This window comes from Petromyzon marinus, chromosome 43, assembly GCF_048934315.1.
Source record: "Petromyzon marinus isolate PM22_M1 ecotype Great Lakes invasive population chromosome 43, UKy_Petmar_22M1.pri1.0, whole genome shotgun sequence".
Lineage (NCBI taxonomy): Eukaryota > Metazoa > Chordata > Hyperoartia > Petromyzontiformes > Petromyzontidae > Petromyzon > Petromyzon marinus.
This window is the reverse complement of record NC_133709.1, coordinates 7,169,848-7,230,795: the sequence shown is the minus strand read 5'-3', so window position 1 is coordinate 7,230,795 and position 60,948 is coordinate 7,169,848. Positions and strand designations below refer to the sequence as shown.

General features: G+C 45.3%; 4 long non-coding RNA genes across 6 annotated transcripts in view; 3 read left to right on the top strand and 1 right to left on the bottom strand.

Moving 5' to 3' along the window:
- Positions 1–5,651: 5,651 nt before the first annotated feature.
- Positions 5,652–21,590, bottom strand: LOC142930798 (uncharacterized). Its single transcript, XR_012946751.1, has 3 exons — positions 21,484–21,590; positions 11,885–12,025; positions 5,652–6,702 (listed from the first exon to the last, which is right to left on the bottom strand). It is a non-coding gene; the product is annotated as an uncharacterized LOC142930798 (long non-coding RNA).
- A 462-nt stretch (positions 21,591–22,052) lies between these two features.
- LOC116951648 (uncharacterized) lies at positions 22,053–29,873 on the top strand. The gene is made up of 4 exons (XR_004404264.2): positions 22,053–22,664; positions 23,092–23,234; positions 23,428–23,580; positions 29,229–29,873. It is a non-coding gene; the product is annotated as an uncharacterized LOC116951648 (long non-coding RNA).
- Positions 29,874–34,184: 4,311 nt separating this feature from the next.
- LOC116951685 (uncharacterized) lies at positions 34,185–35,436 on the top strand. Its single transcript, XR_004404275.2, has 2 exons — positions 34,185–34,909; positions 35,333–35,436. It is a non-coding gene; the product is annotated as an uncharacterized LOC116951685 (long non-coding RNA).
- Positions 35,437–50,260: 14,824 nt separating this feature from the next.
- LOC116951377 (uncharacterized) overlaps positions 50,261–60,948 on the top strand; it is a 12,559-nt gene continuing 1,871 nt past the window's right edge. Inside the window, exons 1-7 of one of the 3 annotated variants that reach the window (XR_012946750.1) lie at positions 50,261–50,510; positions 53,307–53,410; positions 53,624–53,746; positions 57,223–57,359; positions 57,830–57,956; positions 58,649–58,791; positions 59,032–59,184. This is a non-coding gene — a long non-coding RNA (uncharacterized LOC116951377). Of the gene's footprint in view, positions 50,511–51,675; positions 51,697–53,306; positions 53,411–53,623; positions 53,747–57,222; positions 57,360–57,829; positions 57,957–58,648; positions 58,792–59,031; positions 59,185–60,948 lie in introns of those variants that run through there. The other 2 variants (XR_012946748.1, XR_012946749.1) reach the window with 2 other exon arrangements.

Genomic DNA, 60,948 nt, shown 5'->3' with positions numbered 1-60,948 from the left:
CAAAGGCATCCACGACGGCCGCTGCCGACTGGTTGGGGAGGGCCCAGGCCATAGGCCACCACGTAAAATACTCTACCCCAACCAGAAGGTACTTATTACCCCGTGGCGTAGTAGGAAAAGGGCCCAAGATATCGAGAGCCACCAACTCGTTTATACGAGACACGGAAATGGGTTGCAGGGGTGGACATGCCGGTTTAGCCGGTGGTTTACGTTGCGCACAGTGGGTGCACCCCAGCAGAATGTCAGTTACGTCGCGCAGCATGCCTGGCCAGAAAAATTGCTAACCGTAACAACCCAATGGTTTTATGAACACCCAGGTGTAATAAATGCTCGTGCGCTGCCCATACGGCTTTACATCGCAAGGCGGAGGGCACGACGATATTATGACGCGGAGCCGCCGTATTCGCGTGATGACGCAACCGCAACAACGACATGTCAATCGCTCTGGTGCCGACCCAATTCATCCAAAGTCAGCCCCAGCAAGTCGTCACTGGCCGTTGGATCCGCGTGATCTGACATCGGCGCTGAGGCGACGGGAAGCGCGGCGGACACCGTTTCGAGAGGCGCGACCTGCGCAGGCAGTGGTGGCTTACAACGGCCCGAGCCCAAAAAGCACGCGCATTTTTGAGCTGGCGGAAGGCGAAACAACGCATCGGCATTTGTGTGTTGTGCACCCTTATGCTAAGAAACATTTAAATCGTAGTCCTGAAGGACTTCGAGCCACTGAGAAAGCTGGCCGGACGGTTGGTCAACCCGTAGAGCGGACTGCAATGCCGAATGATCAGAACGCACAGTGAAATGCTGACTATACAGGTATGGCCTGGATTGCTCAATTAAAAAGACAATGGCCAGCAGCTCGTGTCAGGGAACACAGTACCTCTGTTCAGCAGGGGACAAGACTCTGCTACCATAGGCAACGACCCTTTCAATGCCATTGATCTTTTGAGACAGAACACCCCCAATCCCCGTGATGCTAGCATCAGTGTCCAACACGAATGGTACAGAAAAATCGGGGTATGCTAGGGACGGTGCTGTCACGAGTGCTTTCTGCAAGGAGTCGAATGCGGCCTGTTCCGCGTCCCCCCAATGAAACGCCACCCCTTTGGACGTAAGGGCATGAAGCGGTTTGGCAATCGTCGCGAAGCCAGCAACAAAACGGCGGTAGTACGACGCAAAACCAATAAACTGCGAACATCGCCCGCAGATGTAGGGGTCGGCCATTGGCGATCGCATTTGGTTTTTTCAGGGTTGGTAGAGATTTTATACCTGGTGGCAATGCAGGTTATCGAACAGTACGTAGTTAACACCTCTACACATGGTTACAATTGCACTATGGCTTGTCTTTAATATTCCATTCATGAAGGAGATGTGTGCTTCCGCCTGTCGATATTGTGATAGAGTTCATGGTTGCACCAGTGTCTTCGAGGAGTTTCAAAGCCAGAAGGTGCCATGTTTAGGTCTCAAATAAGGTGTTTATTCTGAATGTCTGCGTCGTTCCACTCTCTTTGCCAGCGTTCTTCCGAATCTGGATGAGGCTCTAGAATGGTGACAGCACGAACCCAGAAGAGGGATCGGGACTAGAGTCGGTAGCTAGGTGCATTGTTGAGGTCTTGGTTAATAGGTAGGTTGTTGTTTGAAAGAAAACATAGAAATACCCTTTTACTGTAGTGTGCATATCTCCGTGGATATTTAGTGGCAGAATGTTCACCAGAAGGACGAGCCAAGAGATTGGTGTTGGTTTCAGAATTACAGTGATGATACCCATTGCGGTAGATAATTGTACATCTAGCAGTTTCGTGTACGAGCTCCCGGACGAGGCTAGAGTGCAATACTCTGCACCTGAGTAGATCAGTGACAGGGCGGCACTTCACAGCTATTTTTGGGTGCCAGGGGTCATTCCTGAAAGTTTCTGTAGCAAGACGATGTTTGAATTCGTCTTTTCACAGATCTGTTTTCTACTGTATGGGGCTCAAAGGTCAGGTGTCTATCCATGATAACCCCAAGATATCTTGGAGTGGGATCATAGTACACTGGGTTACCACAAAAGGACGCATCAAGGGTCGCATCTGCTGAACAATTATTCAGGTGGAGTCCGCTTTTGGTGGCTTTGTAAGGATTCGTTCAGTCTCTAACAATGGAAATATGCCTCCAGTAAAATAATATCGGCTGTTAGAGTATTGACAATGGTCTCGAAAGTTGTGCCCTGTGCGGCAAGGTTACCTACGTAACTTTACCGAAAGAACCAAAGAGTTTAGTTTAAAGTTGATGTCATGTGTACATATAAACTTGTGAGAAGATGTACATTTATCAGGTTACATGTGTTACATAGTGGCAGTGCTAGCACCAAGCCTTGAGGAAGGCCACTGTTCATAACTTTCGTGGCTGTAATTTTGATTTAAAGCTTTCGTGACTGCAGTGATTCATATTCTTGGTTCTTTCGGTAAAGTCACGTTAAAGAGAAACAATAAAATAACAAAATATATATTGTTTTTTATATTTATTATATTTTATTGTTTCCCTTCAACGTGACTTTACCGAAAGAACCAAGAATATATATTTCGTGGCTGTGTTCACCAGTGAGGCGTATCCTCAAAGTACATTTGCCGACCATCGCGTCAATTAGGTGTACAGTTGAACGGCTTCGATTTTGGCTGCCAACGGTATCATAGGCTGCAGAGGTCAATCATTGCTGTATTGATTTTCTGTTGACGATGAATGCCAGCTTCTGTTCACAACAGCTACGGCCACTTCGAAATTCGGCTTGTTCAAGAGGCAGTTAAGGGTCAATATTGGGGGAAAATCAGGCAAGCATGTACGTTCCATCAGCTTGGAAGTGGAGGACACGAGAGATATTGGACTGGAGCTGGGGAGCGAGTCTTGCAGGTTTATGGGTCTCAGAATGGCGACAACTGGAATGATTCCATTACATCCGGATATTACCTGTCTTCTTCTTGGTGCTTTCGGTAAAGTCACGTAGAATGGGAATAAAATATGAAAATAAAACAATACAATTATCACGACGTTTCGGCCACAACACAAGTGGCCTTCTTCAGGTGAAGAGACAGGTCTGTTCGGAAGACAGAGCTTGAATGAACGCTGTCAAGTATGGACCGCGTCTATTAAGCTGTGTGGGCGGAGTTAAAATATGAATTTGCATGTTACCTGCATCACCTCCGGAGAGGAGGAGGGAGGGGGCTGGGAACACAGGCAGAGAGGAAAAGGAAAAGGGCAAGTGCAACAGCCAAGGTGCGCTGTTGTGTCCTGAGTTGCCTTATGACTATGCTGTAAACTGGACTACTATATAATACAATATTATACCTTCCAATCTAAACTACATGGTATAACATCATATCATAGACAAATTCCACCTTTGAATTATACAATTCGTTACTTTACACTACCCTATACTTTAGACTATAAACTATTAGATTTGAGACATTACACTGTCTTTTTCTATGAACCCAACTATATGCCACACTGCTGTGTATTCACTATGTAATTACGATGCTATATATTCCCTTATGAGTTACAGTGAGGGAAAAAAGTATTCGATCCCCTTCTGATTATGTACGTTTGCCCACTGACAAAGAAATGATCAGTCTTTAATTTTAATAGTAGGTTTATTTGAACAGTGAGAGACAGAATAACAATAACAAATTCCAGAAAAACGCATGTCAAAAATGTTATAAATTGATTTGCATATGTGGATGGCCTCATGAACGAATCTCTCATGGTAGCTGGTTGGCTTGCAAAGAACCTCCTTCTTGGAGAACTCAATGTCATGTGAACCCACTGAAATATAACAGTGATCTGCCACGGTAGAGGAGTTCGTCCTACCGTGTTTCAAGTCTGCTTTATGTTCGCGGATGCGGTCCGAGATCTGTCGTTTGGTTTCTCCAATGTAGCTGCTACCACAGAGGCACTTTAGTTTGTAAACGCCTGGGAACTGTATGTCTGGAACCGCATCTTTTACAGATGGAACCAGATTACGGATTTTATGTACTGTTGAATCGGACCTGGATCTTGTGTTTATTCAGGATTTTGGAGATCTTTTTTGTGACCCCCGCAATGTAGGGTAAGGTGATGGTTTTGAATGGCGCCTCAAGAGGATCCTTCTTCATGACTGGATTGTGTAGTCGGAGTAACCATTAGCCTTGAGAGCTTGGTGTACGTGTTTGAGTTCACTAGCAATGTGATCCTGGTCAGAAATGCATTAGGCTCTATGGTATAGAGTCTTGATGAGGGAGTTCTTCTGGGATGGATGGTGGTGGGAATCCAGTTTTAAGTGAGCATCCGTATGGGTAGCTTTCCTGTAGACAGAGTGGCTCATTGAACCATCAGGTCTCCTTTTAATTAAGACATCCAAAAAGGGTAGCTTGCCTTCTTTTTCGACCTCCATGGTAAATCTGATGGCTGGGTGTATGGAATTGATGTGGTCGAGAAATTGGTCTAGAACAGGTCGGCCATGTGGCCAGATGACAAAGGTGTCATCCACGTACCTCTTCCATAAGGTCGGGCGAAGAGTGGCAGTCTGGATGGCATCAGTTTAAAATTTTTCCATGAACACCTTGGCTACAACTGTAGATAGGGGGGAGCCCATTGGGGTGCCATCAGTCTGTTTGTAGAAAGTTCCATTCCAGGTGAAGTATGTGTCGGTTAAGCAATGTCTCACAAGGGGGGGTACCTCAGTATGCAGTTCTTGATGAACCAAGTATTCAATCATTGCGATGGTGTCAGGTACCGGAACTTTGGTGAATAAGGACACCACATCAAAACTGACAAGCAGGTCGTCTGGGGACAGGGAAATGCCCTTGATTGTCGATACCAGGTGAGCAGAGTTTTTGTACCGCAGAGGTGGTTTTTCTAGTGAAAGGTCGCAGGATATCAGACAGAAAACGCGCCAGTTTGTAGGTGGGGGAGTTGATATTGGAGACGATGGTACGAAGGGGTGTATCTTCTTTGTGTATCTTTGGAAGGCCATATAATCTTGGTGGTCTGGCCGCAGAAGGTTGATACAGCTAATTTTGCTGTGTCAGTTCCACCTGAAGACGGTGTTGGACCAGATGATGCCAAAAGGCGCACTATGTGAGACTAGGCTCTAAGGAAAGCTGTCTCGGGTGTGGACCAATCAATTTTAAGGACAGTACATACATTATCAGAGTTATGTTTTTTGTTTGCATTCCGATCGTAGGTATTGTGGTCAATGCAAACATGACTCCTTGTAGAAAAGGTGTCAGTTTGTTGCCAGATGACAGGGTAAAAAAAACAATTATTATATTTTGCTACTGGCAAAGGAGGTTCCAATGAAGTAAGGTGTGTTTAAGGTAACGCGAAAACACGTAACAGGTGGGCCACATGAAACAGAGGAATCAAGTTAAGTAAAACCGTTGAAAAACATTCAGTTTGGAAGTAACGGTAATGAGGATTGTGGTGGCGTTTGTGGAGTTGTGCCTGCACACCGCTAATAATCATCAGCCATGTCCAATCCACTGCTGGATGAAGACCTCCCCACTGCTAACAAAAATTAATCCTTTCTTTTTTTTTTATTCCACGATGAATGTTTGTCAATATTTAATTCAAAAAAAGATTCCTCTTTTTGCGTACATTTTATGTAGATGACTGTACTTTAGTGCATGATTCGATGCCTGTGTAATGTAGCTCTCAAAGACGCCGTCTTCTCTTCCATATATTTATTATGAATAAAGTTCAATGACAACTTCAACAAAACATCGCGAGTGACTGCATACTCTTGGGTGACGAGACAACTCTATCTGAGACACACAGCTTCCTAGCTCAAGACAACTCGCAGGCGGTGAAGAGACGACCCGATCCCGGGCGACGTCGATGGCGGTTCCCCACACCAAAACAGCCCCTTGCCTTCACTCACGCTGCTCTTTATCCTTGCCCAGTCCGGCCACACCCAAAGCCTCAATCCTCCTCACCGCACCTGTCCCTGCCGCTGATGTCCTTCTTCCCCATTGGCTCCCGTCTCATGAATCCTCTTTAACTCGTCCCTTATTAACTCTCTCTCGCCATTGGCTCCCGGCTCATGAATCCTCTTTAACTTGTCCCTTATTTACTCTCTCTCGCCATTGGCTCCCGGCTCATGAATTCTCATTAATATCCCGTCCCTTAGTAACCATTAACCATGGTCCCGGGGAGCCACACTGTATCTCTCTGCACTGTCATTACATCACCACCCCCCCCTCTTAAAAAATTTTAGCCGTCCTCGGCTATCACAATTTCAGGATTTCCCTTTTAGGCCGAATCAACCATGCAACACAACCACCTAACAACTGGTTAGGGTTTGAAAGAGCAACCAACACATCAGAACTGCAATGCAGACCACCTCAAATGAACACATAATAAAACTATAATGCCCAATCCGACAACTCATGTCCGCAAACCCTTTGATCATCTCGTCGATCCGCGGACAATGTGAACATACGGATGCCCATAACAACACCGCAACAAGTTAGGACGACCCGTTAACGGAATGTCACCCCCTTGACCGAGTCCTTGATGTTGGTTCGTCACCCCGGGTGGAATTATGGTTGCCTTCGGGCAACGATGGCACAGCCAACAGGACGGAGGGGTGAGGGTCCTCGGTGGCTGGCCCAGGAGAGGTAGGCAGGTCCTCCGCCGGTGGTTTCTTGTGTGTGGAGGGCTCTCGAGATTCACCCGACGTCACAGGCTTGGACACTGTGGGCGGAACAACACCGTTCCTCCAGCATCCGATTACTTTGGCCAACCGCCCCGGCCCGTCTGACACACCAGACCTCGACCGCATATACTCTGGGGATGAATTTTCAAATCGGGGACGCACGTATGGCTTTAAGCGTGACGGGTGAACAAACCAGCGGCGGTGCCCTATTTGCACATGCACACATTGCGGCCGCCAAACCTCGACGATTTCCACCGGTCCTTGCCACGGTCGGTGCAATTTGGGGGACTTGTGCAATGGCACCTGCGAGCAGTGCAGCCATGCTTTATCCCCCACCACCCATGGCAACACATTCTCACAACTGCACAGGTTCTTTTTGTAAGCGGTCTGCGCCCTGGCAGTGTTTTCCTTAGCTGCCTCGCGTGCGCTAGAAATACGGTCCAGCATGACCTGCAAGAACGCCCGCAGAGACTGCTTCTTTCTCCTGGGGGACAGACTCAATTGGACGTCAATGGCGGGCTCACTCACGTGGCCGTGGAGGCATGCGGCGCCATCCTATAAGCTGCCAGGACCCCAGGGGCGTGCAGATCCCAATCCGTCTGCGCCCCGTCGACAGTTTGGCAGAGCATTGACGTCAGGGTTTTGTGCAGGCGTTCTACCATGCCATCCATCTGAGGGTGGTAAGGCGATGTCCGGATTTTTTTTTCTGCCCAGCACACTCCTCGCGTAACAATTTCGATGCAAAATTCTTACCCTGGTCCATAAGGAGCTGTTCTGGGGCCCACTTATCCAACACGTACCCGTGCAAAAAGGCATCCGCTATAGACGCCGCTGTCTGGTCGAGTAGGGGCCAAGCTACTGGCCACTGGAAGAAGTACTCCACCCCGACCAGAAGGAACTTATTACCCCTTTGCGTAGGAGGGAAGGGCCCCAAAATGTCGAATGCAAACAGCTCGTTAATACGCGACACCATGATGGACTGCAAGGGGGGCTGACACTTTCTGGCTGGCGGTTTCCGATGCGCGCAGGCGGTGCAGCCGTTAACAAGATGGTATACATCGTCCGACATACTCGGCCAGAAAAAATCCCTTTGCAGCGTTAGTAACGTTTTATGAATGCCCAGGTGTAACAACTTGGTTTCATGTACCATCCAAGTCAATGCACCCCGCAGAGCCGTGGGAACCACCAGACCATATGGTGGCAACCCCTCATCCCATCTCATGAACAGCCTGTCCCTCAGCACGACCTTCGAGACCTTCGCTGGGCTAGGCTTAATCCGTTCACATTTTGCACGCCGCCGAACGTGTAACAAGGACATGTCCTCCATTTGGAACCGACCCCATTCAGCAAGCGTGAGGCCCAACGTTCCATCTACTGGCACAATGTCACCCATCTGCGCCTCGTTCTTCACCGATGCCACCACCCCTGGTGGCTTCTCGTCCCGTGGCCTACACTGCCCCGCACCCGTCGAGTAAGCGCAACGCTCCCCCTGTGGCAGCCGGGATAGTGCATTCGCATTATTGTTCCGTAATTCCTTCCAGTAAACTACCTTGAACGATCTTCTTTGGTTCTTTCGGTAAAGTCACGTAGAATGAGAATAAAATAATAAATTGATAAAATAAAATAACACAATAATATTCTCACGACGTTTCGGCCACAACACAAGCGGCCTTCATCAGGTGAAGGGACGAGACTGTCTGGTAGGACAGCGCTGGAGTGAAAGAGCCACGTTCAGATCACGGCCTTTAAGCTGTGTGAGAGGAACAAAGCGCCTTGACAAAGGAATTAGCATATAATTTAGCATTGAAATGGCTGAATGATTAGCTTGTGACTGGTCACAGAAATAGTTATGTTAAAAGTTAAAGCATACACATCCGCAGAGGCACCCCTTGACAATGGAATTAGCATAGAATTTAGCATTGAAATAGCTAAGTTAAAGCATACACATCTGCAGAGGCACCCCTTGACAATGGAATTAGCATAGAATTTAGCATTGAAATAGCTGAGTGATTAGCTTGTAACTGCTCACAGAAATAGCTACGTTAAAGTCAGACCATACACATTCACCGAGGCACTTAGTACAAATTAAACAGGAGAATTTAGCATTGAAATAACTAGGCGAATTTAGCATTGAAATAACTGAGTGATTAGCTAGTGACTGGTCACAGAAATGACTATGTTGAAGTCAAGGCCTACACATCTGAGCTATTCACAGTACTATATAGTGAACCAATAAAAACTAAAATATAAATTACCTTAATGTTATCAATAAACTCTATATTCTCCAATCAGCTAAGCTACCAACAATAACTCGTTATATATCACAATGCTATATGGCGAAAAAATGGGTGGATTCTTACCCTCAACTTTAGCACCACGGATAGCTACGGGCCCCGTTCAGACGGACGAGTTCGTCCATGGTCGGAACAGAGGAGGGGGAGAGAGACAGCTGCGAGGCCCTAGTATACTCCATGTTGTAAAACCATACCATTAACCGTGGTGTGAGAGGTATTAAGAGGCAATGCTGGCGAAAGAGCTGCGGTCTGAAGGTCATCGTAAAAATACAATTAATTAAGAACAGAAATGATTTAAAACATCTTTCCAGTGGTTACTAAGCCAGAATCCATCTTCTCGGTTGAAATTGTCTCTGTGCTTGTATATGTGAATGGCCTCATGAACGAATCTCTCATGGTAGCCGGTTGGTTTGCAAAGAACCTCCGTCTTGGAGAAGTCAATGTCATGTGAGCCCACTGAATTATAACAGTGATCTGCCACGGCAGAGGAGTTCATCCTACCGTGTTTCAAGTCTGCTTTATGTTCGCGGATGCGGTCCGAGATATGTCGAACGAATATTCCTGTAGTATTTCTAACCAACGTGAAAGTTGGCCCAAGGGTTGATCCACTCGTAAGAAGTATTGGAGAGCCACGTGGTCTGTATGGACCACAAAGTCCCTCCCATACAGGTAGGGTCTGTATTGTTGCACAAAGTGCACCATGGCCAAGAGTTCCCTCCTAGTCACGCAGTAATGCTGTTCCGCGGCGGACAGGATGCGGCTCCCCTATGCTACCACTCTTTCAATGCCATTCTTAACCTGCGACAGGACAGCCCCTATGCCCGTGTCACTGGTATCCGTATCCAAGATGAATGGTAGGGAAAAATCTGGATACCCCAGGGGAGGCGCGTTGACAAGGCTCTCGAGTAGTGTGACAAAAGCGGTCTCCTCCTCCTCTCCCCACCTAAACTTCTGGCCTTTAGCCGTCAAAGCATGGAGAGGTTAAGCGATCATCACGAACTGCGGAATGAACCTTCAGTAATAGGACCCAAAACCGACAGTCGCGCACACACGCCGTTTTGTCAGGGTCCGTCGCTATCCCGGAATCGCTCACTATGTGGCCCAAATATTGCACAGAAGTTTGCAACAGGTGGCACTTCACCAGTTTTAATTTAAGATTGGCCGACCATATCCTCACTATCATGGAGCGCAACCATTGCAAGTGTTCCTCAAAGGTGCGGCCGAACACAATCATATCATCAAAGTAAATGAAACATGAGTCCCACTGCAACCCCGCCAGGACTATTTCCATCAATCTCTGGAAGATGGCTGGGGCCGAGTGTAAGACCATGGGAAGGCAGTAAAAATGGTATAGCCCTTGGGGTGTTCTGAATGCAGTTTTCGTTTTGGATGACTCATCCAGGAGAAGTTGCCAAATCCCCACAAAAGGTCCAAGGTGGAGAAAAATCGGGCACCCAACAGCGCATCCGTCGTCCATACATGGAAGCGTGTACGCGTCTGCGACAGACACCTTATTTAACTTGTGAAAGTCTACACAGAACCGCAACGTGCTATCCGTTTTTTTCACCAATACCACGGGGGCACCCCAAGGACTGGTGGAAGGGGAAATAATGTCTGCCGCCAACATTTCCTCCACCGCCCCTAGCATGCTTTCCTTTTGCCTCGGGCTTAACCTATAAGGATTTTTATTCTTAGTTATTTCGGTAAAGTCAACGTGACTTTACCGAAAGAACTAAGAATATGAATTACTGCAGTCACGAAAGCTTTAAATCAAAATCTATAAGGATTTTGTCGAATAGGGGCGGCCGTGCCTGTGTTAATGTGGTGTTGCAGAAGGGAAGTGCGCCCAATATCGAACTTGCCCTTACTGAACACATCCGAATATTCCCGTAAAAGGGATCGCAACTCAGCTCGCTGCCCCACGGACAACTTATGGTTTTCTCCGCACAGCTTGTCCATCCATGCTTCATTAGCTTCCGCTGCCTGCACCACACCACCTAACACTGTCCCCCCAGCGGCACGGAGCAAGTCGCTCCCTCTCAAAACTGCATGGGCTAGCACCGTTCCCGCCTGAACCACCACTGGTTCCACCCCAACATTTAGGACCTGCAAGAACAGGTCTTGACCGCCTCGCAACAGCGTCAGCGCACCCACCAATGTAAGCCCCTTGGTCACTGACTTAGTCGGGGTAAGGAGGACACCTGCCTCCAGGTGTCCTAGGTCCAACCGTTTACGGTAATGCAGCGGGACCAAAATTTCCGTACTAGGCAGAATCTCTAGCTTTTCTTTGACCCGAGCCTGGACCGACGACTCCTGCTTCGCGCGCTGATGCGGGAAATTCAGATGCCATCCCGACGGCATCTGAACGCACCCCTGGCCGGTCATCCTACTAAAAAAATCCATACCCAAAAGGTAGGGCACAGCCAATGTCCTCGAAATTAACACAGACCCGGGTACCTCAATTTCTCCCAGCCTGATGCGGGCTTCTATTTGACGAATAATCCCCATACTGCCCCTGTGAGCCGCCACACACCCATTAAACACCGGCGTTACACGACGATTCTTAAAGGGCAGGGTTTAAAAAATGACCTTTGATATGATCATAGCCGCGGCACCCGTGTTGACTAAAATGCTGACTTACACTCCTCTTATACGACCGACGATCACCGACGAGCCCACCGCCGCTGCTACCACTCAGCGTGCCAGCTTTCGCCATTGCGTGTTCGAATTTGGCCACCCCCGCGCAGCCTCCCGTGCCGGCTCCGAAATGGCGGTCAACGGTCGTTCTGCATCCCGCGAAATGGTGGCCACCAACCGCGTGGTCTCCAGCACCGGAACCCTGACCGCGGGCAGCCGCTCCGTGCTCCCCGCACATGCGAGCAACTCGTCTACGGCCACCTCCGTCCTCGATGTTGCCGCGACCCACCGATGCCACCAAATGCGCGACTGTTGAGCTGAGCCTGGCCACCTCCGCCTTCAGCTCCTGCCATCCCTCCATCGGACCGGGCTGGGAAGAACCGGCCCTCGCCTCTCCCCTCGGCATCGGTGATTGCAACTCCTCCGGAGCCTGTGGCAGGGGCGACACACAGCTTCCTAGCTCAAGACAGCTCGCAGGCGGTGAAGAGACGACCCGTTCCTAGGTGATAACGACTGTGGTTCCCCACACCAAAACAGCCCCTTGCCTTCACTCTTTATCCTCGCCCGGTCTGGCCGCACCCAAAATCTCAATTCTTTTTACCGCAGCTGTCCCTGCCGCTCACGTCCTTCTTCCCCATTGGCTCCCGTCTTGTGAATCCTCATTAACTCGTTGTTGTATACGGCCCTTTTTCCACAATTAATATCCATAAGAATATTTACGGATGCATACACCTAGATTTCTTTTTACTTTCTCTCATGACAAACAATATATATTTTTTTTAATGAATCAAACCCGTAAGCCAGAAACACGAAAAACCAGATGTCGGTCATAAACAGGCCATATAGAGAGATAAAGAAATAATAAAACTCTCAAGGCGAGGATGTAACAGCTATCGGCGAAAATCTCCAGATGAACAAGAGTTTGATGGGCCCCTTAGGAAAGGTCCCTCCGAGGTCAGAACACCAAGAGAGCAGACACCAGACGCCAACAGGGTAAATCGAATACATATTCTTTTCCTTATTTTCCAGTAAAACAACAAAAAAATTAAAAGGCAACAACAAGAATAAGATAAAAGTAGCGATCCTAACGCTCACTCCAATTAAGAACAGGCTACCAGACACATCAGTGAATTATTATCCAATGATTAATTCGCTATCAAATGATTTTCACCTTTAATACTTTTACTGTTAAAACAAAGCTTGGATACAAAATACCGAGTCACATCAAAGGTTATCGAGAAGGAATGAGACAACGAGCAAACTTGCGAAAGAGTTTAAACAATATTCCAAGCAACCCCGACCACCTTTGTCTCTCCCGAAGAGCGCGAGAGAGGAATTTCACGCCAAGACAACCAGAACGTTATCGCGGGGACCATCTGCCACACACGGAACTTAGTAATAGCCCCCACCCCACCCTGCACACGGGCAGCAAAAGAGCGAGCGAGCTTTAAGTTAAACTGTCACACATTTATAAACGCACAAAGTGACGAAAATTAATAAACTAAGTAAGAGCCAAGGTAACGGGGTGGATTAGGCTGGTAGAATGTGGAGTCGAAATGATATTTGCAAAGTATAGAGAGATGGGAAGATCCCGGCCACCTTTGTCTTTCCCTGCAGCACGTGATAAAATGCATACGCTCGGAAGAGCATCTTCACTTGGAAATAAATCAAATACTATGAATCACAAGCAGGATCATAACTGTGTATGATAAGATACCAACTGTGATGTGAAATGTTAAACTTAAAAAAAATCTTAACCATTTCTTTGTGCGTCGGAACGCGTACGGAAAAGGGGGGGGGGGGGGAACCCGCCCCTCTCTCTGGGTGGAGGGATTAGACAACCAGACGCCACCAAGATGAATCGAGGTGTCTGTTGTCTTGATGTTTATGGCTTGAGGAAAGACCCGAACAGGACCGTGTCATAAATGACACACACAAACATACACACTGACACACGAACCCCCCCACCACCGACACACGAACCCCCCCCCCACCGACATACGATCAGATCAAAGATAGCTCCGCCTCGTGAGGGGGAGCCGAGAAGGAGAGAGATTTTTGGCATAAAAAGGAGCCGTTTCAGCATTGAAATCAGCTCATCAGCCCTCGGGGCCAACTCATCAGCCCTCGGGGGCAGCTCAACAGAAGAAGACTCATCTCAACTCAGCTCAACAGAAGAAGACTCATCTCAACTCAGCTCAACAGAAGAAGACTCATCTCTACTCATCTCAGCAGAAGACCCGCTCAACTCATCTCAGCAGAAGAACAGCCATCACCGACGCCGGAGACGTCTCTACAACTCGCCGAATTGGCGAGTGTCGCCGATTGGCGACCCGCTGCCGCTGTTAGCGGCCAGCGCCACCACGAGCGAATCGTGAGCCTGCAATCTACAACCGCCGACGACGGAGCACCAGCGCGCCGCTGCGGGCGTGCTTCTAACGCCGTCTACCAGACGGTCATCTCAGCTACAACAACGCATCTACTCGTTCACCAACGTCCGTCGAGTCCGAACCAACTACTGAAAGAAGAATCAACTGATACGTATGATACACTGCCCCCCACTACACGACAAACCAGACGTCTGCTTGACGCAAAGAATCGATTCCGAACATTGGCCTACTCTTTCACCACTCATACCATTCAACACACACACACACGGGTCATTAACAAAGCCTAAAAACCTCAAGCCATTGAACCATCCGTGATTGTGGAAACATCGCAACGACCGAGTGAATAATCCATCGTTTTTAAGAGTGTTCATAATTTTTCTCTGTAATATTGTGCTGGGGCTGTACTTCTAACCGCATAAATTACCAACTGACCCATTAACAAGGATTAATTCTTGACTCCTCACCACGGAGCGCCGCTCGCGGGGATAGAGAGCGTGTTCAACCGGTTCCCTGTCAGGGGTCTGGCCACAATTAATTAAAAGATTGGCCCGAGATAAGGATCTCAAAAGGAAACATCGCCACCCATTGAGTCGCGTTGAGAAGTTGATTAGAAATACTTGAGTCGTTCGTTAATATTTGTCTTTCTGCATAATCTTGCTGGTATCCACGAATGAAATAACGAATTGAAACGCATATTTGTGCCTCCAAGAATAATACGGGTTGGAGTGCCCTGTCAACGAGTAGCGTTGCATAATAATCAGTCATCCTATTGTTAACAACGTGACAATAATTGCATTAAGGGCCGCGCATGATCAATGACCGAATGCTGTGTTGTGTGACAATTCAAGTAACGAAGCATTGCGGCCATCGAGTGGTGTTGATAAGGCAATTAGAAGTGTTTCAGTCGAACGCTTTAAATTCATAATCGTTATGAATCAATGAACGAACATCAACGTGGTCCTGTGCTGACGATTTCAAGCATAATAACTTCGCATATCAGAATGTATTAAGGATTGGATACGAATCAAAGACCAAGTGCCGTGTTGTGTAACAATTCAAGCATACGAGTTTGCATATTATAAAGTTAAGGTTTGATAGAATAGTTCGCATGTTTTTAATCTCTCTCTCAACAACCGATCGATTGCGTTACGCGTCGGGAATTAACCACAGGTGCCGCTATCGAGGTGAAACAACGCAATCGTGATGGTATCATGTTAACGCTGTGTTGAAATTCCAAAATCCCGAGATTGAGTTTTCATATTATCCAAAAATTTAAGTTAGCTAGAAATAAAATTGATTAAAGCAGAAGGTTTGTGTGTGATTCTTCCTGAAATTCTGCATAATATTGTTCTGCGTATGAGATCTGAATCCTGGGGACCTATCATAAGCACACTATCACCACACATAATCCATAACACGCATAATTCGTAATGTTCAATCGAGAGTAATCGTATCCTTATCGATAATACGGAATTAAAGAGCAGAGTCGAATCGACTCTCTCTCATTCACGCTCACAACGCCTGCGTCACTGCATACGATTAATTGCGTTATTCCAATTCATAACACAATCCTCGTCACCGAGGCTCGACCTGATAATCCATAACGACCTGCATTATCATAACCACGCCCACTCGCATAAATTAATACGATTATCTCTCGAATCAGCATAATTTATGCGCATAATTACACTGATTAACATAATTTCGGATAAATTATGCAAATTTTAAATTTCATTTAATTTTCATTATTTTCATCAATTTTCATAACACCTATATATACAACATCGTCCCTTATTAACTCTCTCTCTCGCCATTGGCTCCCGGCTCATAAATCCTCATTCCTCATTCCTTATGAACACTTTCCCGCCTTTGGCTCCCGGCTCATGAATCCTCACTAATATCCCGTCCCTTAGTAACCAGTAACCATGGTCCCGGGCAGCGACACTGTATATCTCCGCACTGTCATTGCACCTGTATCATGAGCAGAAGCATTTATGTGCATGTATGTTATGTGTATTGTTGTCACTTTCTGACCTGCCCACACTGGACATCTTTCGAAAGAACTTCATAGCTCATCAGATTTCTCCAGTCGAAATTAAGATTCTGAAGAGTATCTTTAAATGATTATGAACTTTGACTTCTCAATTGTATGTTGATGTGATGACAACAGGTATCCGTGCAAATCTACAATTTCACGACAAACGCATGGAACCACTTTTATAGTGGAACCCTCATTGCCCCACAGTGGGTTCTCACAACTGCCACCTGTGCCAAGTAAGTTTTTCATTTGCATTCAAGTTTTTAGATATTAATCACAAACCTGCTATTGTGCTGGGTATACAGATATACGTTGTAGATATTGTATTATATGTAGCCATGCTTTTGTTTCTTAGGATGAATGGTACTTAGATATTTATTTAAAAATTGGAAGCCCTTAAATGGAATAAAAGCGTTTGAGTTGCGTTGTTTATGTGATATCCGCAGCAAGCAATATTATATGCGAGTTGTGCTTGGCAAGCACAATATATACCAGCAGGAGGCTGGGGCAAATGTTGCAGAAGTCTACCTAACTGCTTACCATTCCGGATTTAACTACACCAGCACTGAGTAAGTATTACACATCTACTTTTATATAGCGTCAGTTTCTGTGTCTGTGTCCGTCCCACAAAAAAGTATTTGGCGTGATTTTGTGAAAAATTATCATCGGATGACCACCCATACTTTATTAGAAAAAAGTTTTGCTGGCTGGCTTGAAATGCGCCGCCCACGTGCGCAGAGGGGAGTGGGACACGGGTTGGGGGGGGGGCGGCTGGGGGCGCATGCGGGTAGGAGGGGGGGCTGAGGGTTGTTAGGTGCAAGAGGTAGGGGGGTGCTGGTGACGTTGGGGGTGGGGAGGAACCTACTTCAACACAGATACTTTTATATTTTACTGTATTATTAAAAGTTTTGCTGGTTGGGTGGCTGAAGGGAGAGATGGCCACATCCAAAGGCCGTGCAGGCTGTTAATTTCATGTGTCACTCGTCCCATCAAAATAAATGCAGTGGCTTCAATATTTTTTGAGTAACCCCATTCTGTGTGGTTACTATTCAAGTCACCCACATATTTCGCGGGGTGAGTGACTGCTGGCAGTGGTGGTAATGGCCATTCCTTATTAAGGGGCTTGTATACATTGATGACCATCACATGACTAACTGTGACAGTAATTGTCGATGTGCCGCCATTTGTTGTGGTATACTTGAGGGCGTATGTATACCTTTAAGCCTTGCCTAAGCAAGGTGGCGAGAATATTAGGGTGGTAGATGGAGTCAACAAGGGTGTAACCATTAATTTGGTAGCTTGCCATCAATGTGCGTCTCCTATAAGGCAAAATGTCAATGTTGTTTACCCTTCGGTTTCTGGCCAGGAAGTCACATTTAGGTCTTGATAGTTATTCAATGTATTATATTTAGCGAATGCAAAGTCCCTAAGCCAAGCAGTTGCATTCCGGTCCTGCTGAGTTGAGGGGAGTAGACCTCCTCTGAGTTTGTGGATTGGGCCAATGTGAATGTCTTGCAGGCAGGTGAAATTAGCAGTGTTGGGCAGCAAGGACTTAAATGAGGCTGAGCTTAAATTTTGATTTAAAGCTTTCGTGACTGCAGGGATTCATATTCTTGGTTCTTTCGGTAAAGTCACGTAGAAGGGAAACAATAGAATAATACAAATATAAAACAATAAAATTCTCACGAAGTTTCGACTGCAACACAAGCAATCATCATCAGGTGTGAAAACCACAACAAGAAAATTTGAAAAAAGTGGCGCTTGGCTACCGACACGCCTTCGACATTGAGTTGGAGGATTCGTAGGGCTGGTCCGACTGAAATGTAATCTTAGTGCTGTGTGTTCTCGACTTTGGGACTTTGACCAGAATTATCTGAGGCTCTTACGAAGCTTCTCTTCGAATTTAGCCTGCTTGTAGGATCATTCGTTTCCCCAGGCGGACCCGGATACTGATGGGGGCGCGACGTGACCGTTGATCCATTTTGTCCCAGTTTTTCGTTATTCACAGTTTGGTTGTACACTCGATCGGTTGATCACCTTTTACAAGGGTCATTATTGGAATGGAGCTCTGCTGATATCTTGATTTGAATTGATGACATCAAATTCACCTAGATGACGGTATTAGTTCTGTTTAAGGTGACACGAAAACGCAATGCTACCGTTTCCCGCCCTACATTTTTGATAAGAAACAAAATCGAGTGTGTAGGTTTAACAATACATTATTTGTTTTCACATACCTTTAGCAGCCAATCCACCATAATGTGTACACGTTTTATATCTTGATGCTTATCTCAGATCTTCTCATTCTCAATATAAACGATTTCATTGTGTATAGAAATAACATTGGATTGATTAAGCTGACAGCACCGGTGACGCCGGACACTGGAATACGGATTGCCTGCCTTCCCAGTGACAACGAGCAACTGTCATCGGCAAGCACATGCTACGCCATCGGCTGGGGCGCCAGAATAAGTAGGTCGCAACAACAAGGATGACCACATATACATTAGGTAGTCACAAAACAAATATGGAATGCAGGAGTATAATGTGCACTGAATAACATCTATCATCAATGTAATAATAGGCATAATAATTATAATGTATTTTACTCACAAATAACTTGCCAATTATGAATACTTCAAGAAGAGTCCCGATTGCAATGCTTTACAACTGGCGTGCTGCGGCACACTGGCGGTTCTAGGTGTGCCGCGGTATTTTTGAATTGATCAACACGCAACGCAATAAAAGTAATTAACACACACATCACCGTAAATAGATAATGAAATTGGACACAGATAAATTAAACAAATTGTCACCTTCATACTTAAACACACAAGTCCCCCCTTCTTAGATGATTGGCTGAGCCGGGTGTTCCCCGGATGAATAAACCCCAGCCTCACGTGTCTGCAGTTCCAATTGAGTTGCAACGAGGCCAGGGGAACACGTGGTGAACAAGGAGACAGCGACACACGTGACTGAAAATTCCACATTTCCATGATGGCACTAATTCCACCACTGTGGCCTATCACTTGAGGAAGAGATGCGTGCACACACACACACATCATCATGAGCTATGATCAATCAATGAATGGATGAAAGACCCACAGTGATGTTTTGGTTTAGTGTGCCATTAAGATTTAGCCAGCTCAAAAGTGTGCCGTGGGAAAAAAAAGGTTGAGAAGCACTGCTCTATTGGAATGTTTCTATGACTATTTGTATTCTCTCAGGTAAGGCCCACTGAGCAATACAGCTCTTTTTCAGAAGCGACCTAGCGACAAATGATAGCTCAATTAAACGGTTTATCGCGTGGAAATTTAGAGCAGCCCAATACTTAAACGCATGTCGATTCTAAATGTGGAGTGAAAAACTGGAGGACCTGAAGAAAAATCCACACGATGACGGGGAGAACAAGCAAACTCGAAATATACAGGCATCAGGGTTGGGACTGAACCCACGACTTCCTGCTTACCAGGCGAGGCAGTTAACATCTCGTCACCAGTTCCATCAAACGTTGTTTGACATGCGTTGTATTTAGTTTTGACAGTGATCGCCTTTGTTGTTAAGTTTTTCGCAATTTTAAAGTAACAAAGATATTTGATCCAACACTGAAACACTTTTTGTCGTCTCACGGCACATGGACCTTGGCGGCACTGTGGTAAGAGCGAACAAATAGAAATTATGTTACTTCAACTCCCAGTCTGAAGTCAACTTCGCTAAACATCCCTGTAGTATCAAAAAAATTAGTACAGAAATGCCTCACCAACTGCGGAGGTTAGGTTCCTGGTAAATGCCACGAGAGAGAAATCCGCGGTTGGTAAAGTTCAGGGCTCATCTTCTTTGGTTCTTTCGGTAAAGTCACGTAGAATGAGAATAAAACAATACATTTATAAAATAAAATAACGCAATAATATTCTCACGACGTTTCGGCCACAACACAAGCGGCCTTCATCAGGTGAAGGGACGAGACTGTCTGAAGGACAGCGCTGGAGTGAAAAAGCCACGCTCAGATCGCGACCTTTAAGCTGTGTGAGAAGAAACACAGCGCCTTGACAAAGGAATCACATCTCTGCAGACGTAGCAAGATCTGAAATCGCTGCAACCCTCAAAAACGCTAAGTTGCCACCAAGCAACATCAGCAAAGACGAACGTTTTGAATTATCTCAATTAAAAAAGAGAGATGATATTGTCGCCCTCTCAGCCGACAAGGGCAATGCCACTGTCATCATGGACAAAACAGAATATAACAACAAAATTCAAGAACTACTCAACGATGGCAGCTATACAAAAATAAAAAAGAGATCCCACCAACAGCCTGGTTACCAAAACGAACAAAATAATCTCTGATTCAACAGCATTAATTGATGAGACCAAACAGTTCTCGTTGAAACCCTCTGCTGCCAGACCACCAAGATTATATGGCCTTCCAAAGATAAACAAAGAAGATACACCCCTTCGTCCCATCGTCTCTACTATCAACTCCCCCACCTATAAACTGGCACGTTTTCTTGCTGATATACTGCGACCTTTCACTGGAAAAACCACCTCTGCGGTACAAAATTCTACTCACCTGGTATCGACAATCAAAGGCATTTCCCTGTCCCCAGACGACCTGCTTGTCAGTTTTGATGTGGTGTCCTTGTTCACCAAAGTCCCGGTACCTGACACCATCGCTATCATTGAAGACCTGGTTCATCAAGGACTGCATACTGATGTACCTCCCCTGGTGAGACATTGCTTAACCAACACATACTTCACCTGGAATGGAACTTTCTACAAACAAACTGAGGGCACCCCAATGGGCTCCCCCCTATTTCCGAGCTATTTCAATGCTACATTCTATGCTAATTCCTTTGTCAAGGGGTGCCTCTGCGGATGTGTATGCTTTAACTTAGCTATTTCAATGCTAAATTCTATGCTAATTCCTTTGTCAAGGGGTGCCTCCGCAGAAGTGTATGCTTTAACTTTAACATAGCCATTTCTGTGACCAGTCACAAGCTAATCACTCAGCCATTTCAATGCTAAATTCAATGCTAATTCCTTTGTCAAGGCGCTTTGTTTCTTCTCACACAGCTTAAAGGTCGCGATCTGAGCGTGGCTTTTTCACTCCAGCGCTGTCCTCCAGACAGTCTCGTCCCTTCACCTGATGAAGGCCGCTTGTGTTGTGGCCGAAATGTCGTGAGAATATTATTGTGTTATTTTATTTTATCAATTTATTGTTTTATTCTCATTCTACGTGACTTTACCGAAAGAACCAAAGAAGATGAATCCTTGCAGTCACGAAAGCTTTAAATCGAAAAAGTTCAGGGCCTTTGGGAAATAGGGGGTTAGGGGTACCACGCCCACGGTCAGACTCGTCATAGCTTCACTAAGTTGCCTGCTTATGAACTAAACACCGAATAAAATATAGTAAATTACACAACTTAATAAAACATAAATAAACATTACATTAACTTTACATACCTTTATTATTCATGATAATTATGACAATGGGATGATGGGGGAAGGGCTGGTTAGGAGGAGGGGCTCGGCCCACCCTCCCCCTTCTTCCTCCGGGCCTGTAATTTTGTAACAATGATGTCACGCAATACAATGTCATGCTATAATACAATGATGTAATACCTACGTCATGTGACTTGCTGAACACCGTGCTTACCCATGGATACTAAAATATCCAGACCGTCGTTGGTAAAATTATATACAAATAATAAACCGCAGTTGGCGAGGGATTCCTCTCTTACTTTGTAGAAATTATCGTGGTAACACAGTCCAAAAACCTGCCTCGTTAACAATACTATCATCCTACGGTTAATTATGTAGTGACATCAAGGATATCACTGTATGGTGCCGGCCTGGGAGGGCCGTGGCGTGCGATGTTCCTATGTCGCGGAGAGCACCGGGTGGGTTGCTGTGTGATGCCAGCTTTAGCATAGCATGGCATGCGATGCACCGTCATCGCATACACCCCGTAGATGGGTGTAGTACCAGTCCTAGCGGGGCTTGGTGAGCACTGGGATAGCGCGGGCACCACGCACAGCGTGTAGTGCGGGCTCCCACAAAGGGGAGCGGAAGAGTGTCAGCCCAGGGGCAGGGTTGCCCCGGGCAATGGCACTCCAGTTGACCCAACAGACACGTGATCTGGAGTGTCCACAGAGAAGGCCCCAGGTGGAGGGAGCTCGGGGGTGATCACGTGTCCAGGGAGAACTCTCGAGGGAGATAAGAGAGGGAGCTAGAACACTCGAGAAGGCAGGCGGGGCCGAGGGCAGAGCCGGCCCCGACCCGGGAGGATATAAGATGGGTCCATGAGAGGGACCGGGGTCGCTTCATTCTCCAAGCTGGAAGCTCTACGTCTACAAGCTGAAAGCCCTACGTCCTATGAGGCATCAACACGTGGCCGGGGACCCGAGTGAGGGTCCGACTCTTTGTGGCTGTAACTCGTACGTATAGTGTAGTTAGCTGGGTGGTCACCACCCGAGGCTGTATCTGGTAAAGGGGCAGTTACCCCTTTGTATATACGTGTTACAGTAAATGTGTTGCCTCTGAAGAATAACGTCTGCGACTCAGTTGGACTCGCTACAATTACATTAGTAGTACCAGGATGGAGGGCAGACTATCAAGAGAGGCACTGAAGTGGACACCCAAAGGTGAGTGACCAAGGTGTTGTCTCTGGAGGTCAGCTGTTAACTCTACAACAGTGGCAGGATCTGACAACATTATCAACGGCCAGGCGTTGAGGGATCACCTGCATTAATCTGTTTTGTTGACCTTTGTGGACACTGCTGCAGATTTCCGAAACTCTGCAGCGGTGTGCACCTTTAAGGACATTCGTAACTTTGCACAATGCTGTTACAGATGAGATTTCGCCACATCATGGTAGAATTCCCTTGCGCCTCCCTTAACTTAGAATGCGTTGCCGTGTTTGGTGCAGCTTCTCGTGGAATTCTGCCTTTTTGAAAAAGGAAAAGTTTTGCGACTCGACTGTATACTGTACAATATATCTAAAAATGAGATTATTATATTGTAAGAGGGTTGTGACTGACTTTTATTTGTTATTTTCCCGATATATTTCAGTCGATGGTTTATTTTCCAGCACGCTCCAGCAAGCCAACCTACCAGTGATTGATTACAACAAGTGCAAAACAAATGAATTTTGGGGTTCTAAATTACCTCCAAACACAATATGTGCTGGTGATGGATCAAGCGGTGCATGCAATGTAAGAATATTTCTTTTTTGAGGCACAATTTGTCAACATTTGAAAGTGTTTTAAAGAATAATGTGCCCAAGTTGTACAGTGCATGGATTACAGTATTTGACAGTCTGACAGATGTAAGAATTGTGTCTACTCATAACTCTTCAGTTGTGGTTAAGGATAATGATTTAACAATGACTTTTCCGTTCGTTCAAAGGGTGATTTCGGTGGACCACTACTATGTCGGAATAGTGACAATTCATGGGCTGTGCATGGCGTTGTTTCATTTGTATGGGCATTGAATTGTAAAGATGAATATGCGCCTACAGTCTTCACTCGTATATCTGCCTACATTCCCTGGATTCAAAACGTAAGCTGCACATTCAAACTGCTAATGTTATGCACAAGTTCGTATACTATTTTAATCGGTTATACATATTTTAAAACAGTATACACTCTACAAATTCACATATTTAAACGAATATGTCTATCATTTGTTGAACATGGTGGCATACATTTATGATACAGTATTTTCGATGTGAGGCCGGTGGCTCATACAGACTTCATCTAGAACTAAAACTTTGCCTGTAAGCTGACCATAAGATGGCAGTACATTAAATTGATGCATGTTTTGTGTTGTATATACGACACGAAGAGCAGTTGTTGTCGGGGCTGACACCAAACGGTTTATTACAGGCTTTCGCCTAGTTTTGGGGAAGGGGTAATACAAGACTTGGGCTAAGCTAAATCTCCCAAGGGGAAAGGGTACTGGGAATCCCTACGCCTCCCAGGCTAACAGGCTCTTCCCACAGCGCTGACCGATGGTTCAACCAACTCGGCCAGCCGGGTAAAGTAGCCCTCCCTAGCCTGGTGCTATTTCTCCCCTACCCTGGGTCCCCACTTCCCTACCGCTCACGAACCCGGCTCCTGGCGAAGACCCCGTCCACGTCACCAGTCCCCCCTCAAATACTCCGAGGGGACATGACGTCACTCCTCCCGAGACGAGTGTGACATGCCATCACCACTCTACTCCTCAACATCACCACCTCCCCCCCCTCCCCCCCGTAAAAAAAACTCAGCCGACCCGGCTGCAACTACTCCGTCATCGTGGGAAGCCACAATGACACAACACACGCAACCTCCCGAACATTGAAGCTTGACCGGCTGCTAGAAACAGAACATTAGGGCAAGCCGGCACAAGACAAAGTCTGGGCATAGATGCCACCCGGAACGGCAAGTGGCGACAAGGGCAGGATGGAAGAGGATGGCTTCGTCGTCTGTCAGCATATGCGCCTGCCCCGCGAGCGTGTGCCCGCCTCCGGGCTCACTCCCACGCGCGCATCAGTCGCCGGAGCCGGCGTTGCACTGTCCCGCTATGGCCCAGATGGTCCCTGGTCTGTACAAGGCGCCGTAGGCGACTCCGCCGGCACAGCTGGCATCTCCAACGTCGGGCCACTGCCCCCTGCGGCGTCCGTTTCCGTAACCGGCGGTGCGCCGGACGGAGGCTGGGCCTCCCCGAGGGCCGTCCCCGGCAGGCTCGCCGACGGCGGTATCAACGGCGGTAGCTCTGAGGACACACAGGAGGGCAAGGCGACAGTAATATCCCCCCTGCCCCCAGGACCCGGCCCATCGGACGCATCCACTGCCTGCCGTCCTGGAATTGGGGATGAATCAGGGAAGGCGGGCGGCGCCACCCGCTTGAGCCGCGATGGGTGCACAGTCCAGCGGCGCCGGCCCAACTGGATGCGGACACACTAAGACTGACGGACCCCCACTACCTTTACAGGGCCCCGCCATTGTCAATGTAATTTAGGGGACGTGCCCACCGGCACCTGAGGGCAGTACAGCCACGCCAACTGGCCCTTTTCCCATGGCAACCCAACAGCCTGATGTTTAGGCAAGCACTCAGCGGCCACCTGCCGACTGGCCAAATTTTCTAGAGCTGCTTGCCGCGCTTCGCACAGCCGATCCAGCCCGATTTTCATCTCAAGGGGAACGGATGACCCCTTATTGACTGTGCCGAGGTCCAGTTGAACGAGCACCGGGGGCTCGGGCTCCCTCGCGTACATAAGAAAAAAGGGGGAGAACCCCATCGAGGCATGAGGAGCTAGACTGTACGCGGCCAGCACCCCCGGGATGAACAGGTCCCAGTCCGATTGGGACGAGCTCACGTGATGGCACAACATGGACGTGAGTGTGCGGTTCAATCGTTCTACCATCCCGTCGGACTGGGGATGGTAGGGCGATGTGCGGACTTTCTTCGTGCCAAGAAGGTCACAGACCTCCTTGAGTAAACGGGAAGAAAAATTCCACCCCTGATCAGTTAAGAGCTGTTTTGGCGCCCCCTTATCGAGAACATACCCTTGTACAAACGCCTCCGTGATGGACGAGGCCGATTGGTCCACCAGGGGCCACGCCATGGGCCAACGTGTGAGGTATTCCACCCCCACCAAGAGGTATTTGTGTCCCCGTTGGGATGCAGGGAATGGTCCCAAAATATAGAGTGCCACGAGCTCATTTACACGAGAAAGCCGGATGGACTGCAGCAGGGCCCGATCCTGACCCACTGGGGTCTTCCTCCACGCACAGTCTTGGCAACCCTTCAAAATCAGCACCACATGATCCTCCACGCCTGGCCAATAGTAGTCCCCTTTAAGTATCAAGAGGGTCTTGTGGTAGCCGAGGTGCATACGTTTCTCGTGAATGGCTCGGGTCAACTTACCTCGCAAGCCAATGGGCACCACCACGCAATATTGTTCCAACTGAGCATCCCAACGCATAAGGAGGCCGTCATGCATGGCGACCACCGGGGCAGCCGACGGAGCCGAGCTTCGGGCCTTAGACGCAATACGGCATCGCAGCCTCAGCAGAGAGGAATCCTCCATCTGCACCTGGGACCATACCTCCCGGGGGAGTCCGAGACCAAAATCCCCAGGCAACGCCACACCCGGAGAGGTTGCCGCACCGGCTGATGCAACCAACTGGGCTGTGGTATCCACTGGGGCCTTACAGCGGCTGGAACCCAGGGCGCAGGCGCATTCGCCCTCCGGGGGCCGCCTGGAAAGGCCGTCCGCATTCCCATGCAGAGTCCCCTTCCTGTGGATGACATCGAAGGGGTACTCCTGGAGAACCTCGAGCCAGCGTGACAGCTGACCCGAGGGCTGGTCAATTCGGAGGGAATATTGTAGGGCTGCATGGTCGGTCCGGACGGTAAACCGGTGACCATACAGATATGGCCTGCACAATTGGACAAAGAAAACAATGGCCAGCAGCTCCCTCCTGGTCACACAGTACCGCTGCTCAGTGGGGGACAAAACGCGGCTACCATAGGCCACCACCCACTCTACCCCGTCGACAACCTGAGCCAGGACGGCTCCAATGCCCGTGTCACTGCCTTCGGTGTCGAGGAGGAACGGCCGGGAGAAATCCGGGTACCCCAAGGACGGCACGTCTGCTAAGGCCGTGCGAAGTGCTGCAAAAGCGGCCTCCTTCCCCCAGATTAATTTCTGTCCTTTGGCAGAGAGTGCATGTAGCGGCTTCGCAATAGTCACAAAATCGCGGATGAACCGGCGATAGTATGATGCGAAGCCTATAAATCTACGCACCTCAGCAACAGATGTAGGAGTCGGCCACGTCCGGACACAAGCAGTCTTCTCCGGATCCGTGGCCACACCTGACGCGCTAACAATGTGGTTGCAGCAGGTGGCATTTCTGAGGTTTGAATTTCAAGCCCGCAGTGCGCACTTTGGCGAACACCGCCTCCAACCGCTGCAAGTGTTCGTCAAACGTACGTCCAAAAACGATAACGTCGTCCAAGTAAATCAAACAAGACTCCCACTGCAGCCCCGTCAAGACCAATTCCATGAGGCGCTGAAAGGTGGCCAGGGCCGAATGAAGACCCATAGGGAGCCAATTGAATTGGAACAGCCCCTGGGGTGTGCAGAACGCGGTCTTGGGCCTGGAGGCCTCATCCAATGGTAACTGCCAAAAGCCTGAAAGCAAATCGAGAGTTGAAAATAACCGCGCACCCAAGAGGGCGTCGAGGGAATCGTCCATGCAAGGCAAGGGATATGCATCAGCCACCGAAATCTTGTTTCATTTACGGAAGTCGACGCAGAAGCGGAGACTCCCGTCCTGTTTCTTGACTAGCACGATGGGGGCTCCCCAAGGGCTAGTGGAAGGAGAAATAATGTCCGCCACCAACATGTCATCAACCGCGGAGCGGACATGATCCTTTTCCGCTGGGCTAATGCGGTGTGAATTCAGTCGAATAGGGGCCGAGTCGCCCGTGTCGATATGATGTTCAAGGAGAGGGGTACGGCCCAAATCGAATTTACCCTGGCTGAACACATCGGCGAACCTGACGATGACATCGAGGAGCCGCTGGCGCTCCTGGGAGGACAACAAGGCGTTGTCGGTGCACAACACATCAATCCATGATGCGTCGGCCCTCCCCACGCGCAGCACTCCCACCACCACCCCTCCCGGCGGCTCAAGGACGCCGGAAGGAGGGCCTGGGGTGGCGTGCGCCAACACAGCACCAACAGGGACAGCGATCGGCGCGGGCCCCGAATTTAGGACCTGCAAAAAAAGTTCCTCGCCCACAGCTACAGCTGTGAAAGCGCCCACCAGCCCGTCGAACCTCGCAACGTCAATGGCCTGCGCAGCCTGAGGGGAAGCAGGATCTGCGACCCGGGTGGGACCGTCACGGATTTTGTGGTCATAGCCCGAACACTAGCGGCCAGGGCAGCTACGACAGAGGGGGACTGCAGGAAATGCAGCCGGTCTCCCGACGGCATCTCCACACACCCCTGGTCGACCAGGATCCGAACGGGCATTCTGGCCAAAAAATCGGTGCCTAATAGACACGGTACGGCCAAAGCCTTAGAGACCAACACGGGTCCCCGCAACGTGATCTCCCCGATCGCCACAGACGCGACGACATGGCCCAAAATACCAAGGCTATTGCTGTTGGCAATAGCCCCGCGAACCGGCCGCAACGGCCCCACATTGTGCTGCAGCGACCGGAAAATGGCCTCGGACACCATGGTGGCGGACGCCCCCGTATCCACCAGGATCCTTACCTCGACCCCCTGCACACGCCCCACCACGGCCGAGGACCCGGCAGCAGCGGCCACCATGCAATGCGCGAGGGCCCGCCACTGTCGAGTCTATCTGGGCCACCCGATCGTCGAGCGCACCCCCGTGTGCCCCGAGCCGGACCCCCCAGAGATGGGCCCATGAAGATGGACCCTAACCCTGTGAGATGCCTGAGGTAGAGAGAGCGGCCGTGCGATGGATGTGTCACGACTTGCCTGCTGTCAGGGAGGCTCCGGCGCTGGAAGGACGCCTGCAGGAAGAGAGGCCTTGAAGAAAGCCCCGGGGGCGTTGTTGCACCCCCTCTCAAAGTGTCCCACCTGGCCACAGCGAGAATAGGTGACCCGCCCCCGGGCCTGTTCACCATCATCAGGTGTAATGATGATTGCTTGTGGTGCAGTCGAAACATCGTGAGCATTTGATTGTTTTATATTTTTATTATTTCATTGTTTTCCTTCTTCGTGACTTTACCGAAAGAACCAAGAATATGAATCCCTGCAGTCACGAAAGCTTTAAATCAAAATTTAACCTAAACATTGTTGTAAACTATATAGATTTAAAAGGGTAAATGCATCTAAATGATATTAAAATATTCAATGAGTTCTCCATTGACCACATGTCCGCAGCTTTTAATAACAATTTACAGGGCTGAAACTACACTACGAAGTGTATGCAAGAACATTTTTTTAATACCCAGATATTTAGACAAGAAAATTTAAAAAAATAATTTTGTGTCATATTGGGCCTGTGAAATTGTGTTATTGGATGTACAGAGTGGTTTCAACCATTGAATTGGCCTTAACATTACAATTACATTTAGAATCGGTTAAAAAAACAAATTACCATTACTGTGTTGTAATATTGTTGTCAGTAATATTTCATGAGATTAAACTGTGTTTTATGTGAATTTCCAATGTGCAGGTGATGGCGCGTTATTAAACTCGGAAGGACATTCTTGTGGCCGATGAACTGTACCATCAAGATGGTCATCGCCGTCTTAACACATACCGGTTTATTGATATTTACATCATAATGTTTCTTGAAATATTAACACAAGCTAGTTAAATCTAATCTGAATCTCTATATTCTTGTTTTAAACGCTCTTAAAGTTACTTAACCACATTATGGCGAATTAACCGTGAAAGAATTGTGCATGCTACATCTAACATGTGAAAACGACATATTTGATGTGGACGGAACACGAATCTATACAGTGGCGGTGTTGTTAGCCACGAACAGATTAATTATTTTATGATGTAAGTACGACTCATGAAATCAGGAGGGGTGAAATGAAATAGGCTAGACATGGTAATGTCAGCAATATAATCATGGCAACAGGTAAAACATAATGTTTTATGGTTAAAATAGTTGCACTGCTATATACAGCGATTTGTATACCATGAATTGTATCCCATAGGTGGTATATACTTTACGGATTTACTCATTTTGCTTCATGAAATCATTTACAAACCAGTGCATGTACGTAAAATAGCTTATAAATGCAGTTTCTGGACATGATGTAGAATTTGAATAAAGATTTTAAACAATGGGTGTTGTGTGGTGTATTGTATACAAAGATGCCTGTACCAAAGGGCTCCTAGAACTAATATGAATTGCAATTGGTCCTCTCTGCACACATTAAAGTCTCGGAACAGGGTTGTAAAAAATATATATACATAAACCCTTTGGTACATGTGTTGAGGCGTAGATGATGACTCGGAGGCAGATCTTCATGTAGGGGCTTGCACCAGTTTTATTGAAGACTTTTCTTCATACACGACTCCGTGTACCGCACGCTCACTGCCTACACTCCACACCCCAGGGGAAGGGTACTGGGGATTCGCTAGCGCACCCCCAGGCTACCCTAGCCTGGTGCTAATTTCCCCCTACCCTGGGTCCCATCGCTCCCCCAGGGGAAGGGTACTGGGGAGGTCCCTAGCACACCCACAGGCTCCCTGAGCCTGGTGCTCATTTCCCCCTACCCTGGGTCCCAACTCCCAATTTCACACGTCCCTGGCTCCTCGCAACGACCTCGAACACCTCACAGGTCCCAACCTGGGATTTTTGCACACAGCGTTGGTGTACGGTGCTATTTCAGGAATATGTTGATGTTTTTTTTCCTGGATTTTCGGTTTTCACGGTCACATGTTCATGTTTTTTGTTTGTTGCGGTTGCAACCAATTCAAGAGCCGAATGGTTAACAGGGCTATACCAAATAAATGGAACTATTAACTATGGAACTATAAACCTAAATATCCCAGGCGGACATGATGTCACCGTCCTGCCTCCATATGCATTATGTCACCATACGTGACGTCATCGTACCAGAGGGCGAGCGTGACATGACGTCACTAACTACTATACACATGTTCCAGAGGTTCAAAATGTATGGCTTTGCCATTTTACACCGGTGCGTAAAAATGCAGTGGTTTAAGTGTTCTTACCAGCCACCAGACTATAAAAGGTGGGGGGGGGGGGGAATTGGACAGGGCCCCCTATTTCATCCCTTGCACAGAAACCTATGCCAACCATGTAGCGGTGACATTGCCGAGTGAAAGTGCACTCACGCTTTTTACAAAGGTTCAAGCTTCAAATCCAGCAGCCTCTCTGATTAATACTGAGTAAAAAATCTATTTTAAAAAATATTACGTGCCGTCTGCTTTCACAGTGGACATTGAAGGACCCGTGCTGCCTTTCACGAGAGTAGTTCATTGTGTGCCGGTGTCATGGTCCAAATTTGGCAAACCAACGGGATTATTTTGGCAGATCGCATAGCTTGGGTAATATTGTTGGCACCGGTTCTGGCTCTCTTTTGACTTGTATGTGGTTTCCCATGCCTCCGTTTGAAAACGGCACATTTTACAAATTGTACAGCGTTGTGTGATGCAATTTTCACGAATTACGCTTTAAAAATGATACGTTACTTTATTACATTAACCATGCTATGCATCTGGTTGTCAAGTTAAAGTTTATTTTGTTTAGCCAGGTGAGAACAGATAAGCTAATTTGAATGACCCTGTTGCATCAGTCTGCAAGTAGGAGGTGATAATCTCTATTTTTAATCCCAATTGAGAAATTTACGGGGAATTTTCCAGTTCGGCAAATTTGGACCCTGACTATGGCACGCAATGACCTACTCTTGTCTCGCAGCTGAACAAATGAGTTGACATTTTCGGCAATGGCCCACAATGGACCGCAAACTAATTTTGACATAGTTGGAAACAGGATTTTGCTCAAATTTAACATATTTATCGTCACTTACAAAAACAATCTTTGTGACAAAAATTATGTGTATAGCTTGGGGACTTAACAGGCTTCTAAGAATCATTTTAAATTTGGGGGAACAAGCACACATCAAGGCAAAATGTCGATTCTTCAAGGGAACCCATGGAGACGATTCAAGGCATACCAAATATGGGTTGTCTCAAGCTTCTCGGAACTAAACATTGTAACCCCACTGTGGCTTGTGGGACATCGATATAAATAAAAAGCACGCATCTTGGATGTAAATGAAATGCACGCGAGCATATTTACCAGTAGTTGTTTGTGTACACCACTCTGACTTTCCAAAGAGACTCCTCTTGGATCTGTGTCACGAAAGAGATTGTCATCTCACATTACCACATTTATTTAAAAACACTGCATTTATAGCACCATGCATTGTCATACTCTCTTCGGCACGATGTTGTCCCCCCATGTACTCTCATTTACCGTCATGCAAAAACACTCGTTAGTTTGAAAGTGGCCAAAATCCCAAGTGAGCCTGAGACTTTTCTGGACAAAGGATGTAACTCCAAAGAAGTCCATCTAAATGTTGCATCACCAGCATGCTTGCAGATAACCATCAGCATGTCATACAGCATGATGACTTTGCACAACCCCTACATGCAGTTCTAACATACCTACGATATAATGTCATATAATTTTCAATAGGGTACATTATATTCCCATTAATACGATTCACAGCACAATTCAATATTGACTAACAATAAAATAATGCTTTGGTAGCTTCTTTTATATTCTTGGTTCTTTCGGTAAAGTCACGTAGAAGGGAAACAATAAAATAATTGATGGTTCACTCTTACGGTGGCTTTCAGACCGCATCCATTATTTTCGTCTCCCCCTCCTCTTTTCCGAACATAGATGGACTCGTCCATCTGAAGAAACTGTCAAATCGCTCTCCGTGGTGCTAACGTTAAAAAAACGCCACTTTTAAAAAATGTTCTTGCTGTGGTTTTCACACCTGATGATAATTGCTTGTGTTGCAGTCGGAACGTCATGAGAATTTTATTGTTTTATATTTTTATTATTTTATTGTTTCCCTTCTACGTGACTTTACCGAAGGAACAAAGAATATGAATCCCTGCAGTCACGAAAGCTTTAAATCTAAATTTAGGTTATTTTAGTCATGAACAAATGAGCACGTAAAATTATAAGGTAGAAAACATGAGAAACGTATTAGAATCAAAGCATAAATAATAAGTGTAATATTAAGAGTACTTGAAATTATATGAACTTGCTAACATTTTATTATACGGTTATGTATCAAAATTGTTCTTAGTAAAATTTGTAAAAAAAAGTTCAATTTTTGAGGAGACACTCAAAACCATCACCTTACCCTACATTGCAGGGGTCACTAAAAAGATCTCCAAAATCCGGAATAAACACAAGAACCAGGTCCGATTCCACACAGTACATAAAATCCGTGATCTGGTTCCATCTGTAAAAGATGCTGTTCCAGACATACAGTATCCGGGCGTTTACAAACTAAAGTCCCTCTTTGGTAGCAACTACATTGGGGAAACCAAACGACATATCTCGGACCGCATCCGCGAACATAAAGCAGACTTGAAACACGGTAGGACGAACTCTTCTGCCGTGGCAGATCACTGTTATAATTCAGTGGGTTCAAATGGCATTGACTTCTCCAAGACGTAGAATATATTAAGTACATTTATTATATTGATGTGATATAGACTTAATTTTTTTACATCGGTTTACTTTATGATAGTTGGTTAGTTGGAGACCTTTAGCGTCCATATACTAAATGCCTCTGTTGATATGTAAACTTTGACTTTAACACAGCTATTTCTGTCACAAGCTAATCCCTCTGCTATTTCAATGCTAAATTCTCCTGCTCTGATATGTAAACCCCTTTGTCAAGGCTCTTCACGCCTCTCACCGAGCTTAAAAGACGCTATGGTTTACTTTATGATAGTTGATAGTTAGAGGCCTTTAGCGTGCATATACTAATTGCCTCTGTTGATATGTAAACTTTGACTTTAACACAGCTATTTCTGTCACAAGCTAATCCTTCAGCTTTTTCAATGCTAAATTATGCTGCTTTGATATGTCAACTCCTTTGTCAAGTCTCTTCACGCCGCTCACCGAGCTTAAAAAAGACGCTGCGAATCTTAGCAGCGTTAATTGAAGCTCTGTCGTCCCGACAGTTCTGTTCTTTCACCTGAAGAATGCTACTTGTGTTGTGGCCGAAACGTCGTGAGAATTTTATTGTCTTATTTTATTTTATTATTTTATTCTCATTCTACGTGACTTTACCAAAAGACCCAAAGAAGATGAATCCTTGCAGTCACAAAAGCTTTAAATAGAAATTTTCATACCATATTTTCAGAATGCCGCAGAAGACAGCCCTGTTACAAAATCTGTTGTTTCTTCACTCAGAGCTGATGGTGCATATTGGCCCATAATCATATTGCAATAAACTTCAATTTATAAAAAAAAATATTGTTTAAATTATCCTGTATCCTGTCAATATATAATGAAAATCATAACAATGCTAAATGCATACTAGCATTTAATTCACGAATAGTTCAGATTTTGTTATAGAATGTATTTCGTATTTAATTTCATCGTTCTTAATTTTGTTGCTGAAATCATTTCACATCTGCATCATCATGTATGATATTGGGAAAACGCTGATTAAATGGATATATAACGAGGTTCTCAGATGAGTGGCTCATCACTTCAGACTCCGTTCGCAGGATCATCGCTGATCACCTCCAAAAGCAATCACCATGCCTATCGTCGACTCTGGAAGTGTTGCGCCTCTCAACATGTCCACACCGGAGGTCTCATACTTCAATTATGCGACCTCCGGTGTGGACATCCTCGTGAAGAAAGGCAATCTTTTATTATGAGCAGTGAACACGTAGAAACACCTTCATTTCGTAAAATTTTAATAACATAGCAATCGTGTTAATTCTTAACCATAATACGTAAGTAGGATAAGTGGAATTTTTAAAATATATTTTGTCATTACCATTATCCTGATGTATTGCATCTTCGGTTAACTATCTGGCCCAATTGACAAATAAATTTAAATCACAGAATGATCCTTCCTTCAAAACAGGTTCTTCACCAGCACCCCCGCTGTTCAGGAATTCTTCCCCAAGTTCAAGGGGATGACTTCGGCTGATCAGCTCAAGAAATCCGCAGACGTGCGCTAGCACGCCGAGAGGATCATCAACGCCGTTAACGATGCCGTGACGTCCATGGATGACACCGAGAAGATTAGCATGAAGCTAAGGGATCTGAGTGGCAAGCATACCATAAGCTTCTAGGTGGACCCCCAGTACTTCAAGGTAACGCATGCAGTGAACATAACATTCAATCGCTACTGGTTGGCTCTTGGGTGATTGCTGCCTACAGCTGTTAGCAAGATTAGTACAGGGTTTACTAATGAAGATACATCTCAATCCCTCTCACATAGTGCCTTTGTATCCACCTAAAACTTGATATAGAGTAGTTACGTAAATATTTATTCTACTCAATCGGTCTGTAAGGATCCCCCACTCTCCCCTATTTTATTTAATTTCACGATTCAGTCTGCAATTCTATTCAATAATATGTTTTATGGCCTAGTGGCAGCCGGGATCATGAATAGCCATTTTGCACAAAGTACAGAAGTTTAAAAAAAAAAGTTTTACATTCACTATTAGATGCTTGTGTAATGAAAGATAACCTATTTTAATTGCCAAATCGAATTTTCTCTGATGTCTTTCCAGGTCCTGGCCGCGGTCATTGCTGACACCGTTGCCGCAGGCGATGCCGGCTTCGAGAAGCTCATGAGCATGATTTGCATCCTGCTCAGGTCCGCCTACTAAACCAACGTGCACGGCCACTCCTGCAAGACTGCTACGCAACTGCCTTTGCCACGTGATTTGCACCAGTTTATGTTGACAGAGATAACGAATGTCTTGGAGAATGAAACATCTTTCCGAGATGTTTTTGTCAATGACAATAAATTGAATGTAACTTTCCAATGAAAATCAATAAAAGTTCCATGCATACAGGTTTTGGAATGTGTGCAATTTAAAGAATGATTGAAACGTGTGACCTGCATTGTGGATGCTGCTATGGTGTAATGGTTGACAGATCTCTCAGTGACAGTGTCAAAGGAGCAACGTTTGAGTGCCACTTTACCAGAGATGTCAACGGTGGCTTGGCTGTTGGGTGTACAGGCAGTGCAACTAACCTGGGGCCCATAGTCTGGAATGATTGAGGCACCAGGCTACGAAGTAGGCATGGCGGGAATTTGGACAAGGGGCACCTAGGCCTAGGCTAAGCATACTATGCCTTTGATTGTCATCAGCAGCTGTATTACATCTGAACAAATATAAGCTAACATTTGTTAAAACTGCTCTATTCTTCAGAACAGAAAGCATTGCCAAAAGATTGCGATGTTTGGTAAAATACTCTCGGAAAGTTGATGCCCATTTCTTACCAATCTAACGCATTTGTTTTAATTACAAAAATAATGTTTATAGCTTGGGGCCATTCCAGGCGTGAGAATTAAAACATTTTGAGAAAATAACACATTCATGCCTATTTTGAGTAGCTGAGGTGGCACATAAATACCGTCGAGGCCATGCCGAATTTGTCCCATGGTCCTTAATTTGACTAGACGAGAAGTTTTAAGAGTTTTTAAACTATATGCTTAGCTCTTTCGGTAAAGTCACGTTGAAGGGAAACAATAAAATAATAAAATATATGAAACAAAAAATTCTCACGACGTTTCGACCATAACACAAACGGTCCTCATCAGGTGTGAAAAACCAACGGCAAGAAACATTTGAAAGAAGTGGCGGTTCGCATTTATTTATTTATTTTTAAGCGGTGTATTTGTTTATAAAAAAACACGTTAGCACCACGGGCAGCGATTTGGCACTTTACTTAGAAGGACGAGTCCATCTATGTTCTGAAATGAGGAGGGGGGAGACGAAAAATTAATGTATACTGTCTGAAAGCCACCTTAAGCGTGAACAATCAATTAAGACCTGAAATGTCTTATCACATCCTTCCAATGATTGCTAAGCCAGAATACATCTTCTCGGTTGAAATTGTCTCTGTGCTAGTATATGTGGATAGAAGAAGGACCCTCTTGAGGAGCCTTTCAAAACCATCACTTTACCCTACATTGCGGGGATCACAAAAAAGATCTCCAAAATCTTGAATAAACACAATATCCAGATCCGTTTCAACACATTATGTAAAATCCGTGATCTGGTTCCGTCTGTAAAAGATGTGATTCCGGACATACAGTACCCTGGTGTCTACAAACTAAGTTGCCTCTGTGGTAGTAGTTACATTGGAGAAACCAAACGCCATGTCTCGGACCGCATTCGTGAACACAAAGCAGACCTTAAACACGGTAGGACCAACACCTCGGCCGTGGCAGATCATTGTTATAATTCAGTAGGCTCACATGCCATTGACTTCTCCAAGACAGAGGTTCTTTGTAAGCCATTTGGCTACCATGAGAGATTCGTTCATGAAGCTATCCACATATACAAGCACAGAGACAATTTCAACCGAGAAGATGGATTTTGGCTTAGCAATCATTGGAAGGATTTGATCAACCATTTCAGGTCTTAATTGATTGTTCACGCTTAAGGTGGCTTTCAGACAGCGTACATTAATTTTTCGTCTCCCCCCTCCTCTTTTTTGGAACATAGATGGACTCGTCCTTCTAAATAAACTGCCAAATCGCTGCCCGTGGTGCTAACGTTTTATTTTTAGAAATAAATACACCGTTTAAAAATAAATAAATAAATAGATAGATGCAAACCGACACTTCTTTCAAATGTTTCTTGCCGTTGGTTTTTCACACCTGATTATGACCGTTTGTGTTATGGTCGAAACGTCGTGAAAATTGTAATTGTTTTATATATTTTTTATTATTTTATTGGTTCCTTTCAATGTGACTTTACCGAAAGAGCTAAGAATATGAATTACTGCAGTCATGAAAGCTTTAAATCAAAGTTTTTAAACTGTTGCTAGGTTTGCGATTGGACAGTAATTAACAGGATAATTTCACTTGGAAACTATTTTCTTGAGCAGTGAGGTCACATGGCCTAGTTTCAGAAAAGTAGGAAACATGCTGCATGGGGAAAAAGACAATAATGCCAGACAAAGCGGATGCAACATAAATTAAACAGATGAGTGTTGACGTTCAGGAATGATGAAAAATGCAATTAAAAGGCAATCGCAACAAAACTCGAGGAAGCAGCGGGGCAGGTCATGTGACTCCTATGAAAAAGGACTGAATAGTTTGTGCGAAAATAACCCCTAAAGCCTTGTAAATACAGTAATTTCACATCAGTGACCACATCATCTGTGCTAGGTATTATACATCAACAAATTGTATACAGGAATTCTGAAACGATCGAGCCAGGGGTAGTAGCACACACCTGCGATCCGTAAACTTTTGGGAGGTGAGGATTGGTGGAACACCCAGATGTGTAAAACTCTGAACCGTATGGATCTGAAAACTAAAATGTCCCTGTACAAGAATAGAGTAAACTGTATGAGTTGACATGGTATGTATAATAATGTAAGACGGGTCAGCACTGCAATTTGCTTTGCTCGTGCCATTTCTGGCCTCACGAGGGATATTTTTGACCTTTTCTTCCACGCTCGCCCAAGACGTCTTGGAAGAAGTTGGAGTCAATGCCATGAAGTCATAGTGATTGTTTTTGTCCTGCTCAAATGAGCATTGAGGCGGTGGCTCTATATTTACAGCACTGAGCCTGTGGTGACAATTAGTTCAAACATCCATAATAAAGGTTTTTTGAGATTATATCGCATAAATATAAATACGTCGTTAAACTTGCCAACACCCGACACAGCTTTTATGAAAAGGCAAGAAAAAACAAGTTTAAACGGGTAAAGAGTGCACCCCTTTATAATCATCGCTGGCAGAAAGGCCTCCACCAGAGGAAGTTCTGGACAGGCCCCTGTGATGCCACGACAGCGAAGCCGCTCCGCCGAGGGCGGGGCCGCCGCCGTGCTGCTGCAGTAGAGAAGCCACCCGGCTTCCGTCACAGCTCTTCCCCCACCATTCCCACATGAACACACACATACACTCACGTAGGGCCTTGTGGGGGGTCACCTGCCCCTGAGTTTTTACCCGAGAGACCCCCTCGTGGGGGTGCTCCACGGTTTCTCAGGGCCATGGAATTGGCAGAACCCCTCCCAGGCCGGATGACACTGCGGCGCCGTGGATTAAGTTAAAATTGTATGGTCACGGCGAACTCACTGAGAACCGCAATGAGGAAATGCCCAAGGCACACGCAATGGCAGGCAGGCGGGGGGCGGGGCGGCGCAGATTGACCTTGACGGTCTGTAAACGATGTGTGCGATCACCACAAACTGGCACACGATCACCACAAACTGGCACACATCGTTTAAACAATGGTGGGCGGGGCGTCGGACAGGGGGGATAATCCGATTGGCCAGGGGCGGGAAATCCGAGGCTAGGACAGACCTGCCCTGCTGACCCGCACTAACACGAGTAGAATCATTCTAGTTAAATAGAGAATAAACCACCAGTAGACATATAACCGTGTCGTGTTGTCTCTGTGAGTACGGGGAGGGAGGGGGTGCGTGGTGTGGTGAGCCTGTGCGTTGTGTGGTGTCTTGTGTTTGCGCACGAGCGTATATTTTGCCCGCACGTGCGCGGTCGCCGTGCACGTTAACTGTGAGCCTGTGCGTTGGGTGCCCCGTGTGTTCTGTACGCGTGGGCACTCTCGCCGTTGCGCAGCTCGTGGTCAGCGTGTACGAGAAGGGCACCGCGGTGTATCTGCGAGTTGGTTAGTGCAGCTAGTTAAATCATGCCCCGAGGAGCAGCAGCGAAGGGGGGGGGGGGGAGCAGGAGGACGGTGGGTCACAGGAGAACGGGGAGACGGGGGGCAGTCTCCCTAACACCCCCTCCAGAGTGTGTTTTGGCCTCGTCTTCCACGCTAGCCAGGCATCCTTGAAAGAGGTTGGGAGTAATCCACAATTTAACCCGGCACACACTGCCAACCGTCGTAAAGAATAACTTGATGGGAAGTCCCAGTGGATGCTGTACACCATTATTCCACAACAACACCCGACACTGAGAACGAGGAATTGCAATTGCAGAGCCATTGCTTGTTTGAAGGCTCTCAAACTATACTGTTACAGTGTCAGTAACAGTAGATCCCAGTCATGTTTGTAACAGTACATCCCAGTAGTGTAGTGCTGTCAGTAGATCTCAGTCTATCACAGTTCAACAGTAGATATTTGCATAGTTTTGTCGTGTCAATGGAAGTCAATCCCAGTACATTCTTGGCGTGTCGGTGACAGGAGATCCCATTAGTGTTACAGTGCTGGTGATAGTATATCCCGGTTGTGTTGAGTGTCAATACATCCAGTACAGTATTAAAGAGTCAAGTGACAGATTCCAGCACATTTTTATTACGTCAGTGCAGTAGTTCCTTGCGCAGTGTTCCCTTGACAGGAGGTGTCTAAAAGTAATCTCGGGACAGTGTTACACTGCCATGAGCAGCAGACACCGAGGAGTCAATCCGCAGGGCAACTCAGCCCTGTAACCACTGCCAAAGCCTCAAGTCTACCCGGTCCGTGCCGAGACCTTGAAAAGCTCTGCGAGCTGTCCAACCGCTGCACCTTACTTGGTTTGTGCCGGCACCCGCGAGTCCATGACCTGTGCAGCCCTGCTTCGTCCTGTGTCCACGACCTGTGAGCTTTTTACCTCGACTAAACATGATTCATACGATGCTGTATTATAAAAAAAGTACTTTTCTGCTGGATTTCTGGATGGCTGACCACTTTTGTTTTGAAACGCATCTACCATATTAAGCGTCAGAAAATTGTGTCATATTCAGTTACTGTATTTTAACTGATGGAAATTATAAGGAATGCTCCAAAGCATTCTGTTCCAGCAGAATCTCAAGGAAAATTGTAGAACAATATTTTGGCTCCAAAGCAAATTGGAAGAAATGCATTAAGACCCAGATGAGAAATTGGAACGTTTAGATTGTAATTTTCCATCCCTGCTCTCATATTCATAACAGTACTGATGTGCGGTAATTAATTAAAATTCATCTCACTCTTTACAAAATGCGCCCCATTAAATTATTTTTTTTATATTTTTTGTCACAACCCAAAAAATGTGGAAAGAATGAGTGATGGAATGTTACCACCTTTGTCTCGAGGCCCAATACCCGGTGGGTTTTAGCAGGAAGGCCACCTGTGTTTAGACCTTAAACACAGGTTCGGTCACATTTTTCGAATAAAAAATAAATGACATGTCTATGCAAATTTGTGAATGAATGTTTCACGTGGAATACGATTCACACTTTCTTACAGGCAGCCTCAAGGTCATTTGAAAGTGGGTTTCAAGACACCAAGCAATAATCATAATTATTTTATTTTATCGTAACACAGCAGTCACTGAGTTTTATTTGTAATTTCCCCTATATATTTCAGATAGAGGCGTATATACCAGCATGTTCCAGCAATCCATCCTACCAGTGATAGACGACGACACGTACAAAACAAATGCATTTTGGGGTTCTACATTACCCGACAACACAATATGTGCTGGTGATGGTTCAAGTGGTGTATGCGATGTAAGAATATTTCTTGAGTGACAATTTGTGACTCAAACAAGAAATGTCTAGATTTGGTCTATGGAAAATATGGCAACCCTACGTGAATCCCAGTGAATGCCCTTATTCAATTTACATTTGAGACTCAGTAAGGCTTTCTGATATAAATAAAGTTAATTGCCAGTCATATGATGATCTTTATACAAATAATCAAGTCTCCCTAATATACAACAATTCCAATTTAGAATATAAAACAGTAACTGATCAAATGGATAAAGAACCTAAACATATTGCAGTAAACTATACCACTTTTAAAGGGTAAATGCATCTAAATTATATTAAATTATTCAATGAGTTCTCCATTGACCCCATGTCCCCAGCTTTTAATATCAATTTACAGGGCTGAAACTACGCTATAAAATGTATCCATTGACAATAAAAAGCCCGATATTTAGACGAGAAAAGCAAAATGCATAATTTTGTGTCATAATATTGGGCCTGCGAAATTGTGTCATTGGATGTATAGAGTGGTTTCAACCATTGTATTGGCCTTTAACATTACAATTACGTTCCTAGTCGATTTTAAAACAAATAACTGTGTTGTAATATTGCTTGTCAGTAATATTTCATGAGATTAAACTGTATTTTATGTGAATTTCCAATGTGCAGGTGATGGCGCGTTATTAAACTTGGAAGGACATTCTTGTGGCCAATCAACGGTACTATCAAGATGGTCATCGCCGTCTTAACACATACTGCATCTTTTGATTTAAAGCTTTCGTGACTGCAGGGATTCATATTCTTGGTTGTTTCGGTAAAGTCACATAGAAGGGAAACAATAAAATAATAAAAATATAAAACAATAAAATTATCACGACGCTTCGACTGCAACACAAGCAATCATCATCAGGTGTGAAAACCACAACAACACCTGATGATGATTGCTTGTGTTGCAGTCGAAACGTGAAAATTGTATTGTTTAATATTTTTATCATTTTATTGTTTCCCTTCTACGTGACTTTACCGAAAGAACCAAGAATACACATACTGGATCACTGATATTTACATCGTAATGTTTCTTGAAATATTACCACAAGCTTGTTTAATACAACATGAATCAATGTTTCCGTTTCAGCCGTTTTAACTTCTCAATGCTTGCCATGTAATTCCTGTACCTTTTCCCCTTTCTCCTCTCAAGTAATAATTATGAACTCTGTAACGTACTCCCAATTTGTTTAAGTAATTATACTGTTAAAAGCACATAAAACACAGGAGTTTTTTTTTCTATCGCACCTTAAATTATTATTTTTTTCTCTAGAAACCTTTATATGCTATACTCGTGGTTGCATGATTAAAATGTTATTTCATAAATGAATTCCAAATAGATGGACATTCACCCATTTTTATACAACAATTACAATGTAAGCAGAATTAAATTCAATCACAGATACATTGCACACCATCAGCACTACAGAACCATGATGCATGCAATGTGGTGCGTGATATGTTACTCTCCCGTGCGTGGCTGGAATTGGGTTGTGCAACATGGTCAACTTTATAGAATTACTACAAATTATTAGCATAATTAATAGAAAAACTATATATGCAACAAACTATTATTATAAAGAAAACTCAGTGCGTTCACATACTCGCCAATCAAGAATAGTAAAGACGTAAAAAAAGGGTTTGATTTGTGAACATTGATAGAAAATGACAGTCACACCGTGCAATATTACCGCACTGGGTGTAATATAATTGATCAAGGCGGATGTCACCGATTGTCATTTAAAAGTGATTGAGCATACAATTGTGGATACATTGGACATGATTCAAATATTTGCTAAGCCACTGAACAAAAACGCCTAATTCTGTGTTTGGAAATAGCCGAAACCATTCATGGCCCCTTCCCACGTATTCCGATTAAGCAAATTACGTGTGAACCAAGTACGCGCGCCCGTCACGCAATTTCGTTGGGGGTCGACACCCTTGCATATAATTTAGGGTCGTAAAATGACACGAGGTAATCCATTAACCGTTTTTAGAATCGATTACCAGTCAGAAAAGTAGGGAACGGTGCCGTTTACAGTGGAATGTTCGCGATTGCATTTATTGGTACGCGGAAACGAGCAATCTGCACAGCGGTCTAAGTACATTTGGCCTCATTTCTCAGTTAAAAGTGCAATCCTGAAATTAATTATTTTCTTGCTCACTCCACCGCTGGCGAAATAGCCTTAATTACACGCAGTTCTATTGCGTATTTGGTCTCCTCTTCCACGCTGACCAAACATTGGAAGAGGTGGACGTATCCACACTTTATCCCACCCACATACAACCTTGTCAAACGATTGTGGTGTAACCATTTAAGAAACGGAAATTGAAATGGGGAAGACATTTTCCCATTGCAACTGTCGTGGTGTATGTGACATGCTCGTTTTCACACCATGGCAGCTCCCTTCATTCATCAGTGAAAACGTTAATGTTTATTGCTCGATATTTCTCTACAGTATGTGCAAAAACACGTGTTTTACCCGTGTTTTTATTCGGTTATTGTACCGGTAATGCAACAACAACAAAAACAGATTTTAAAAAACACCCTCATATGATCGTTCACAAGAATTCAGAAGTTCCAAACCGAGCAATCAGCATTAGCCCGCAATACAACGCTCCCTACTTGAGGCGCTACGCTTGTGCTGCATATAAAGAATCGGATTTTTTTATTATTTAATTTACTTATTGTTTCTTCAGAGTATCCTGTACTGATAAAGCCAATAGAAAGCGAGCAAGTGTATATTCTCGTTTTTAATGCTCTGAGAGTATGTAACTATTAAATTCTCTGAAAGTATGTTACCACATTTATGGTAAATGAACCGTAACAGAATTGTGCATGCTACGTCTAATGTGTGAAAACGAAGCTTTTGGTGTGGCTATAACACGCATTTTGTGGCATTGGTGTTAATCACAAATGAGTTCATCATTTAAGTATGACTAACAAAATCAGGAGGGGAAGAAATTAAGTAGGCTAGACGTGGTTGTCAGCAGCATAATGGCAACAGGTAAGAAACTATTTTTTTACAGATAAAATAGGTGCACACTGCTATATACGTCGTAATTGTATTCCGTGAATTGTATCCCATGGGTTTTATCGAATAGTTTGACTTCATGAAGTAATTTACAGACTTAACTCGTGCATTTACATAAACTAGCTTAGAAATGCAGTGTATGTACATTATGTGGCATTTAAATAAAGATTTAAAATAATGGCAATCAATTGAAAGTCACTGATCATGACACAATGCGCTCGTCAATTGTTTGTATACTTCCTGTCGCAACTCAAAAAAACACGCAGGAATTTTTAAGTAGTGATGGAATTTTACCACCTACGACTCGTAGACTCGTGACACCATGCCCGCAGAACATTTATCTATGCAAAATGTTTTGCATGAAATACATTTCACTTCCTAGTATGTCCACGTATATATAGAGGCTGCGTGTCGGTCATTTGACTGTGTTGAAAACCCCAATCAATAAATCATGGTCACTCTCCTGATCTTCACTTTCCTGCTGAATCAAGGTATTCACATATATATTACTCACAGTAAGATTGGTTTGCATTATAAGTTTTTTTTTCATGTAACTGCTAAATTATTTCACCAGGAGTGTTTGTTACTCGCATGTTTTTCTTTCCACAGCATTTGTCTCGGCTCAGACTTGTGGTTCTTCTGCGATTCCTCATAACCGCATTGAGGGTGGTAATGAGGCCACTCCTCACAGCTGGCCTTGGCAGGTATGAGATCAATTCAAAATTTCAGGATTGTGACAGTATAATGAGTTTCTTAGATGTGAAGTTCTGCATTCACACCCGGGATGTAGACAAACAATAGTGTTCTTGGGCTACTTTTTTCAAACATCATCACGCTGATCCCTGCGTATTGGTGAAGGTGGAGTACATAGACATTCGAACATAGAAACAGTACAGTGGGTTACAATTGTCTCTTTACAGCTCTCTCCGATTATAAACAACACGGTACAATTGACACATTATGGAAATTTGCCAGCCAGTTTATACTCACAGTTGAATATTGATTTACGTTCTTATTTGACCTTGAGACAACACAACATCTTATTTTCATGGGACAGCTAACTCGAATCAACTCAGTCAACCCGAGTTGACCTAATTTTTCTCAAGTTTAAAAACAACACATCTATGATGAACTCTAATCGATATTAATAAGGACCTGTAGCATGGATCACCAAAAGAACACAGGGAGATTTGTGTTCATTCGGTTCTGACCTGACCTCTGCCTCCATTAATCATCTCCTCCCGCCATACTTTTCTTAACTTTCTTTTTCCATTTTATTTCATGCTATTCTAATTTGCTGTCCATTTAGTGCTTCCTAGATCACAGCTGGAGATCAATGTAATTATTTTCATACAGTCACTTTGAGGATGTGTTCTTCTCCATGTCGTGTGTCTCTACATTAGTGTTAAAAAATAAATCAGTATATTTACAGATGATACGATACATTGTGACAATGGTTGCTGTGACATGGAGATACTATGATATATCATGATCATTGTATCATCTATTTGAAAAATATTATTCCATGATTATTGCCGTTTGGGGTTTTTTTAAACAAATATTTCATATCTTGACTTCTTCGTCGTGTCACCTGTCCAACCTGCACGGTCTTTTCCCAATATTTTGCACAGTCCACCGCGTCTGGTGTTGGCATTGCAAAATCTTGAAGAGTGCATTGTGGTGCTGCAGGGCATCTCAGGAGTAGATCCATGGTTTGCTTCTCCTGACAAGCACATTGTTCGCTTATGCAGAAGCGCCATGATTTCATATGAGAGTTGCATCTACCGAAACCCACTCTCAGTATGTTTAGGCTCCGGCATGTGAGCTATTTGGAATTGGAACCATATGCGAGCTCCTCACTGGGGATGATTCCTCACCGGCTCCATCCAGCAGTTTTGTCACTTGATTTTTCCCATTCTTTTTGCCAGAGGGAAGTGCTAGCAGATTATGGTGATGTGGTCAGTGGCACAGTGGAGCACAAGAAGCTGTTTCTCGAAGACAGTGTGCTGGCTGATGGCCATGTAGCGGGTGACGAACGTGTCACTCTGACTTGCCGGTCGTGGTCACCTGCTCCTCACCTCCTGATGTTAGGGAGGCGCTATGCCAGATAGTGCATATATGTAGGGGACAGGTGGCTCTCAGGCACCCTGTTACGATTCTGCACGTGTCATTTAGGGCAGTGTCGACATGTTTGCTGTGGGTTGAGCGTCCCCCAGGTACAACATGGATATTCAGCCACATAGAAACAAACTGATAAGGCGGTGGTGCATAGAGTGGACAGATGTGCTCTCCACTTTGAATTTGCAAGCTTTTGCAGAATGCTGATTCGTGTGTTGACCTTGGCTTTGGTATTTAAAGTGTTTTTTTGTAGCTGAGTACGCGATCCAGTGTTACCCCGAGGTGCACTGGGTGACTCTGGTGCACTAGGCTCTGGTCTCCCCAAGTGACATTCAGGCGTTGCTCTGCATCCCAGTTTCATAGGTGGAAGGCACAGATTTGGGTTTTACTTTGGTTGGGTTTGAGATTATTATTTAGGTAGTATCTTGACATTTGTCCAGTCCCCTCTCCAGGATCTTCTCTGTGTTCTTGAAATTCCTGCTGAAATTCAGCAGGAAATGGCTGATCATTGTAGGTATTGAATAAAAGCGGAGCGAGCACACTGCCTTGTGGTAAGCCATTCTTTCGGGAACCCCATCTACTTTTCTGACCATAGAAGCGTCTGTTCTCTAGGAGGCTACGAATGGTCTGGCTAAGGTCTAGGTCGACATTTATGAGGTACAGTTTGTGGATGAAGATACGGTGTTGAACAGTGTCATATGCAGCAGACGGATCAACAAACGCTGCACCAGTGATCATCTTCTGTTGGTAAGCATCTTCGATGTGCTGTGTGAGGTTTTGTAGTTGGCCTGCACAGCATCGTCCGGGTCTGAATGTAACATGTACATAGTACAATAATTACAGATCAGAAATAAATCACGATTACCAATTAAATTAGCACTTTATAAAATCACTTTTGGATTATTTTTTCACTTGGCAGTTATGTGGCATAAATCATTGGGATCCTTTAATTGAAGTATCGTGAAACTGACGGTACAATGATTATTGTAGATGCTTTACTTGCATATTGCAATATGTTATTGTGTATTGTTGCATGTGTAGTATTTATAAAGACGAATAAACTTCTTAGGAGGCACACTCTGTTCATTGTAATTATTTCCTTATACAGTCCTTTACACACACAGAGGGGGTATCCGGTCCCCTCACCCGATACCCTAAGGAGGTACAGCCTCCGGACTTGGCAGGACTTACACGTCTACCACTATCTTAGCCTAAGGAGTTACAGCCTCCGGACTTGGCGGGACTTACACGTCTACCGCTATCCTAGCCTAAGAAGGTACAGCCTCCTATCTTGGCGGGACTTACACGTCTACCGCTATTCTAGAGTCCTCCGGCTGGGACCTAGGGGAGGCTATCTGACCCACCGCTGGCCCGGTGGGTCCTGACCACTGGGTATCCGAGCCTTAGCCCTCAGAAGGGCTAGAAGGCTGGTCCAGGGTCCTAGCTAGTCTTCAGCCCGGGCTTCGGTCTTCGTGTAGGGAGAGAACTCCCCGAGCTCTGTTGGGTCACCCTTCTTATACTCGTTCGTGACCCGGTATAACCAATCACACATTCCCACGTGGAACTGGCTGATTGGTTCTTACCAAACCGTGGCTACGATCCACTTCACCTCGTCTGACCCCAACCGTTATGCACCCAGAGGTAACGCTGCACTGCCCCTTTTATACCTGGTGGCAATGCAGGTTATCGAACAGTGCGCAGTTAACACCTCTACACATGGTTACAATTGCACTATGGCATGTCTTTAATATTCCATTCATGAAGGAGATATGTGCTTCTGCCTGTTGATATTATGATACAGTTCATGGTTGCACCAGTGTCTTCGAGGAGTTTCAAAGCCAGAAGGTGCCATGTTTAGGTCTCAAATAAGGTGTTTATTCTGAATGTCTGCGTCGTTCCACTCTCTTTGCCAGCGTTCTTCCGAATCTGGATGAGGCTCTAGGATGGTGACAGCACGAACCCAGAAGAGGGATCGGGACTAGAGTCGGTAGCTATGTACATTGTTGAGGTCTTGGTTAATAGGTAGGTTGTTGTTTGAAAGAAAACATAGAAATACCCTTTTACTGTAGTGTGCATATCTCCGTGGATATTTGGTGGCAGAATGTTCACCAGAAGGACGAGCCAAGAGATTGGTGTTGGTTTCAGAATTACAGTGCTGATACCCATAGCGGTAGATAATTGTACATCTAGCAGTTTCGTGTATGAGCTCCCGGACGAGGCTGAAGTGCAATATCTGCACCTGAGTAGATCAGTAACAGGGCGGCACTTCACAGCTTGAAAGTTTCTGTAGCAAGACGATGTTTGAATTTGTCTTTTCAGATCTGTTTTCTACTGTATGGGGCTCAAAGGTCAGGTGTCTATCCATGATAACCCCTAGATAGCTTGGAGTCGGATCATAGTACACTGGGTTACCACAAAATGACACATCAAGGGTCGCATCTGCTGAACAATTATTCAGGTGGAGTCCGCTTTTGGTGGCTTTGTAAGGATTGTGTCAGTCTCTAACAATGGAAATATGCCTCCAGTAAAATAATATCAGCTGTTAAGAGTATTGACAATGGTCTCGAAATTTGTGCCCTGTGCGGCAAGGTTACCTACGTGACTTTACCGAAAGAACCAAAGAGTTTAGTTTAAAGTTGATGTCATGTGTATATATAAACTTGTGAGAAGATGTACATTTATCAGGTTACATGTGTTACATAGTGGCAGTGCTAGCACCAAGCCTTGAGGAAGGCCATTGTTCATAACTCTGGTGGCTGTGTTCACCAGTGAGGCGTATCCTCAAAGTACATTTGCCGACCATCACGTCAATTAGGTGTACAGTTGAACGGCTTCGATTTTTGCTGCCAACGGTATCATAGGCTGCAGAGGTCAATCATTGCTGTATTGATTTTCTGTTCACGATGAATGCTACCTTCTGTTCACAACAGCTACGGCCACTTCGAAATCCGGCTTGTTCGAGAGGCAGTTAAGGGTCGTTCCATTAGCTTGGAAGTGGAGGACACGAGGATATTGGACTGGAGCTGGAGAGCGAGTCTTGCAGGTTTATGTGTCTCAGAATGGCGATAACTGAAATGATTCCATTATATCCGGATATTACCTGTCTTGTTTATGATGGTCCATATTTTCCCAGGTTCTTTAGGAACTCAGGACAAAGGCCATCAAACCCCTATGCCTTGCTAAGACTGTATGGCCCCGAGGGCCCCTTCCACTTCAGTGAGTGTACGCTCACTAAATTATTGCTTCCGGTAGTTGACTCAAAATGATGGCGAGTTGTTTCCGGACACCTTGTTTGGTGCGATTGTCCATTGGTTTCTTTGAGCAGGATAGTGTGTGGGAAGCCAAAGTATTTGCTTTAGGGTTTGGTAGTCTGTGCTCTGTTGGTTGAGTCACCTAGGTTCCAAAGGAGTTACCAGGCTTCATGGCTTGAGTGAGTAAAGGCTAAATCTGCAGTGAGGTATTTCCACCGTTCTTTTCAGCAGAGTTCAGGAACACTAGCAGTGCATTTCCCTTATCTTTTTCACCTTGTCTGATTAACTCTTTAAAGAGATGTTCCATTTTTGATTACCAACAGGGCATTATCTTTTCCGATTCCCCCCCAGGATGTAATTTGTTGTGGCAAATGTCAAGATTTTTATTAATTTATTGAAGATAACAGGCCTTGGCTCCAGGTTATTCAGTTGCGCTTTGGTTTCTTTTTCATATCTGGGCCAGTTGGCCTTATGAACTTTCCAACGAGGATGTAGTTTTAAGGTTATGACTGGTATCGGTAGCCCAGTGTACGTGACTGCCGGTCTGGTTTAGGTCTGTAAGTCTTAAATATAAAAGTCTCCGCGTGCTCGCGTTTGCGGGGGATTTGGCTGGGGTTCAAGTCCAAAAAAAATTGCCGGGTGGCACGCCCCGAGCCCCCTGCTTGGTATAGGCTATTCCGTTTTCCCAGCCGTCAACTTTAAATTAGTTTAATTAGCGATTTAGTGCCACTCTTATTTTAATTATTTACTTACTGCACGAGCTCGACCGCACCAACTGACGCCAATTGCGTGGGGGGGACGGACCCTGCCAAGTGATGCGCGTTCAGTCGAGCTCACGGCCACACCACGGCACTCTGTCACGTGAGTACTTTGTGCTATAGAGTCACTAAATATACTGATATACAGTCAGCATGTACTCCTGTAGAGTCTATATATACTGCTATAGAGTCAGCATGTACTACTGTAGAGTCCTTAAATACTGCTATAGAGTCAGCCTGTACTACTGTACAGTCCATAAATACTGCTATACAGTCAGCATCTACTACTGTACCGTCGATTAATACTGCTATAGAGTCAGCATGTACTACTGTAGAGTCGATATATACTGCTATAGAGTCAGCATGTACTACTGTAGAGTCCATAAATACTGCTATGGAGTCACCATGTACTACTGTACAGTCCATAAATACTGCTATACAGTAAGCATGTACTACTATACAGTCGATATATACTGCTATAGAGTCAGTATGTACTACTCTACTCATAGCAGGTACCACCACTGTCGCTTGCCCTGCTGTAATCATAGCTTACACCACAGTATACATGCACTGCTGCAGGGAAAGCAGGTACCACCACTGTATGCACTGTTGTAATCATACCAGCTACCACAACAGTATGCATGCACTGCTGCAGGGAAAGCAGGTACCACCACAATATGCACTGCTGTAATCATACCAGGTACCAGCACATTCAGTATGTACTGCTGTTGTTAAACCATGTACCACCACAGTATGCGCTGCTGTTATCATAGCAGCTACCACCACAGTTAGTATGCACTGCCTTTGTAATAGCCGCTACCACCACTGTCAGTATGCACTGCATTTGTGATAGCAGGTTCCACCACAGTCACTAGGCACATGCTTACTGTATGCCAGCAGGTGTGCGACACTTCACGTGGCCTCAAGGTGCACATGGCCTGCCACAAGCATTGTGGTTACGTCACTGCCACTTAGTGGCGAATGGCGGTTGTTGTTGTTCAGTCTATGTATGTATGTGTGAGTCGATATGTGTAACTCTGTGTGTTTGAGTCGATTTGTGTGTGTAACTATATGTGTCTCTCAAGTCGATGTCTGTGTGTGTGAGTCCATATGTGTTTGCGTGCGTGTAAGTCAGTGGGTTTCAATGTGTATGGGTCCATGTCTGTTTGTAAGTCCATGTGTGTGTCTGCCTTTTTCGTCCGGGCAACGCCGGGTACTGACCGCTAGTTTACCTATAATGGTTCATGACGCATTTAGTGGCTGTTCATTCTTGTCCTTTGAGATGAAGCGTAAGTTCTGGGTCATGGTCCGTTTTCCATCGGCTGAGTGAAATATGCCCCGGATTTTTGTGGTCGTATAAGGAATGTATCCTCTGCCGACAACCATTCCACAAGTTTCCCTCCAGTGTTGTCATTTTCTGAGTAGCACCATGGGGTGTGTGTGGGAGCTATTGATGCCACCGATAGTATAGTCATTTAGGCCTTGCCTGATACTGGCGAGGCCATGTTTAGGGTAGTAGATTGCAGCAACAAGATCTCCTTTAATGAGGCGTTGTTAACGTTATACAGGTATCCCTCAATATACGAACGTTCGATTTACGAACTGTCATGTGAACGCAATTGACGAATTATGGAAAATTTCTATGAACAAAATCGAATTTCCGTGTTAAGGAAATTTCAAACGGCATACAAGCAGCACCCGGAAGGCTGCGTCACCCATACGCAAACAGTGTCACGTTATCCCCACAATACCGTGACACTTTTTTCCAGTCATTTAAACATGTGTATTTTTTTACAAGTTCCCTGAAAAGGTTGTTTTTCTTTTAAATTATGCAATAGTTTCAATATTTACGTTCATTTTACTATATTTGTACTGTGCAAAGTCATATAGGTGTATATTGTTAGGTAAGTAGTATTCAATTCATGTGAAAAGCCATATCGATTTACAACATTTTGTTTTACGTGTTGTTTTGAAAAACGCATCCCTTTTGTAAATCGAGGGATACCGACCTGTAGTCCTTTAGGTTTCTGGCCAGAAAGTCACATTTAGGTCTTGAGTCAATATCTTTTTTGTGAAACTGGAAGACCACGACCAATCGGTTTAAATACTTTTTTGGCATTCATCTCAACTGATCCTATCTGGATTCAAATTTACGCTATCCAATTCACCTAGATGAGGATATAAGTTGTGTTGAAGGGAACAATAAAAAACACAACAGGTGGGCCACATGAAGACTACCATCTCCCACTCATTATTGGAGAAAGCTTGTAACAGGTTTATTTTAAGTGAACTACAGTTTAAGACATTGGAAGTACCGCTCAGTAATATTTATTAATACTGATAGTATATTAAAGCTAAAAAAACAATTCCAAATACAAAAGGAAACTAATATCGCGTTGTCACGTGAAAATTAATATATAAACGTCAGCCTATTTAAAAAGATGTTGTTATGAAGTAACGTTAATGAGGATTGTGGTGGCGTTTGCGAAGTTGTTTCTGCACACCACTAATCATCATCAGCCATGTCCAATCCACTGCTGGATGATGACCTCTCCGCTGCTAATGAATCATTTATTTCTTTTATTCCACAAAGAATGTTTGTCAATATTTGATAATAAAAAAACCCGATTCCATCGTTTTGCAAATATTTTATTCAGATTACTGTATTACGTGCACGATTCCATGCCTGTATCATGAGCATAAGCATTTACGTTAATTAATAAATCGGTGCGTGCATGTTAGGTGTATTGTTGTCACTTTCTGACCTGCCCCTACTGGACATCTGTGAAAAAGAGCTTCATAGCTCATCAGATTTCTCCAGTATAAATAAAGATTCTGACGTGTATCTTTAAATGATTATGAACTTTGACTGCTCGATTGTATCTTGATGCGATAACAGGTCTCTGTGCAATACTACAATTCAACGAAAAGCGCATGGTACCACTCTTGTAGTGGAACCCTCATCGCCCCACAGTGGGTTCTCACAAGTGGCAGCTGTGCCAAGTAAGTTATTCATTTGCATTCAAGTTTTTAGATATTAATAATCACAAACCTGCTATTGTGTTAAGTATAAAGATGTACGTTGTAGATTTGTATTATATATAGCCATACTTTTGTTTCTAAGGATGAATGGTACTTTGTTATTTATTTAAAAATTGGAAGCCCTTAAATGGAATTAAAGCTGTTTGAGTTGCGTTGTTTATGTGATATCCACAGGCAGACGTATTATCTACGGGTAGTGCTTGGCAAGCACAATATATACCAGCAGGAGGCTGGGGCAAATGTTGCAGAAGTCTACCTAACTGCTTACCATTCCGCATTTAACTACACCAGCTCTGAGTAAGTATTACACATTTACTTCTGTCTATGTCTGTCCCACAAAAAATGACTGCATGATTTGGTGATAAATGATCATCGGATGACCACCCATACAATGCATTAGGAACAAGTTTTTTTCTGGCTGGCATGCCATGCGCTGCCCACATTCGCAGAGGGGGAGGGGGCATGCGGGTGGCCAGCAGTGAGTGGGGGCGTGCAGTGGGGGGGCGGGGCCGCTCGTGGGAAGGGGTGCGCGAGGAGGGGGACACGGGTTGAGGGGGGGGCGACTGGGGGTGCATGCGGGTAGGAGGGGGGGCCTGAGGGTTGTCACGTGCAAGAGGTAGGGGGGTGCTGGTGACGTTGGGGTTGGGGAGGAACCTGGTTCAACACAGATACTTTTATAGTTTACTTTATTATTATTACAAGTTTTGCTGGTTGGGTGGCTGGAGGTACGGATGGTCACATCCAAAGGACGTGCAGGTTGCTAATTTCATGTGTCATTCGACCCATCAAAACAAATGCAGTGGCTTCAATCTTTTCTGAGTAAACCCATTTTGTGTGGTTGCTATTGAAGTCACCCACATATATAGCCGGGTGAGTGACTGCTGGCAGTGGTGGTAATGGCAGTGGTGGTAATGTATACATCGATGACCATCACATGACTGTGATATTTATTGTCGACAATCTTTACTACCCGGCTTCGCCCGAGACTTGGATTCTTGTCTTGGATTAATTTAATATTCCCTTATATTTCACTGGAAAACCCTGAAGAAAATTTATGCTTGCAAGAAAAAATCCGAAACAAATCAATTTAAGTAAATCGGTTGTTTTTCACTCAAGGAAATTAAACCTTAACCAGGCAACTCGGGAAGGGAATGACGTGACGAGCTGGAAATTGTCGCGTTCCCTTAGAAATTCCAGACAGCATAAGCTGTGCAAATTTCATTACGTCAGAGGTCAGCGTTCGAGAGTTTTTGCTGCTTCACACAAACAGATGTATTTTCTGCTTTATATTTAAGAACGAGCTGAAAATAGTTGCGTTGACTTAGAAAGTCGAGACAGCGATGCGGGATACACGGCCTACGCGGAGGGTTGGGGGGGGGGGGGTAATGCGTGACGTCAGCAGGCACACTGCGTAACGCTGCCGCATGCGGGTGACATCACAGATGTGACGTCACTGCTCACTTGCCGTGCAAAATATATCCATTATTGCGCCCCCCCCGCCCCCCAAAATACAAAAGTCTATTTTTATACTGTTTGCATTGTGTACAGTCTAGAAGCTACCCACATGCCAAATTTCAATTTTGTTGCATGTCGGGAAGTATGCTAAACATTTCGAACAGACACACATTCACAAACTTCCCTTTTATATATATAGATGTGCCGTCACTTGTGGTATACTTGAGGGGGTGTACCTTTAAGCCTTGCCTAAGCAAGGTGGCAAGGATATTAGGGTGGTAGATGGCATCAGCAAGGGTGTAACCATTTATTTGGTAGTTTGCCATCTACATCCTGTCCTCAATGTGCGTCTCTACAAGGCAAAAATGTGAATGTTGTTTCCCCTTTGGTTTCTGGCCAGGAAGTCACATTTAGGTCTTGATAGTTATTACATTTATTCTATTTAGCGAATGTGTGGGGGCACGATGTCCACCTCCTCCACTCTCCACTCCTCCTCTTCGGCCGCCTCTCGCCGAGCCCCCGCCGATCGAGTGATCGGCCCACCCAAGCCAGTGCCCTCTCTGAGGGACATACCTGAACGGCTGGCTTTGCCACCACCGAGATTAGACTATGGGGCATGCCTCACCGTTCACGCTATTTCTACTGTGTAAACGCGCTGCGTAAAGCTTGCTGTGTAAACAAACATGCGAGCGCAAGCACGCGCAAACGACGGCGGCCGTATGTGCTGCAGTACACGCGCCTCATGCGCACGCTCAAATCATACCACCCCCACGCTGCAGCCCTGCACTCACTCTCACGCTGAGCACACCGTCTCTCCACGCAGACAAGCCACTCACAGATCACAGACGCTACGGCGAGGTTTTGCCCACACACACAGAAATCACACTACACCGATATCCTGTACTAGAGTTTATTAATGGTGCCAATACGCATTTCGCGAGGAGAGCCTAGCGTAACTCTGCCTATAAACCCAGCTACTCAATCGTCCTACCACGTACCTTGAAACTGGACTCGCGGCGTCCCACGGACGCTGAGAGAGTCAGAGGGAGAAGGACGAGAGAAGACTTGCCCAATCACTGTCTCGCAGCAGCACTCGCTGGCATCACACGGATGCTGTGAGCGGCTTGAAGAGGCAGGACAGCAGGCAGGGAGTGGGTCGTGATGGCCCGGAGGTTGTAGACAACAGCTCCAATCGTCCCGAGGCTCCCACCTTTATACTCTCGCTGCCGCTCCGCCCACCCATTGTTCTCCTGTGCCCAGTAGTTCACGTCTTAGGGTCTGCTCTTCATGCCTAATATTCCACCCTCCGTCCTCCCCTCAATGTTGTGTGTAACTCATTGCGGTTGGCCCAGGGAATCTTTTCTTTTTGCACCAATACAATTTTAAGCCAATTTAGGGGCACCGCAATGTCACCTGTCCTGTGGGGGTCGGCCAATCTCCTGGCACCGGGAAACCGTGGAACTCTCCCCCTAGGGGCCCTTCGGATTAAAACCCGATGTGCCAGGACAATACGTGGGTGCGCTATGTGCGGGTGTGCGTCTAGTGCAGGGGCCGGGAGGTAGTCGCGGCGCTTGCGGAGTTGCTCCGCGGTCGTGGCACCACAAATGCAAAGTCATAAAGCTAAGCGGTTGCTTTCTAGTCCTGCTGAGTTAAGGGTGAGTAGACCTCCACTGAGTATATGGATTGGGCAAATGTGGTTTTCTTGCAGGCATGTGTTGGGCATCAAGGACTTAAATGAGACTGTGCTTGGCTGCTGATATGCCTTCGACATTAAGTTGGAGGATTCGTAGGGCTGGTCTGACTGAAATGTGATCTTGGTGCTGTGTGTTCTCGGCTTTGGGACTTTGACTATAATTCTTTGAGGCTCTTCTCACGAAGCTTCTTTTCGAATTTAGTCTGCTTGTAGGATCATTCATTTTCCCAGGCAGACTCGGATACTGACGGGGCGTGACGTGAACGTTGATCCATCGTTCCCCAGTTATTCGTTATTAACTGTTTTATTGGTACACTCAATCGGTTGTTCACCTTTTCAAGGGTCATTATTGGAAGGTAGCTCTGCTGATATCTGGATTTAAATTAATGACATCAAATTCACCTAGATGACGGTATTAATTATGTTTAAGGTGACACGAAAACCCGAGGCTACCATTTTACACCCTACATTTTTGATAATAAACAAAATCGAGTGTGTAGGTTTAACAAATATTACATTATTTGTTTTTTTAGGCGCCAATCCACTATATTGTGTACACGTTTTATATCTTGATGCTTATCTCAGATCTTATCATTCTCAATATGAACCCTTTAATTGTGTATAGAAAAGACGTTGGATTGATTAAGCTGACAGCACCGGTGCCGCAGGACAATGGAATACGGATTGCCTGCCTTCCCAGTGACAACGAGCAACTGTCATCGAAAACCACATGCTACACCATCGGCTGGGGCTCCAGAATAAGTAGGTCGCAACAACAAGGATGGCCACACATACATTAGGTAGTCACAAAACAAATATGGAATACAGGATTATAATGTGCAATGAGTAACATATATAATCAATGTAGTAATCGTCATGATAATCTTGATTTGAAGCTTTCGTGACTGCAGGAATCCATACTCTTTGGTCCTTTCGGTAAAGTCACGTAGGTAGAAATAAAATAAATTAAAATGAAATAAATCATGACGTTTCGATCGCAACACAAGAATCCTTCATCAGGTGGAACAACCCACTCACTCATCCTAATCTGGGCGGGGGTAACAACCATCACCCGCCCGGCGACTCGTGAGGGTTGAGGTCCATCCCTGGCTTGAGCGGCAGTGGCGAGATGTCTTCACCTTGGTCCCCAGCAACACAAACTCCTCTACGCTCTCACGGCCGTATTTATGTCCCCTCTCCAATTAACCAACTCCACCCTGGTGTCTCTTTAGGGCCAGACCGGCTGGCGCCTGTCTGACCATCAATCACCCCTTATCGCCCGTTTCCCTGGCAACACCTCTGGTGTCAGCGTGCAACCCCGGACCGACCTTGTTTGCACCAGCTTCCCCCCTTAATGAGGTGGTTGTTCGCCCGTGCAGCCTCATGTTGCATACACGCACGTGTTTGTCCCTCGGACTACAGTGTGTGCCGCGTATTTAAGCACACTACACAAGTAATAAACTGCGGTTGGCAAATCCGCGGTTGGCGAGGGATTTCTCTGTTACTTTGTAGAAATGATTGTCGTAACACTGTCCAAAAACTGGCCTCGTTAACATTACTATCATCTTTCCATGGTTAATTACATTAGTAGTATCAGGATGGAGGGCAAACTATCAAGAGAGGCACTGAAGTAGACACCCAAAAGTGGGTGACCAAGGTGTGGTCTCTGGAGGTCAACTGGTAACTGTACAACAGTTGCAGGATCTGACAACATAACCAAGGACCAGGCGTTGAGGGGTCACCTGCATTAATCTGTTTTGTTGACCTTTGTGGACACTGCTGCAGATTTCCGAAACCCTGCAGCTGTGTGCACCTTTGAGGACATTCGTAACTTTGCACAATGCTGTTATGAGATTTCACCACATCATGTTAGAATTCCCTTGCGCCTCCCTTAACTTAGAATGCGTTACCGTGTTTGGTGCAGCTTCTCGTGGAATGCTGCCTTTTTAAAAAAGGAAAACGTCTTGCGACTCGACCACAAACTACAATATATCTATAAATGAGATATTGTAAAACTGAGTTTTATTTGTCATTTTCTCTATATATTTCAGTCAATGGTTTATTTAGCAGCACGCTCCAGCAAGCCACCCTACCAGTGATTGATGACAACACATGCAAAACAGATGAATATTGGGGTTCTAAATTACCTGCAAACACAACATGTGCTGGTGATGGATCAAGCGGTCCATGCAATGTAAGAACATTTCTTGTTTGAGTCACAATTTGTAAACAATTTACTGATTTGTTGTGAAAGTGTTTTAGGAATAATGTGCCCAAGTTGTACAGTGCATGGATTACTTTGCTCAAAGTGCATCAAAAGTTTTCACACAGTACAGTATTTGATATTCTGACAGATGTAAGACTTTTGTCTACTCATAACTTCAGCTGTGGTTCAGGATAATGGTTTAACAATGACTTTTCCGTTCGTTCAAAGGGTGATTGGGGTGGACCGCTACTATGTCGGAAGAGTGACAATTCATGGGTTGTGCATGGCGTTGTTACATTTATATCAGCAGTGAATTGTAAAAATTTATCTAAGCCTCCAGTCTTCTCTCGTATATCTGCCTACATTCCCTGGATTCAAAACGTAAGCTGCACATTCAAACTGCTGTTACGCACAAGCTCGTATACTACGTTCGTCGGTTACACATATTTTAAAACAGCATTTGTACACTCAGCAAATTCATATATTTAATCGAATATCTCTTATCATTTGTTGAACAAGGTGGCATACATTTATGATGCAGTACTCTCGATGTGTGGCTGGTGGCTCATACAGACTTAATCCAGAACTAAAACTGGGTGCTGTGAGCTGACCATAAGATGGCAGTACAGCAAATGGATGCATGTGTAGAGGATGTCTCGTACAACCTCACATTCGCACCACACAAACAGCACGCATGCCTTCCTCACTCGACATCACACACGCCGCACATGTCAATCACGCAAACGGGGGATAGACCAAGTAAGGATCGGAGGTCAGGGGTCACTGACGTCACGCACACACAACTCACTCGAGCAAGGAATAGAGATCGGGGGTGTTAGCACTGACGTGCACGACACGCAATCAGATTGGTGAGTGGATGACACTCTGATCGAATTGGTGAAGAGAAACGGATTGTAAAAGAGCGGGAAATTGTAGAAGGGTGACTGGCGAAGAAGGGCATAGTGGAGGTTTAAAATGGACTGTGAAACGAGGAAACGGGGTTGGTTTGAACGAGTATTGCTGTGGTGTACGAGCGGTGACAACGAAATGAATAAGTTGAAGTACACCAACCAAAGTCTCCTCTTCACACGTCCCTCTGTATAATTTATCAAGTAGCTCCTCAAGCTAGGGTTCCCACTTGTTCAGGTTTGATCTGGATTGCACACAGGCAGTTCAGCAATTGATATTTTTGTTCGGGTGGCAGGAAATGGTTAATATCTAGAATGGTTAGTATTGTTTAAATTATATTACACTGATAATAGGTTTTTCCCCTTTTTTCAGGCAACAAAACAGGTGTTAAGATGTTAAAACACCAAATTGAAACCTTTTACAAGGAATCATGTCTGCATTAACCACAATGCTTGTGGTCAGAATGCAAACAAAAATCAGTTTCAAGGACAAAGCATATATTATCAGAGTATACTCTTTGGTTCTTTCGGTAAAGTCACGTAGGTATAAAATAAAGTAAATTAAATTACGACGTTCCGGGCGCAACACAAGCGTCCGTCATCAGGTGGGACAACCACAGCAGGAAACAATTGCTGAAGTGGGCAAAAGGGCTGCTGTAACAAGAGGTTATATAGGTTACAGAGGGGGGAGGAGCCAGGGAGGAGAGATAGAGAGGGGGTGTGGGGTAGGGGGAGTGGAGCACTGCCAAGTGAAGCGCTGCTAGAAGGGATTAAAGGTGAGCACGGCAAAATGCCGGGGGGGGGGGGGAGTGAGCGGGGCTGAGAGTGGGAGGCTAAAGAAGACTGGAGATGCGGATATGAAGGCAACACCATAAAGCAGTTAAGGTTTTACCTTGTTAATAACATCCTTCCAATGATTGCTCAATTTGTATCCATCTTCTCGGTTGAAGTTAGTTATGTTTATATGTCTGGATGGCTTCATGAACAAACCTGTGATAGTAGCCCGAAGGTTTGCAGAGTACCTTGGTCTCGGAAAAAAACATGAGAGCCCACAGCGTTATAGCAATGGTCAGCCACGGCGGAGGTATTAGTTCTGCCGTGTTTCATATCTGACTTGTGCTCGCGAACACGGTCCGAGATATGTTGTTTCGTTTCCCCAATGTAACACCCACCACAGGTGCAACTTAGTTTGTCGACTCCAGGATATTGCATGTCAGGAATGACATACTTCACAGAT